The sequence below is a fragment of the Schistocerca nitens genome, chromosome 3, assembly GCF_023898315.1.
Source record: "Schistocerca nitens isolate TAMUIC-IGC-003100 chromosome 3, iqSchNite1.1, whole genome shotgun sequence".
Taxonomy (NCBI): domain Eukaryota; kingdom Metazoa; phylum Arthropoda; class Insecta; order Orthoptera; family Acrididae; genus Schistocerca; species Schistocerca nitens.
In genome coordinates this window covers 244,832,508-244,904,596 of record NC_064616.1, presented here as the reverse complement: position 1 = coordinate 244,904,596, position 72,089 = coordinate 244,832,508, and positions in this window count along the sequence as shown.

Genomic DNA, 72,089 nt, shown 5'->3' with positions numbered 1-72,089 from the left:
CACTGCGATTACTTGCTACACAAGGTGAGTCTATTCTTACAAATTATCTGCATATTTTTCATAACACTGAGCAATCTCTTTTACTATTAATTAGTTAGCTCTACAGCATACAATAGGTTTCACTGCCACTTCAGATCCTGCTTGTACACGAATTTGTACATTTTTTTTAAATATTATTGTGGGACCATTTCCAATAAAACAACACTTTGTACTTATAATATTACCAGGGTTCTATACATACTTGTTACTCAAATACATTTTATATCTTAATTACATCATACTTCTCTGTTGTTTATGTCACAGTTGGGTTTGTCACATTAGGTATTTTTTTTCACTAATCGGTGGATAGAATGGTTACAGAACTCATGGCTTGATAGCCATGACGGAAAATTTTTGTATTGCAGAGAAGGAGTCGAAACCTTGGTAGGTAGGAAAGATGAAGATTGAGTGAGATCTGAAATGTGAAAGAAGATCTCACACAGCTGGGACTGCACAGCTGCCACACTGTGTAGAGGTTACAGAACAACCTCCTCCCTACAGCATTCATTATTTAATGCTGGCTTGATAACCATAACGGAAAATTTAATGCGTTGGAAAGAATAGGTCGAAATTTTTGGGGACAGGAAAGATGAAGAGTGAGTGAGACCTGAAAAGGAAAGAAGATCTCACACAGCTGGGACTGCACAGCTGCCACACTGTGTAGAGGTTACAGAACAACCTCCTCCCTACAGAATTCATTAGTTTATTATTGGCTTGGTAACCATAACGGAATATTTAATGTGTTGGAAAGAAGAGGTCGAAATTTTAGGTGGATAGGAAAGATGAAGAATGAGTGAGACCTGAAAAGGAAAGAAGATCTCACACAGCTGGGACTGCACAGCTGCCACACTGTGTAGAGGTTACAGAACAACCTCCTCCCTACAGCATTCATTCATAACCTTTGACCACGCCACGTCGATCTGAAAATACCTTATGATGCCTTTTTAGAACCTGTCTCAGTTCTTCCTTCTGATTAGCTGAAATTTTATCGATTTCCTGCAAATTAGCTTCTATTTTGTCCAAAATAATTGCTTCTTCTTCTTCTGTGTTTAGCTTACTTGTACTAAGATTAACACTTTCGTCCCAATATCTCCTATTTTTCAGAACTCGTATAGGAAGCTCCCAATTGTCATCATTAGTTACTACATGTTTATCAATAAAAGGTACCGTAATTACTCCCGTTATCGGCAAGACCATTTTTAACTGGCTTCTTTCAAAGTCAACACCACTCTGATATTTTGACAAGAAATCGATGCCAATTAAAACTTCAATACTGAGATTGTTTACAATTAAGCATGGATGATCAATTAAATTACCATTAATGTTAAAGGGCAGCAAATCTTCTTGCTTTACCGTTTTTGACACCTTGCCAGTAGCACCAATTATTCTTAATCCTGATACCCTCATTACTGTAAGCTTGTCTTTACCAGGTAATGCATCAAAGAAGGACTGAGATATTGCACTCACCTCACTTCCACTGTCTAAGAGACAACGTACATTGATACCCAACATATTCACTATTATTATAGGGTGGCTTATTCTAGGTTGTACAGGTGGTTCCTCAAACTCATCCAATAGTTCCTTTTGGATTTGTCTCCAACTAAAGTGATCGACATCTGTCTTCATTACATTTAGGTCACAGTGTGTAGGGGTTTCCAGAATTACATTTTCAGCTGCCTTTTCCAGTCGGTCTATTAATTTTAAATCGAAACACCGCACGACTTCATTACATTTAGTTTGCTGAACATGACCCAAATTACTGTAGTCTGAGCGATTCTGCGCCTCCAGACCGGGCATAATACTAGTTACAGCTAAACCACTTTCACCATTATCGTCGGGTTCTTTCTCAAGTGACAACTGGTCACAGCTACTGGGTTCATCGACCCCCAACAGGCTACCCTTTACATTCTCACTTATCTCCTGTCCTAAATCTATTAGTACATTATCAACATCCTGCACAGGCACTTTAGATAAGAGCACATCATCCACATCGTAAATATAAGCATGAATTTCTTCTGCTTCTTCACCTGACAATTCAGAATTTTGTAGCTTCTCCCTATCGTTACACTGCTGCGCCTTCTCTTTCTCTTCCCACTTAGAAAGCGTCTCTAACACGGTATCTATCAAATACTGTGAGTGATCTAATATTTCTGCTGCATTCTTAGGTGGTACCGACTCTTCATCCACATGTTCAGTCTGAGTATTCTGATCTGTCTGACCAATTCCCATAACTACTGGCTTAGGAAAAGTAACCGCCTGGTGAGCGCCAGTATCCTCATAGACGGGAACTAGTTTTCCTGCCTCGGCCTACTACTGTTTCCTTTATTTTTATTATAGTTAACTGGCACAGCATCGCTTTCCGTACTGTTGTTTACCTGCATAATTTTGTTTGGAACAAAATTACTATCATTTGGATGCCCTTGCTGGTTCTGATAATAATTTCTCCAATTCCTACCTCTCTTAGGATGGCGAACACCCACTGTTCTGATGTTTACATGGCCATTTTGCTCGTTCCTAAAATTACTACTAGTGTTATTTAGATTTCTGTTGTTACGTGCTTGCTCCTCATTGGCAGCTACACGTTCTACACGTTCCAAATATTCAATGAAACGATCCAGATTGTCTCTAGGGGCAGATATAATTCTAGTTTGCCAATACCATGGCAGTTTGGCTTCAAGACCTAGTATAATCATTTCCGGTTTCAGCTTTTCGCCCAAATGTGACAAACGTGAGATCCATGACCTAGCAAATTCTTTAATTGATTCCTTGCCTGCATTGAAGCGTTTTCCACTCCAAAATTCTCTCAACACTTCATTTTGCTTATTACTAGACCAATACTCATTAATGAAAGCTGTTTTACATTCCGCTAATGTTTTACACTTGAACATAACATCAGCTGACCAACGCATGGCGTCACCTGCTAAATGGCTTCTAATAAATGAGACTTTCTCTCGTTCAGACCAAGCTGGTGGAATCACATCTTCAAAATCGTTCCAGAAATCTAGCAGGTGGATATTTTTATCTGGATCGAACCGCAAGAACTGCCGACACCCGATAAAAGCGGCGTTTGCAGCTACAACTTGTTGTATACTACCATTACCAGAAGTTACTGAAGCTACTTTACTCTCAATGTTAGCAATGTTAGTACTGATATTTTCTACTTTCATTTCAACATTATCTACTCTTTGTACAATATGAGTAGTATCAGTTTTGATTGCATCTACGTCTGCTTGACATATGTTTATTTTTATATTAACATCTTTAAACCTATCTGAGCACAGTTCAGATTCCGCCTCTATCTTTTCTGTTAACTTGTGCTCCAGCATCGCATCTTCCATTTGGAAGTCCTTGCGAACCTCAGCAACTTCGGATTTTACTGTTTTATACATTTCAGAAAATTGTTGAGCAACCTTTTTCTTAATATCCTCATGGTTGTAATCAATTTTATAATTCAAACTGTCCAGATCCTCTTTCAACTTATTGCAACTAGCCTTGAAAGAATTTTCTAATTCAGCTTTATTGGATTCTAATTTATTGTCCATTGCCTCAAACCGTTTATTAAAATTGGTTTGGCTGGCCACAATCTCATACTTTAATTCAGCATTGCTGGTAGTTATTGCTTGTAATATAACATTTAAATCAATAGCCCCTGCATCTTTGGGTTGCTCACTAGCTGGCTTTTTATCACACTCATGCGACGAAAAACTAGCTCCAACATCAGAATCATCAAAACTAAATGAAACTTCTGATTGATCAGTCATATCTAACTTATCCTTTTTAAACTCTACCATCTCTGATGACTGTTTCGTTTTTAATTCATCAGATAAACTATCATCCAATAAATTAACACTTTCTGATTTCTGCTTTACTACAGGGGTCTCTATTATTGAATCATTGCCCCTTTTTACACTACTGTCAGGAGACAATACTTCATATTTCACTTTAATATTACTGTTTTCATGCATATTCACACTTGAATCGTTGTCTGAATTTACAGTTCCCTCAACAGACATAGGTTCTGATTTAAGTTTAACCTCAGTTTCTTTTGGCGGTTCTATCGCCGACAATCTTTTAGTGCAGGTTAATAAAATTTTTAACAACTTTTCACTTAACTTAGTTCCTTCTGCACGACGTATGGCGTTGCCGGAGTGGCGTACCAGGATTACTGATGCGACGCAGAATTGCAGACGGCACTCTGACGGCTGCTGTGAGGCCCGCAATGGCAGGCGCGACTCCGGTTGCTCCGGCAGACGACTGCGGTGCGGCGAAACTGGCTTCTCTCGATGCCGGCAGCGCCGCTAGACTCGGTGCCAGCTCCGTCAATCCAGATGCGTTGTTAATCCAATTGCGTCGTCCACATGCACACGTAGCACTTTCACTGTTCTATTACTCAGTTGCGTGTCGCATTTCACTCCCGAATCCGAATATTTAAAAATCACTTCCACTTTACTCAGTTGACTTCCCGGCCGATTACCATATGTGGGGCGGCAGGTGGAATTTTTGTTGTTAACTGTTGCATAAATGTTTGTTTGAATGTTGAAACATTTCCCGGCCGATGCACCATTTGTGGGACAGCGGGTTAATTATTTTGTTATATATAAATATGTTTGAATGTAGAAACACTGCAATTCCCGGCCGATGCACCATATGTGGGGCGGCAGGTTGGAAAATATGTTGTTGTACATATATGATTTGTTTGCATGTAGAAGAAACACTTCATTTCCCGGCCGTTGCCATATGTGCGGTGGCGGGTGGAATTATTGTTGTTAAAAATGTTCCTATTATTTATGCTGTCTTTTGCCGTTCTCAACACTGGCTCTCTAACTACAAGATTGGCAACCAGAAAGTGATTAGCAAAACGTGAAGCCTGTAATTAGAATTCCTAGTGCCCACTTCATCTGAGAAACACACTTATAGCTGCAGCTTATAGCTCTGAGGAATTAAGAGATTGTCTGGAATTTATAATCAAAAACGGTCGTGAAAAAAAAAACGTTCTGTATTCTGAAAGTCACAGATGAAAACAAAAGAATCCACACAATCTAACTAACAGAGCAGTTCAGAGTCTAATGCGCTGATACCACTATAACTGTCCAAATTAAATATTAAAATGAATGCTCGCCATAATTTGATGATAACGTTCATCAAACGCCACGCTAAATAATGGTAGAATGTTTGTCCCGCGGCGGCACGTGAAAATACGACAATACGCAAACTGAAGCTAGATAATGAAAATCATCCCAGAATTAACAAATGGTTCAAATGGCTCTGAGCACTATGGAACTCAACTGCTGTGGTCATAAGTCCCCTAGAACTTAGAACTACTTAAACCTAACTAACCTAAGGACAGCACGCAACACCCAGCCATCACGAGGCAGAGAAAATCCCTGACCCCGCCGGGAATCGAACCCGGGAACCCGGGCGTGGGAAGCGAGAACGCTACCGCACGACCACGAGATGCGGGCTAGAATTAACACTTCACTCGAAAATGATTTCATGGTTACGCGTATCTCGAGTAACTTAATACGGCATCCGAGGCTGTTTGTAGCAATGATACCGACGCGACGCGACTCCCGACACAGATGGCGTGTTATTCAGCGTCTGGAGAGAACTGGGGCCTTGCTTCCTCGCGCAGCGTTCTTATATATAAAGCCGCGGTGCGGACGGCTAAGGGAACGCCTGATCAGATCGGCTCTCCCGACTAGCCGCTGGGCTAGTAATGCACCACTTTAAGTCATTGAATAAATCATAGCTTCTCTTGCTGATGGCCGATGAAGTTCTTAATTTAAATGTGCATTCAGCACGCAGGTAAGTATTGATAATAAAATTTTGACGTGGCTAAGTTAAATATTTTGGGCGAGAGAATTAATTTAATTACAATGCACGCAGTAGACGAGCTCTGAACTGGCCATTTGGAGATACGCTATCGCTATAGTTTTATAGGTATTCAAATGAAACTTCTCACATCTTCATAGTTATAGCGGATCTCCAACCTACTTAAATATAAACATCCTAGCCTTATTTATTAGCCTACTTAATCTATCTTGCTTCCTTAAGTTTTAAGACAAAAACCAGAAAATATTGAATTTCATCTAAAATCTTAAATTGTGAGATCCAGAAGACTGTTTCTATTAAATATTTATGAAAAATGAATCTAATTATCAATTTTTAATTCTCTAGCTCTTTTCTGTTGCGCCAATGATTTTTACAGAAAAACGTCAAAATTTCGAAAATGGCTAAAGTTATCGAACTGGCACACAATGCAAAGACTGATGTGAATTTACTACGGCGTGAGTAGGCCACTGTCTTCTTCAGACAACTGTTCGGATAATCAATCTTTCCCATTACGGAAGTCGGTGTAATTGACTGGAAGTTGCGCTCGTATTGTCTGCTCTTCGAATCTAATATAAATGATTGTCACCTTGCGCAACACCAATTCGCCCCTTCCAAGGTCAAGAATTACTCGGTGTTCATTAAAAAAAATTCATTCCCGTTATTATGTTTGCTGCCATATTTGGCACGATCAGGAAGTTGGTTTTTAATTTGTTCCCTCGACACACAAACTCTAACTGAGTCTTCACGTGTTCACGTGTTCTTCCAGAGTCCCTTTTACTTTCGTCCTTTTCACGGCCAGCGTTGACCAGCTCCTTTTCTCGGAACAACGCTGGTATGCTGCACTGGAAATAGAGGTTGTCGGCTGCCACTGTGCAGAATACCGTGAAATCGTACCTTTCCTATTGTGAAGTGATCATGGTGTTCCTCCAGCAAAATCTACGGCACGTTCTTGTAATTTAACAAGTGTTTTCGACTCTGTCCGATAACAGTTGTGGGATTGCGTTGAGTCCTACCAGCACGACCTTGACTCAATTTCTTATCGGGCTACGACTCTGGTGTTGGTTTGTAGGGTTTGGTTCTAGAGCTTCGACCTCCTCGCCTTAGTCATAACCTCGGTTCGTTTTCAGCCAGTTTCGCTCATAGTGACTCTCGTTATTTCCTCTTCGGAATTGTTACCAATTTCCTCTTCACCCAGAATTTTGTCTATGTTATTCTTGCCTTCTTGACTGACCATCTCTGTCATTTCTTCTGTCATTATTTCTGTTGGGTGCATGTAAATTCCCATTCTGTCCTCTCTTTCGTTCTCGCGCAGATTGTTTCTCAAATATAATCTCCAGCTCACAAAGCAGGCTCTTAAACGACTCGATGCCCGTCTCTCATTTTTCCACCACTTTTTACTTGGTGTTTTTGAGAAGTAAAATCTAATTATCTCGCTTCTCACACTGTTTTGTGTGCTGCTGGACCAGTATTGATTCATGAATGCTTATACCAGCCCATTATATGGTTCTCATGAATTAATGACTCCTTCTTTCTACGAAATTAAGTCTCCTTCAAATCTGCTAGTCGACTACCTTATGTTTTTTGTTGTGGCCAGCGTTCAGGGATGTCAAACGAACTAAAGTGGTGTAGTTTACCTTTAATAGGGACATGATGGAATTTACACCTGTGTAAATAATTTTCTGAACTATTAACACGAACATAACGTTTCTTCCTTTCTTGTTCGTACCATGTTCTTAATCTTCGTTTAATTTCACCTTCTGTGGTATCCACATGGTTACTTACATTGTTTATTTCAGGAAGTTTCTCAACTTTCTCTTCAATTTCTTTCAATTTATCTTGAATCGCGGCGCATCAGAGATAGTGCTTGTTCTTTCGGACATGTCCAAAATAACAGACACAACATATACAACCAAGTTGAGGCTGGCCAATGACCCCTTCCATGCAGATGCTCACGATGCTCTAACTCTTACGAGAATCGGCGAATAATGGACAGGGGTACTACAGCAGTAGTCTGTGGATAATGAGAATTTAGGTCTGATGGGAGGCGTGCAGTTGCGATGACCACTGTGTCCGAATGGTTTAGTGGTGAGAGCATCTGCGTAGTGAACAGGAGACCGAAGCTTGAATCCCAGTTTAGCTCAAATTTTCAACTTTCCCCATTGATGTCAATCAGCGACCACTAGCAGCTCAATGTCATTAATTCCTTTGTGTCTTAATACATAATGGCTGCAGGAGGTCCGAAAGAACAAAAACCATTTCTTTTGTTTCTTGATTTACCCATATGATACGCACCTTTCGTTCTGAGGCCCAAAAATTACTGTTAATTTGGATTATTCCTACATATAACTTCCTTATATCGTTTTTCTTTCTTTGTGTTTACTTTCTAATCTTTTTGCAGCCTCTATCTTTTCTCTTAGAAGTATTTTAAGCACTGTCCCTATATCGATATCTTTAGAGATTTGCTGATACTATGTAAGGTTGTCTCAGCTGATGTAGTACCATTACTTAACCTACTAAATTCTTCTGTCGGTTTATTGGTAATGTGGACATCAAAATCATTTTCTCTGGCATCGTCATTCCAGCCGACCACTTCATTATGATCACGCAAGACATACTCCGATTTTATATTATCACTTAGCACTAAATCCAGATTTTTACTGTCATGTTTATTAGTTAAATCTACATTCTGAGTGACATCATTCATAACTGCTTCAGAATCCTGTGTGAGATCGTTGGAAATTGAATTTACTGTTTCAGATCAACATCGTTAAGGTTTGAATCCGCGTTTTCACTCGAGTCATTAGTGATTAAATTTACTAGCTTTACTGCTAGTTTTTTGTATCTGATCTACCGGATCTTCACTAATGCTGTGAGATTGTACTCCTTCTCTACCTTTGAGAACGTGTCTCACTTCACCTTTCGCAGACACTTTATCGAAACGAATATAAACTAAACTAAATTTACTACAAAAATTTCTTACTGTATTTACCCCTGCAGTAAACAGTTTAATTGATTTTAATTTACACGGTGACTTCACAGTCGTAACTACTGGCCTTGAATTTCGATACACAAGCTAGCTCTTACGCTAATTTTCTTCCCTCGGCACGCTGCCATTGACGCTCACAGCTGTAGGCGGCACTGCTGGCTGAACTATTAACGTGCGGTACTGAAGTCAGGAGTTAGTTGCGCTCTGTGCCATCCGCTGCTTCCTGCCATCGCACCTGTTGTACGCAGATGCCTCGCGCTGCTTTCCGTGTTGTGCCGTCTCTCAGTACAAAGACTCTTGAAGTGATGCCTTTAGGTAATGCCATCGACCGCGCACATGACTTGCGTATTTTATTACCGTTTGTTACACGTTAACACTCCCTATAGTGAATACCAAAAATGAATGTCTGTAGCACAGTCAGTAGTGGAATGAAGCGGGCATCACCCCACTCTGCATTGTTGCCATATTTATTCAAGATGGCGGATCCACGATGGCCGCCATAGATATGACACCGAGGCACTGACGTCATGGCAGGTAGTTCAAATTCATTGTCGGGAATATCAAATTTTGTGTGTTCAAGTTGAGGTCTATAGACTAACTGACCTAAATTACAACACCACTACCAGGGGACCCTGTTGCCCCCCCCCCCTCCAGTCCCCTCCACCATCTGGAAAATGGCAGGGAAAGCATTTAGTCTGTGGTGAGCTACTGGACTGGGAGGACCTCATGACAGTAAGCTAACAAAGCGTACACAAGGCATTGTTTCAACAATTTGTTTAAGAATATTGTTTATTTATTTCTGAAATCGCAATGCAACTCGAAATTGATGCTGGTGTTTAAACAATTAAGAAAATGTTAAACAATTGCTGTACTTTCTCTCATTCTAATAGCAAAAGATACAATGTAATTACACTCTCACAGATTGCACTAAACGTATATGAAAAAATTACTTGTGTACACTCCATGCACCAAAGTCGTGGCCACTGGAAGGAGCCATGTGCTGAACCGCTCCACACTGGGCACTGGAGACCGCAGGACCACCTTAAGTACTTCCTGCTCCACTGGAAATGTCACGACCTTCTTCTTTCCTCGTGGCACACGCATACCCCATGTCATTGAACACGAACTGCTTAAGGAAGTATTAAGTCTTTATTAAGTCTTCTGTTTAAGAAATGTGCAGAATATTGTCACGTACACATCTTGAAGACGTCACAGGAACTAAATTTACTACTGCACAAAGAGAGAGAGAGAGAGAGAGAGAGAGAGATAGAGAGCTTTGAAGATGGTGCAAGAATATCTAAGGCTTTGCGATGTAACTACCCCTTTTATTCCGAGGAATACCGTCACACTTGAACACAGACTCTAAAAATAACGGCCGGCCGAAGTGGCCGTGTGGTTAAAGGCGCTGCAGTCTGGAACCGCAAGACCGCTACGGTCGCAGGTTCGAATCCTGCCTCGGGCATGGATGTTTGTGATGTCCTTAGGTTAGTTAGGTTTAACTAGTTCTAAGTTCTAGGGGACTAATGACCTCAGCAGTTGAGTCTCATAGTGCTCAGAGCCATTTGAACCATTTTTTTTTCTAAAAATAACGTGGGAGGTTCTGGCGCATTTGTGGAACCTCCCAGTCTCTGAGACACTTCGTGCACTCTTGTGAGAAACACTGCAGCCTTCCCTTGTCTTTGAGCATGGGCTGCCTTAGGAGCTATTAAATCCAACTGAATATGTCTCTAAATAAACTTTCAAAAAGATCGCTGCACAGTAGTTCGCTTCAATTTTGCAATGTAATTACATTTTTTGTTCCAAGGAGTACTGCCATACTTGACAAAGACTCTAGAAAGATCGCGGCGTGTTTTAGCACACTTGTGAAACACCCCAGCGTTTCTCCCAGAGGCACGTAGCGCGCAAACTATTTTGCACAGGTCGAAAAACATACAGCAGGCATATTGCACTTACAGTTAAAACCTTCAAAAGTTGTCTATAGGTCATTAAATACGGCAACTACCGCCAATTACACTGCTTTGCTACTGTCAATGAAAGCTTGAATTTTTCTGGGTTACCCGATCTCCAACCAGGCTGTATTGCCACAAACGGTTGTACACCATACCATATCGATGTGGTAAACACAATTCGTATCCTACGCCATACAAAATCATCACTTCTGCATCGTGCATGTAGCTATCGACTATCAGACACTCATCATATACCGCGAAGGCAGATAGAACCCAAAAACATAAGAACATGCCCCATATATAGTCGCAGCACTAAATATTTCCCACGAGGTCGGTCTATCATCCACCGCAGCCAGTGGTCAGTAGGTGACTGCCCAGAGACACACTGGCCTGATGCGCAATTAGAGCGCCCTCCACTGACAGTGGCCACTATCTCAAATGGTGTACAAAGGCTGGACTGGTTTCCCGCACAAAGCCGTCCGCTGACAGTACTGTTTCCGGTCTGGCCTGTTTGCTGCCGTGGTTTCTGCAACGAGTTGCAATCATCTCCAGACTCTGGGATTAAAAGAACTTATGTATTTTGGTGTGGTTTGCATAATTTCATACATATTACGTAATAGTTCTCAATGTCAACCACGTATCAATATTCTACCGATGGCTACATAGTATAATCTGACTACAATTCTGACGGTATTTCCCACGACAGAGGTACTATATGCTACTGTTACCTCATACCACTAATTACGTCATGTGCATCGTGCTGTAGCTTCCACTGCTCCGAGGAAGAAATCTTGGAGCTACATGTGACGGCTGCTAAATTACAAATATCAAAACACGCAGTGAGATGAACAGAAATTACACTTTCATTCAGAAACGATAACTATACTGAAGTCATCGCTATTTGTGATGGTCCCCTGGGCACTCAAAAGAGGGGACGTGGTTCTTAATTCGGTGTGTTCTGCAACGTGCTCTCATGCAGGTCACAAGGTTGGTAAGGAGTTCTCGAGGTAGTGCATTTCATTTCTCCACCAGCGCGGTTAACTGCAGGTTGATTGTCGTTGGTATATGTTGACTTCCTGCAATACGTTTCCCCCTCGCATCCCACACACGATCAATGGAATTTAAGTTGGAAAACGGGCAATCCATTCCAATCCTCGAATATCTTCTCTGAAGTAGCCACAACCAACTGTGGGAACGCCTCGGGCTGCGGATCGGAGCCGCCAGGCGGGGAAGCCGCCACCGGTGGAGCACGCACCACCGGGTACACACAGGACGAGTCAGACGACAGACCAACGACAACCGACAACAACCGGCCACGACCGACTATGACCGACACATCAAGGAAGAGATAGACAATGGAGTCTTGTAGAAACCCCAACACCAAACACCAACAGTAAATCCACTCGGAACCAGAGCCAGGCAAAAGTCAACAACGAGCAACGACAAGAACGCAGTACCGCCGAGATAGAACCTCAATCCAGAGCGAGTACCAGACTCACTGGACCAGGTTTTTTTTTTTTTTTACTTTATTGTTATTTTAAAGCCCGGACAACAGGCAGGCTGTCAGCAGCACACTGCGCTGCTCTTCAGCCATAGAATATACAAGCAGTAAACAGGAGAAGACACATAAGTTACAGAATGGTGGGCAATAAAACAGGAGACACAGAGAGACAAACACGGAGCCGTTCACACTCGTCGATAAACCACACTGCTAACTGATGAGACGACGCACAAACACTGAAGATGACGATGGCACTGGTGAACGAGGGAGTGTGACGGGGAACACTGAACACTAAACACGACGGCACACACGAAACACTGATGGCGGTGATCTCCGGCGCGCGAATGTCCACTTAGCGTGTGCGAGTCCGGGGACCTGCCAAGAGGGGAACAGGGGTGATGTGGGGGAGAGGGGGGAAAAAGGATGCCAATGGCGGAGGAGACGGGGGCAGGAGGAGAGGGACAGGGGAGGGGTGGCCCGGGGGAGGAGGGGGGAGAGAAGGAGGAGGGAGGGAGAGGAGGGTGCCCAGAGGAGCAAGCACAGGAGGAGGGCGGGAGGATCAAAGTTGGTAGGAGGGGTAGATGGAGGGGAGGAGGGCATCATCAGGGAGGGGGAGCTGGCGGAAGCCACCTTGGGAGAGGGTAAGGAGGGTGGACAGATGGAGACCGGGCGGGACGTGGGAATACAGGCGCGGCAGCGGGCGGGGGTGTGAGAGGATCGGGGAGACGAGCGGGTGAGGAGGGTCGAGTTTACGGGAGGTGTACAGGATACGTATCCTTTCAAGGAAAAGGAGGAGGTGGGGGAAGGGGATGAGATCATACAGGATCCGCGTGGGGGAGGGGAGACGGATGCGATAGGCGAGGCGGAGAGCATGGCGTTCAAGGATTTGGAGGGATTTATAAAAGGGAGGGGGGGCGGAGATCCAAGCCGGATGGGCATAACAAAGGATAGGGCGGATGAGGGATTTATAGGTGTGGAGGATGGTGGAGGGGTCCAGACCCCACGTACGGCCGGAGAGGAGCTTGAGGAGACTGAGTCGGGAGCGTGCCTTGGCTTGGATTGTCCGGAGGTGAGGAGTCCAGGAGAGGCGACGGTCGAGGGTGACGCCAAGGTACTTAAGGGTGGGAGTGAGGGCGATAGGACGGCCATAGATGGTGATGTAGAAATCAAACTGGACCAGGGCAGAGCGGGTCCCTATATACGAAACCGGAGGGAGCGGCTATTGGCCGCTGTCTGCACGTGGCGTAGCGGTGGCGCCCTCGCTGCGCCAGAGCCGCTGCGCGCAATAGACGCCGCGGAGGCGGAGCCCTCTATGGGCTGACCACGTCCATTTGTTCTGCCGCGTGTTCGACTTCCGCGGCGTGAGGTACTAGATTCTCATTCTAGAATCCCTCCCACCTGCGCTGTTCGATGCGGTCATGCATTTCCATCTATAAAAATGAAGTCACGCTACGTGGCCAGGAAAAAAATTCTTCTTTCAGTTCGAGAGAGCATAATTTCTTATTTTGGCCAAATCTATAGCTGATTCTGTGAGCGCAACAGTAAGTCTTATTTTTTCATCCTAACATTCAAGACACTGAGCGAAACAGCTCTGTGTATGCATCTGCTGTCTTGGATTGCAATCTACTAAACAGTTCAGGACAGTCGTTGCTACAGTCGTCTGTTTTGAGAAGCAAATTTCAGCATATTTTCGTATCTCTCATTCTAGCTTAAGCAGAAGCTGCAAAATTGCAGGACATTCGAAGGAATAGGGCGAAATATATCAGACTTTCTCCTCAGCACAAATGTACCTTGTATATAGTGTCAGAGTGAATTAGCGAAATTTCGCAGATGTAGCGCATACGGCTTGTTATGTTTTATCCGACCAGTAAATGGCAACACAGTTTGTTAGATGAGGAGTGTGGTCTCTGTTGTCACCTCAGAGAGCCGCTGACCTCCAAAACGTTTTGCGTCTTTAGCGTTTGAGGATGGTCCTGTAGGGAAGCAATGCACGGTTGATAACAGCTAAATTAATAACACTGAGATTTCGTTTCGTGGTTTCAGGCAATTCGTCACACCCCACACAGCCATGGTGGAAGGTAGAATATCACTGGATACCGTATAATTCCTCTGTCACACACCTAACAGTACCAGTTGGCATATAAAGTGGTAATTGAGGATATGTTGGGATTTATTGTTGCCATGCTGTGCGAAGATCCAAAGGAGGTCAGTTGTCATTGTTTATATCTGACCTGTCAATGTGGCAGATGCGTAGCTGTATACGTAGGTGGTTGCAAAACGTGCTTGTGGAATATAATGTTGTCTGTTCGATATTATGTATAGGTACGGTGTGTAGAGAAGAGTGATGATAAAATCCTGTGTGTGCAGTAGACTACACATTTGTAAAAGGAACAAGGGAATAGCCTTGATAAATTCTCCCTCACGCCACAGAATACTACAGTCAGTTGCCGACTTGAAGCATCACTGGCGTAAAGAAACAACTGAAGGAGTTGAAAACAAATAAGTCACCATGTGCTGATGGAATCCCGATTTGGTTTTTCAAAGCGTACTCTACGGCATTAGCTCCTTGCTTAGCTTGCATTTACCGCGGATCTCACGCCCAGCGCAAAGTCCTAAGCGACTGGAAAATAGCGCGTGTAACTCCTGTGTATAAGAAGACGGCGGACCCACAAAATAACAAAAAAAAAAAAAAGGTTCAAATGGCTCTGAGCACTATGGGACTCAACTGCTGTGGTCATAAGTCCCCTAGAACTTAGAACTACTTAAACCTAACTAACCTAAGGACAGCACACAACACCCAGCCATCACGAGGCAGAGAAAATCCCTGACCCCGCCGGGAATCGAACCCGGGAACCCGGGCGTGGGAAGTGAGAACGCTACCGCACGACCACGAGATGCGGGCACAAAATTAGAGAACAATATCCTAACATCGGTTTGCTGCAGAATCCTTGAACATCTTCTCGGTTCGAATATAATAAATTTTCTTAAGACCGAGAAACTTATGTCCACCAATCAGCATGGTTTTAGAAATCATCGCTAGTGCGAAACTCAACTTTCCCTTTTCTCACATGATATACTGCGAACTGTGGATGAAGGGCAAAAGGCAGATTTTAAAGAAGGTTCGAGCATATGGAATTGGTTCACAGATATGTGAATGGCTCGAAGACTTCTTAAATTCTAGAACCCAGCATGTTGTCCTCGACAGTGAGCTCAAATCAGAGACAAGAGGATCATCAGGAGCGCCCCAGGGAAATGTGATAGGACCGCTACTATTTGATTCATTGGTTGATTTGGGGGGAGGGGGCCAAACAGAGAGGTCATCGGTCCCATCGGATTGGGGGAGGATGGAGGAGGAAGTCGGCCGTGCCCTTTCAAAGCAACCATCCCGGCATTTGCCTGAAGCGATATAGAGGAATCACGAAAACCCTAAATCAGGATGGCCGAACGCTGGTTTGAACCGTTAGCGAGTCCAATGTGCTAACCACTGCACCACCTCGCTCGGTTCCCTATTATCCTCGTTATACACAACTGATTTGGCGGACAGAGTGCGCAGCAATCTGCGCCTGTTTGCTGATGATGTTGTGGTGTACGGTAAGGTATCGAAGGTGAGTGACTGTGAGAGGAAACAAGAAGACCTAGACAACATTTCTAGTTGGTGTGACGCATAGTAGCTGGCACTAAATGTAGAAAACTGTAAGTTAATGCGGATGAGTGGGAAAATCAAACCCATACTGTTTGGATACAGCATTAGTTGTGACCTGCTTGACACAGTCACGTGGTTTAAATATCTGGGAGTAACGTTGCAAAGCGATTTGAAGTAGAACGAGCATTTGAGGAGTAGGAAAGGCGAATGGTCGACTTCGACTAGGACAGTGTGGTTCATCTGCAGAGGAGACCGTTTACAGGACGCCAGTGCGACGTATTCTTGAATACTGCTTGAGTGTTTGGGATCCATACCATGTCGAATTAAAGGAAAACATTGAAGCAATACAGAGACAGGCTGCTGAATTTTTTACTGGTAGGTACGAACAACACGCAGCTGTCACGCAGATGCTTCGGGAACTCAAATGGGAATCCCTGGAGGCAGGGCGACATTCTTTTAGAGGAACACTATTGAGAAAATTTAGAGAACCGGTATTTCTGCGCATAAGGACCACGAAGATAAGCTACGAGAAATTAGGACTCATACGGAGGCATACAGCCAATCGTTTTTTTCTCATTGTTTGTGAGTGGAATAGGAAAGGAAATGACTAGTAGTGGTACGGGGTATCCTCCGCCATGCGCCGTAACGTGAACGATTTGGATATAGATGCAGATGTACTGCGAAAGCTTTGGCGCGCAACCTGGTGATCAGGGAGCATTATTTGGCGTAGGTAAGTTGTACATCACGGAGAGATTTACTAGTGAAATTTCGATAGAGCACTTTCAGAGGAGAGTCGGTCAACACAGCACTTCCGCCAACATACGTTTCTCGGAATGTCCACGAGGAGAAATTTCGAGAAATCAGAGCCAATACAAAGGCTTACCGACAATCATTCTTCCCCCGTGCTATTAGAGAGTGGAACAGGGTTGGAGGGCTATGTTATTGCTACAAAAATTATCCTCAGCCAAACACCATTAGTTGGCTTGCGAAGTATGACGTCGATGTAGATATTCTGAAGACGAAAATCTCTGTTAGCCAAGCAAGTGGCTTTATTATGTAGCTTCAGGCGTTTTTTAATGTGTTAATAACTTAGTTACCGTATGTCACTCGATGATTGAGTAGGTGTCGGACTGTAAATCCAATGGTCTCGGTGCTTAATCGGTTCGTCCTACGACTTCTTTCCGACATATAGTGCTTCTTTCTCCTTTGGCAATGATTTGTTAAAGTGAAAAATGCGAAGCCCATGTCAAACTGTGGTCGCCCCCTACAACTGGTTAGGTACCTCATTGCGGAGATATTACGAATTCAAGGACAGACCTCATACAGTTGAACCCATTCCTATTAAAGCATAGAGGTGTTTAAACAGAACTTCGGGTTGAGAAGTAATTTGTGCAGGCGTAAGTTTATTGAAAATACAACACTTTCTTATGACGCGTCCCCATACCACACTACCTCAGAACAAGTGGATTTTTTACAGATGTGATCTGAGGTGTAGATTGATCTGTTCTCTTTGTGTAGCTAATGACTATTTTTAATGGTATCTATGCATGCACAAATCGTGTCTGATTTTTAATTTATGTTTATGAGGATTGTAATTTGAGATTATGTGATTCTGTTCGTTGCATATAACTCATTACGAAAATACTTTGGAGAGCGGCATTTTTTTTCGGTTTAGCTCAGTACCCCAATCTCAGCTTCATTATGCATCTCGGGGATGAACTAGATTGGCTGTTGCTTAGTCGATCGATCTACCCAATCATAAGCGACATCAGTTCACTACACTTCAGTATAAAATTCCGCTATCTGTGTTTCAGAATTTCGCGGGAAACCTTCCTATATTACTAAACATTGCGGTAGTGGTTATGGGAGGTACTGCATGGTGGTAGATTGCTGGCGTCTTAAGCGATCAACAATACGTAGCACGCTTCTCGTATTACATCCAATCCTGTCTTTTCTAGTACGGTTATATCTTCTACGCATTGTTGTTCCTCTGATGCAATATTTGTGAATCGCCAATAATTCCAAATATTCAGGAAATCTATCAGACACATGAGAAGATACTCTGGCGCAAGCGAAGTTCGGTCAGTGGACGCGTTCATAGATAATCACATGATATAAACATAAAATGGTACGCTAATCAGAGTGTGTGTGTGTGTGTGTGTGTGTGTGTGTGTGTGTGTGTGTGTGCCTTTGAGGCGAAACAGAGTTCCGCAGGACTGTGCAGGCAACGGCCGCCTGTCAGCAGAATCGATAGGTAGCCGCAACTGTTGACTGGAACAGTGCTCAGACGATTCGCTGCTACAATTTCAACTAGATACCTGTTACGAATGTACACATACCCAACAACGAACACTTTGTAATAATTTACAGCAGTGAGTAGAAACTCTAGGAACAAGCTTCGGAAGGAACAAAATAGTTCGAACTGACTTACGGAAGTTGAGTCCACAATAAAATACTTGTTACGAAACATTGCATTGCACGCCACTGCAGCATTTCCAAGCGATGAAGTGTAAGAAAACACACACCATATCATCAAGTGCCTCACTCATATTAGCATTCCAACCTTTTCAAGAATAACGTTGCTGGCTCCACGCATGCGTTAATCAAATTTCTACTTATGGAGCACTGACACAGAATGCACAAGGCTTCTAGATTATCTCAAATGTAAAAGTTTAGGGTTTAGGCATTTAAGTCTGCAGATAGAGCGAACCAAGAACAGCATTTTATAGTTAACATACGACAAAACCACACAACTTCAACAAAATACAATAAAAGATCATTCGTGTTTATGACATTACTAAAAAGAACTGAACTCTACCCGAAAAGGCCATGAAGGCCCAACATTACCGACCTGCCGCCGTGTCATCGTCAAGCTCATCAGCGCACAAGAGTCACTGCATGCGGATTCGGAGGGGCATGTGGTCAGCACACTGCTCTCCCGACCGTATATCAGTTTCCGAGACCGGAGATGCTACTTCTCAATCAAGTAGTCCCTCAGTTTGCCTCACAAGAGCTGAGTGCAACCCGCTTGCCAACAGCGCTCGGCTGAGCTGGTGGAACATTACTAAACGAACCTCAAACTATGACGTGGCTGGTGTTGCAGTGCAAATGACTGTGATGATTCTGGCAAGAAGCCAATGGGTGAGAGGTGTAGTGCCTGATAGTCAGCTTCCAATGTATGTAACAAGCATGTTACGGGAGGTTAGAGAAATGAGGAACAAGACAGATAGGCCACTGTGTCTCTGAGGTGGATGTTGTAGAAAGTTCGAAAGGATAAAGATGGCTTTTCGAACACTAATGGCTGAGGGTTTGGAAGTTGTATGTATTATTGGGTGACTTGATCCAGGGAGACTGTTGGAGGCTAAGACGGTGTCTAATAGAACGGGAACATATAAATGCTGATTCGACTGGGGAAAGGGAGGCTCTTAAATTCATTTTTGTTTAAGGTGTGGAATGTATGAAGGTGGATGGAGGATTGATATGTTGCTACAGGTGCGGCAGTGGGCCAAGAGGGGAAAGAACTGAAGACACGTGACGGTTTGGTCATCCAGTTAACGGCAGGTGGATAGAAGACAACCATTCCCATTCGTTTCACTCTGTATAAACACAACCTCAGCCAGATCTTTGTATGAATAGTGGAACAATATGTAGCTGTAATAACTTAATCCCAAAGCTAATGTACAAACACACAAATGTGGAAGAACAGTAATATTGCCATTCTTCATAGAAACTGTGTGTTTCAGGAGACAAGTTGATCTGTAAATCTTTTAATCATCCCTCTCTCAAGATAGGTCTTTTGTATTTGCGGCATATAGTCTCCACTCCCCGCACATCTAAACAACCCTCGAATTTTAACGAAGATTTACAATCCATAGGAACAAAAATGCTGAACTGTAGTAATTCCTGAGCGAAACTCTGTAGTCCCGCTATGTAACTTACATACGTTTTCACGAAGAAACTGTAAAGCATCAGCTCCCAAAGCTTGTAACATCATCACGGAAAGATCTTTTATAGTAACAGATAAAAGGAGGTTTTAACACAGGCTATGGGTGACGACTGGATACGGCCACAAGAGGTCTGCAGAAAACCGCACCCAGGACATTACTGTATGCTGATGATGTGCTATTGGCCTCTGACATAAGCCTGACCGCCAGTGATAAGTCCAAGCCTGGAAATGGAAATGAGCGTACGGCACCGTTGGCCGGGAGGCCCCTATTCTGGGAAGTTCGGCCGTCAGGTGCAAGTCTCATTTCATTCGACACCACATTGGGCGACTTGCACGCCGGTGATGATAATGAAATGATGATGAGGACAACACAGCACTCCTAGCGGAGAAAATTGCCGACCCGGCCGGGAATCGAACCCGGACCCGATTGCATGGGAGGCCAGCACGTTGCCACCCAGCTAAACAGGCGGACTCTAAGACTGGAACGACACCCTTGCATAAGTGGATCTAGGACTCAACATAAAGAACACGCAGTATCTCACAACAGATCTAAATGACCCAGATACGAAAAAAATCGATGGTGTTGACGTTCCAACAAAAAAGACTTTAAGTATGTAGGCTCTACAATTGCTGCTGATGGGAATCTCAGTGCAGAAATCTCTAACTGTCTGAGCAGCACACAGCTCAAATGGCGTTCTGTGACTGTTGTACTCTGTGACTAGAGGATTCCAAACAGGTTCATGTCTAAAGCACACCGATGTGCAATCCGTTCAGTTGTGCTGTTCAGTGCCGAATGTTGGCCTTCAACAAAAGAAATGGAACAACGACTTGGTGCCACGGAAACCAAGATACTCAGGTATACTTCTGGATTAACACATCAGCCGATGAGGTTACAAATGAAGAAATTCGTAAATTTTGTGGAGTAGCATCAATAGTACACAAGATGACAGAAAGCCATCTAAGATGTTATGAGGATGTTCTTACAACAGATGCGACAACTGTACAAAGACTGGTGGTAGTTTGAGAGAACAACTGATAGTAATTGTAGCTTGATTTCCAGTTGACTGTGAGCGCATAGCGGCCTGATTGGCTAACATCATGCTAATTAACTCAAAACGGCACAACGTATCGAATTTTTTCTTAACAGTTATTTCTCAGGACAATCTACCCTACATCATCATTAAAAACTTTTGAGACTGCTTCTGACCACTCTGTAGATAAACAGTTTCTGGACATACCGGTTAGCATCAACAGTTTGGTGATGCGGGCACCAGACATTATGCACCAAACACAAATCTGGAAATTATGCAACGGCTTTACAAAGTACTGAGAGGATTTGCTGATACATAATGGTGCAACTCTTGTGAGTTCACCTAACCTGACAATCTGAACCAGGCCTCATCTAAAGAACTGAAAAACTGGGGATTCCGAAGCCTGATACCATTTCACTCAGAAACCTCCAGCTCTACTCAACACACGAAAATTCGCCTTGACGCTTTACCTCACGCACAACAAAAAATTTGTAAGCATATAAGTGCAGGTTGTAACCTCCCCACACGAAATAATAAAATTAATTTTAATATGAATAATGAATGTGATTCTAATTTAGTGTATCCTCAGAACAAAATTGGTTCCCATTTATAATCTCCGTACAGAAATGCATTCACATTTAATGTACCCACAAAATTCTTTTCTCATTTAATGTAAGCACGAAACAGAAAAATTCTTAAACCTCATAATAAAAAAATAAATTCAGTAACCTGGTGAATTTTAGAACGACAGCAGTGCTGCGTCATGGCCCTCTAAGATCATTCTGAATAAAAAAGCAAAAATTCTTACCTCAATAAAAACGGCGAATATATCTGCTCTTACTTAACATTTTTCCGGCACAGCTCCGTGCAATGCTGGCCTGTACATTTGTGATTTGTGAAAGGAAGCAACTGATTTTTTTGAAATGAATGCTTTTTTAAAAAAATTACTTTATATTACAAACATTATTATTAGGACATTTTTTAAAAAAAAACATTTGGATGACACTTCAGATACATTACTAGATATGCGCGAGGCTGCTTTTTACCTTATACAATAATACTCAGGCTCCGGACTCCCGACCAGATATATGTAAGTGCAGAACATGAAATGAAATATAGTGCACATGCACTGAGTACAGAACATATCAAGCAATGACAAAATGTATACGCAATGAGTACAAAACATATTAACAAATGACAAAGTGCACACGCACTGTAGTACAGAACATATCAAGAAACGACAAAATGTATACGCAATGAGTACAAAACATATTAACAAATGACAAAGTGCACACGCACTGTAGTACAGAACATATCAAGCAATGACAAAATGTATACGCAATGAGTACAAAACATATTAACAAATGACAAAGTGCACACGCACTGTAATACGGAACATATCAAGCAATGACAAAATGTATACGCAATGAGTACAAATCATATTAACAAATGACATAAAGTGCACACGCACTGTAGTATTTTTTTTTACCATTTTACAAGAACTAGGATAGGAAAGGGAAGGATTGCATCATGGTTGTAGCACAGTAGGTTGCACGTAGCTGCATTGAAAGTCCATATCTTTCTACAGAAGCACAACACCAAGTGAGACAATCTGAAGTTCTCTTCCCTGAAGTATTAATCAGTGTAGCCAAGACACTGAAATGTCGTATTAATATTCAATGTTATCATTTTGGTAGTACATTAGGTACACCAAACAGTGGGACCATAATAACATCTCCATCGCTCAATGTGGTGGACAGCATGATGCGTCAACACCACACTCTTGCAGAATCCATACTCTTTCACCAACGTAGAATTAGTGCAAAAACCAAGTATGGTGCTCCATGATCATAAGGATGGACAGGACAAACGGATATTGCAGTAATTTCTGGAAATTAGGTCAGAAGGTGAAGGACATTAAGTCTTATGCTAGTCATCATTGAAAATTACACTAGTCTATCAACCGATTTGAGTAATTGGTGGCACTCATCGCCTAGTTACTGAACATTTCTGTACTATGTATGAAGTATTACAGAATAATGTTCATAAGTCATCTGATTATAGTGAACATTGGCACCCATTGGCCAGTTACAAACCATTTTATGCATTATTCAAAAGTGATCATTCAAAACTAGAGTTAATTAATGGCATATTATTTACATAATTCAGCTAGTTATAGTAATCATTGGCACTCATTGGCCAGTTACAAACCATCAGAAGTCATCCTTCAAAACAGGAGCTAATGAGTGTAGCATCAAGCTACTAGTATTCATATACATAATAGCATGTAAGTGACATAATACAAATTTAAAATATAAGAAACAGTGGCATTCATTGGCCAGTTACTAAACAAATAGGAAGTATTGAATATTAAAAAACATTTTTCATCATTCAAGTGACATACGACATATTTAAAATAATTATTAGCACTCATTGGCCAGTTACAAATCATCAGAAGTCATCATTCAAACTGAGAGTTAATTATTAGCGTAGCATTTATAGAGTATAACAAAAAATATTATTTACAGAAATTATTGGCATAGCATGTATGCATTATTACAAAATATCATTCATTATTACTCAGAACTCATCATTCAAGTGACATATGACATATTTAAAATGTAACACACTGTAACTATTACTCAAGGTTTGTGATTAGAAAACATCATTCAGTATTACTCAGAACTCTCTTAAACTGGTAGCATTATTTGGGACTGGTAATACATGCTAGCAATGCATTGCGTTGGGATCGATAATTAATTGCTGGGGGATAACAATATTTGTTTTGACTTATTGCTGCAAATGAGGATAGGTAACGTCATTCGTCATGAGTCAGCTGTAGCAAGGTTATGAAACAAGTAGAGTATATGTGATCACATTCATGAATGACACACACAAATGGGTAAAAAATGCAAGTACTAGAACAGGTTTAATGACCAACTGCTTATAGCACATTAATTTCATGAATAGCTTCTCCTGGAAAAAATACAAAATGGATTATTAAGCTGAAAGAAGAAACGCATATTATGCTGAAAAGTAGTGAACTTCGAATTAACAGGTAATGAAACGTGTACTCAACATGTATGTACTCTAGCTGTCTTTTCCAAAACATTCAGTCATTATACCATGCGACATAAGACATACTGTCAAAACGAACTGCAACAAATACTTAAATAACTACATAGCATTTCTTAACTAACAGTAAATATGTAAACTTCATCATTATTCTCATCTGCAAAGAAAAACTTAAAAGTGGTGCGTTAAGTGGCCATATAAAATTCATCACTATCATCACCTGCAAAGTAAAACTTCTAGTTTCTGCATTACACGCCAAGCTGATGAAAATACAAAAGCAAATTGTCGTATCCAGTCCTTTAAATTTCCTAACAGATAGAAAGTGTTTGTAATAAAAATTATCGTCTCTGTATGACTTAGCAGGTTCAGGATTGCATGAGAATCTGTTTGTCTGTGACTGTTCGGAATCTAACTCACGTACTCTTTGTAAATTACCTAAATTATACTGGCTGTGTGAGTCTGACAAAAGTTCGCAAAGTGGCGTATGCTGTGATGTGTTAAAGGCTGAAACATTTTTCATCACCTGCAAAGAAAAACTTCATTATTCATGGTACCATATTCTTCACCACTATTCATCATCATTCATTATCATCTGCAAAAAGACACTTCATTATTCATTATTCAAATTACCATTTACGTCATAAAACTATTCATAGTATATAATTTCTTATTTCTAGCATATTTAATCACTAAAACTAAGATGTGCAGTTCTGTCTGACAGCCTGCATCAATCGTCTCGTATTCTGAAAGAAAAATAATTAGTTAAGACTGCTATCATACGACGTGTATAGTATATTCTTGTTAATGCTTGTTAATTTTGATCGATTTACTCTTCGTGACGAGGTATTGCATCTCCTTTCGTTCATTACGAAGATGAAATTCCAATTTCATAGTAATCCACTGTGGTTTGTTTAATTTATTCCTTTTACACGTTATTGCTTTCTGAAAATGATGAGCAATGATTAATGTCTTGCATTTAAATCATATACCCATTAAATAAAAACTGGTTTCTAGTGATATAATTGAGCATACAGAATAGCATGACGGAAAACATATTATGTCAAAAACATAGACAGTGTTCAGGTGAAAAAATGTACACAGAATATCATAATGTAGTAGTAAAAAAATGTAAAATAGTCACGATGTTGAGATATCATAAGGCAAAATGTCAAAGTCAACTGGTGTTTGTTACATCTTAAACATTTCATAGTGCATGCAAACAAATCAGGAAAACAATCATACATACATGAAGAATAGAAAATGTGCACGGTCTGACGTATAACGACAAGAAAAGCGACCTGCTAACCTTACCTTGCCGGGCACTTGCCAAGAAAAAATACGATAATCATCAGTAAGTGCTCATATAAATATAATTGCATAAGTGGTCATAGAATTTGTAAGTTTATATGGAAAATGTGCACGGTCTGATGTGTAACGACAATAAAAGCGACCTGCTAACCTTACCTTGCCGGGCACTTGCCAAGAAAAAATATGATAATCATCAATAAGTAGTCACATAAATATAATTGCATCATTGGTCATATAAAAATTAGGAAATGGTATTACAGTGTGATAAATCATAAAGTATATTCATTCAATAAAAGGTTTAATATTGGAGATATGGTGATTGCCTATACTTTTTCTGGTTCTCAGCGTTTCGAGGTGTACTACATTGGGGTGAGGAATGCTGCGAATTCGATATGGACCTGCGTATAGAAGCTCAAATTTACTACATCTACTCTTTCCTCTGTTAGATAAATAATGTGTGCGTACTAATATCTTCTGTCCAATGTGAAACTCACGGCGTGTACAAACCTGTTTTTGGTGTCTTCTCCGGCGCTCTGCGGCACGTTTGATGTTGTTCAGCGCAATGTCAATTATTTCGTGGTGTCGTAGTCGACGAGATGTAGGAAAGGTTACTAATTCTTTAATTTTGTTACATGGTTCAACATTTTTCAGTATAACAGTCGGAGATAGCATAGTAGATTCATTTGGTATGGAATTAATTATATCTTGGAATGAGAGTATGTGTGTGTCCCAATCAATATGTCTTTTATGGCAGTATATTCTACACAGTTTACCAATTTCTTTCATTAGTCGTTCACAAGGGTTTGAAGAAGCATGGTACCTGGATATATAGATCGGAGAAATGTTTCTAGCTCGTAACATACGTGTCCATATAGCAGATCGAAACTGTGATCCATTGTCGGAAATTATTTTCAATACATGCCCTACATGGAATAGAAAATGTTTTACAAATGCTTTCGAAACAGATTTAGCAGTAGCTTTGCGTAACGGAGTGAAGGTAACAAATTTTGAAGTGAGTTCAACAGCGACAAAGATGTAGCAAAAACCTCTAATAGTTCTGGGAATCGGACCAAAAATGTCTACAGCAGCCATGTGTCTCAATTTAACAGGTACAATGGGTTGTAACGGAGGAATATGTGAAGTCGTATCTGACTTAGCTTTCTGGTAGATTTTGCATGACGCTAAAACTCGTCGAATACGTTTCTCCATGTTGGCAAAATAACAGTTCTGTCTCAGTACAAGAAAACATTTTCTGGCTCCGTAATGTGCGTAACTTAAATGAGTATACCAAATTAATTTGTTAACAAGCTCGTCAGGATTGCATAGTAACCAATTGTTGCTGTCAGGGTGAGAGCGGCGAAACAGAATATTATTGCGTACAGTGTAATGGTTTCTAATGGTAACATTATTCCTATCTTGCCAAAGGTGTTTAATTTCTTTCCATACGTTGTCTACTCTGCTCTTGCGCTATGTCTCGTAATGACGACGAAATGAAATTTTCAAATGCAACTTCTTGAACATACATGACGCTGAAATTTGCTTGGCAGAAGTTGGTTGCGATGTCTTGCTGATTGTTGCTGAGAGAACGGGATAGTGCGTCTGCTACAATATTTTGTGTGCCGGGAATGTGAACAATTGTAAAATTAAATTCCTTTAAATGAAGTTTCCATCTGCTTAATGTGTCGTGTGTAAATTTAGCGGAAAGTAAAAACTGTATAGCTCTATGATCTGTGTAAACGGTAGTGTGCCTTCCATAAAGAAAATGCCGAAATTTCGTAAATGCCCAAACAACACATAATGTTTCAAGTTCTGTAACAGAATAATTGCGTTCAGCAGGTGACAGAATGCGACTCGCAAAGGCGATGTTTTTAATTACAGTACAACCATCTTCTTCAATTTCCTGAAAAATGTGTACGCCTAAAGCGGTGTTAGAACTGTCGGTGGCAATGGAAAAATTTCTAGTAAGATCTGGATGTGATAAAAGTGGTGCATTCAACAAAGCTTGCCTATCCCAGAACCAAATAGTGTTTTTACCTGTCAATTGACATAATCTAGGAGTGTCTAAACCAGAGTAATGAATAAATTTACGAAAAAAGTTAATTAAACTCAAAAAGCTGCGTAGTTGTTTCTTCGTCGTAGGAACAGTAATGTCACGTAAAGCTTGACGTTCTTCCGGGTCAGGCGCAATGCCTTCTGCTGAAATTACATGTCCAAGAAATTTTATAGAAGTATTGCCAAAGTGCGATTTACTGAGATTAACTGTGAGTCCTTGTACACGAAAAGTTTGCAACAGTTGTTCAAGAATCAGATTGTGTTCAGACCAGTTAGCTTCTGCAATAAGAATGTCGTCTACATACGTTGTGATAATGTCTTTCATGCAAAAGTGTGTGTCGGATGCCGTCAAAAGTAATAACATTTTCGTGAACAAGATTCTGTGTATCTGAAGTATTGCTTACGTTGCTGGAAGATTCATTCTGCACTGTATCTAGTTAAATGCTATCTGACGTGCTATCATTTGCGGGAGGCTGCTGTGACATTTCCACTATTTGTACTGTTCTGTTATTTCTTCCTGACGTATTACGTTCGGGATGATATCTACTGTCTGGTCCATTCATGATAATATGTTGTTGCGGATGATTTTGCTGCTGATAAGACCGACTGTTATTAAACGTACGCTGAAAATTGTGACCATTATTTTTACGTCTGTCATGATAGTCATTGCTATATGGCGCGTTGCGATAGGAATTGAAATCATGTGTTTTCTGTACGTACTGGTTTCCTTGTTGCGGTGCGTTACTATTTGGTGGAGCCGACGCTATACGTGTAGGCGGCGAAACATTAAAGCTTGGTTGACCTTGTACATTACATTGTTGGTTAGGTATGCTAACCGGCTGGCTGTGATACTGTTGTGGTGAAAAACCTCTAACGTTACCAAAATGCGGTTGCTGATAATTTTGACGATTCCTGAAAATGTTGTACATACTGATGATTACAATTTTATCTGTTATTAAAATTACGGCGGAAGTTGTCATTTCGGGAGTGTCTAAAGAGAACTGTCACTTTCGGTAAAATTTATCATATCAGGTTTTCTTTACTCATTCCTAATTCTAGATAGATCGATAGTTGAAGAGCTGTTTTGATAGATATAAAGGATAGTAGAAGAGAAGGCAGCAGTGCAGAAAACTAAAGATGAAATAGCACTACCACGGCTCGGGGCCCTGTGCACGCTATGGCACATATTCATCGAAGCGTAATGAATCCCCTGAGGTCTATTACGCGCTGCAAATAAATTTTAGTTTCTGCGTTACAGGCAATGCAGGTGAAAATTCAAAAGCAAGTTGTTGTATCCAGGCCAATTCTAGTTTCTGCATTACACGCCAAGCTGATGAAAATACAAAAGCAAATTGTCGTATCCAGTCCAAAGCGTGACTCTGTGTTCTGTCATTATTAAGTACTTTAAATTTCCTAACAGATAGAAAGTGTTTGTAATAAAAATTATCGTCTCTGTATGACTTAGCAGGTTCAGGATTGCATGAGAATCTGTTTGTCTGTGACTGTTCGGAATCTAACTCACGTACTCTTTGTAAATTACCTAAATTATACTGGCTGTGTGAGTCTGACAAAAGTTCGCAAAGTGGCGTATGCTGTGATGTGTTAAAGGCTGAAACATTTTTCATCTCTGTTACTTCTTGTTGTAAAGTTGACAATTTTTTACGTAATGTATTATTGGACGAACCTATCTCACTGATTGTCTCCTGTAAATTTTGGAATTCGGGTGTTTGATTAAACGAAACTGGTGACGTATCGTCTGATTTGGTGTCATTATTACTTTTGATAACATCAATACGACTGGCCAATTCATCATATTTTTCAGTCAGTATTTTTACCTGATCATCGTTTTTAGTATCGCAAGCATTAATTTGTTCTTGTATTTTACGTGTGGTTTTGTTCAACTTTTTAACGTCTGTTTGATGGCATCGGGATCCTGAATTTGTTCTAATTGTTCAAGTCTGTCGGTCACTGTCTGAAAGTCTACTGTGTATGTGTCTGTTTTTGTTTTAAGATCAGATATTTCATCATGTAATTCGATGTTCAACTGTTTGATAGTATTAATTTCGTCTGATACTGTAGCAATATTGTTGTCTACGTATGTTTTTGCTTTCGTAAACAATTTACGCTTATCTTCCTGTCTCTGTGCCGAAATTGTTTCCATGACTTGTCGCTATACTTTATTCTGTTCCTGTATAAATTTACGGTAACGCGTTTCACTGTTTTGTAGGTGGTGATTAAAACATTCGTCAATTTGGCTGTTCTGTTGGTCAAATTTCGTATCTACTTTCGCGTCCAGTGTACGTGAAAGTTCTGCTGACATTAATTTAAACTCGTCGCGTAACTGTGTTGCGTTTTCAGAGCATTGTTTAGCGACTGCACTAATTTCATCTCTAAGTAATTTAGTTGTGGCTGCATGTGTATTATTTAATTCTTGTGCCACAGATCTAATTTCTTCACTACTGTTCCTAGCACAAGTCTTAATTTCCTCACGTAATTGTTCTTTAGTATCATGACATTGCACGGCAACGGCTGCAATCTGTTCATTAATCCGTTTAAAGTTCTCATTAATTTGTTCGATCGACCTGTCTTGTTTTTCATTCATTTCATTAATTTGTTGTTTGAGATTTTCACTAAGTTGTTTGTGATTGTTGTCTTGCTTATCATTCGACTGTTTAAGACTTTCATTAATTTGTTGTTTGACATTTTCATTAATTTGTAGCATTAATGCTATAACTCGATCCATGCCAAAATTAGTTGCTGTATTCTCTGTGCTGTGTGATGATGTATCTGTATGTGTCACGTTTTGTGTAACCATTTGGTCATTCTCTGATTCTTGAAAAGGTTTGCTAATCAGATGTGCACTATTGGTCACTAAATCGGAATCAAACAAAACTGACATATTTTGAGTACATTGTTGACCTTCGTTAGAAATAATTATCTGTTGACTGTGTAAATTTTGCAAATCAGGTGTGTTAAACTGGGCAGCGTTCATTGTAACAGAACGTGCCGCGTCATCAGTTGTTGTTAAATTAACAGAGGACACAATTGAATTTGTTTGCTCCTCATTAGCATTAGAATCATTACTAGTGGTCGGTACGCACTGATTATTTGTAAATGGAGGATTATCATTAAGACACTGAGTGTCGCTAGTATTATCGGTCAAATTATTCGAATCGGCTATTTCACTCATTGCACATCGCGATGTACTGTTAACAGTTTTTCGCGGCATTTTTCACAAATCAAAATTAAGCATAACTGAAACAAAGACAAAGCAAAAAATGGAACGAACACAATTACAACAAAGAGCAATAAATTGCCGATGATTTGTGGAAGAAAGAGTGACAAATTAGTAAATGCGTTGCGCCAGATGCAAACTACGTTTAAGTAAATAAGAGCAGATATATGACTACTTATCAGAGATTCACAAAGAAATACGATCCTGGCCGGTTATCGCCAAGTGTAACCTCCCCACACGAAATAATAAAATGAATTTTAATATGAATAATGAATGTGATTCTAATTTAGTGTATCCTCAGAACAAAATTGGTTCCCATTTATAATCTCCGTACAGAATGCATTCACATTTAATGTACCCACAAAATTCTTTTCTCATTTAATGTAAGCACGAAACAGAAAAATTCTTAAACCTCATAGTAAAAAAATAAATTCAGTAACCTGGTAAATTTTAGGACGACAGCAGTGCTGCGTCATGGCCCTGTAAGATCATTCTGAATAAAAAAGCAAAATACCTTACCTCAATAAAAACGGCGAATATATCTGCTCTTACTTAACATTTTTCCGGCACAGCTCCATGCAATGCTGGCCTATACATTTGTGATTTGTGAAAGGAAGCAACTGATTTTTTTGAAATGAATGCTTTTTTAAAAAAATTACTTTATATTACAAAAATTATTATTTGAACATTTTTTAAAAAAACATTTGGATGACAGTTCAGATACATTACTAGATATGCGCGAGGCGGCTTTTTACCTTATACAATAATACTCAGGCTCCGGACTCCCGACCAGAGCAGACTGCAGACAAGCGCAGACTACCTCAGACTAGCGACTAGCAACAACTAACTGCTACAGCTACACAGTTCCTACTCAGTCAACTCTGCTCTCTGGTTAGCGATTCTCTTATACCTTGCATATCGCAGCAGCGCATACCTCTTACAAGGTTCTTTTTGATAATGTTTTGGCACGACGATCTATTAATTCCCACTCGCACAGTAAACGGTGTTGAGATTCCGTCGGACTTTGTTCCAGGCTTCCCTTCAATCGAGCAATATTTCCTTTTTATCGAACTCTTTTCGAATAGTAATGTTTTTTATTCGTTACACACTCTATTGAGCGCTATTTTGCCATTAAGATTTGCACTGCAGACTTTACCGGAAGTTTTGACCTAACACTTCCACTCTTCAGCTCTTTCGGAAAGAGTTCTGTACACGCATAAAATTTCTAGGTATACTTGCCGCATCAGACTCTGATAACATTCCAAGCTTTCGATGATGTTCTCCTTTGATCTTTGCTATAACAAGGAATAACAATAAATATATCGCAGCTCTATATTTTAATAACACAACACTGATACAAATAATTCTGTCAGAAAACGCCAAGTGGTAGGCGAAGACATCATGAAAATAACATAAAGTGATTGTGGTTATTCCAATGTGCTGGAAGTGAAGGTGGAATGTGGAATTCCAGTGTAACTCCAAGTCCGTTGCATACTAAGTCAGTTGAAGTCGATGTTCCAGTATGGCAACCACATTCTAAGTCGTGTATGCAGGCACTCAACATCGAACGGCGGGTAACCAGCCAACGAGACGAAATAGTTCACCGCAGCGTAGCCATTCCGAGTTGTAAATTAGAGCACAATATTCTGGGAGGCCAATCGCTATGGCTTGAAGTGCGCGCGTGCGAAGGTGGCCTGCGATGCTAGCAGCGGGCCGCGCATGGAGAAGTATGGCCACGATGAGTTTCTCGACCGTGCGTAATGGAGCGCGCCGCTGCTCGATGCGAAGATTTAATAGTGGTGGATACCCCACACCTTCCCCCTCGTGGAAGTGGGGAAGCATCTGCTGCAAACGAGCGCGACGTCCACGTGGTCTTCTTCTGCGTCCTCAGCGTCGTTGGTGTCTCGCGACACATTAGGATACGGATGAAAATGCCCCGGCGATGGGCTAAGGTTGTATGATGTGGACCTCGGCAGCGGAGTAAGTGGAGCCAGTGGCATGTCTTCATCGTCATGTTGGTGAAAAAATGGTTCAAATGGCTCTGAGCACTATGGGACTTAACATCTAAGGTGTTAAGTCCACTAGAACTTAGAACTACTTAAACCTAACTAACCTAAGGACATCACTCACATCCACGCCCGAGGCAGGATTCGAACCTGCGACCGTAAAAGTCACGCGGTTCCGGACTGAAGCGCCTAGAGCCGGCTTTCTGGTTGGTGACATGGCGACATCTCATAGTTTGGGGAGGGCAGGCTCTGTAGCTGGCCGACGGTCTGGGGTAAGTCGCCCTTGCTAGGATGTGGTGTTGCTCATCTATCTGTGAGCAAAAGACAAGCATAAGTCTGGAGTTACACTGGCTGGGTGGCGTAGGGTAGGATGGGAACTAGGTGACTGGTAGTGATGTAGAGGAGAGGGGGAGGGAAAGAGTGTTGGGTAACTAGTTAGGGACGACGTTGATTGGCATGTTACAGAACCTCCCACTTCGGAGGCTGCACCCTGAAGATTTTCTGGCCCTGATGCTGGTCGATGGTTCCCAGAATCCAGGCTGGTTGCCAGCCAAACCCTTTCGCCCTCACCAGGATCTTGGAAGTGGGCAGCGGTGGAGCTGGCTGTGGCGTCCCCATAAGCAGGCTCAAGTGGGTGTGGGGCTGTCGTACATGCAGAAATTCCGCTGGACGTTCGTCTCCGATGGGTGTGGACCTGTAGGTACTTAAAAATAAATGGTTGGTTGGTTGGTTTGGGGGATTAAAGGGACCAGACTGTGACGGTCATCGGTCCCTTTTTCCAAAAAATTAAAACCACCCAAAGAGAAGAAAAACGAACAGCAGGAAAAACGTCAGACTACACAGGACAAGAAATACTCCTACAGAGATCAGACAAGACAAATTAAAATCACACAGAGTGTGACGGTGGTTGGCCGACCATAGAGATAAAAAGGAAAAGCCAACCACCGAGAACACATTAAAAACTCAGCGTAAAATCGTAGGCCAATGGCCAGAATCAACACAAAAGAACAGAACAAACACTCAGAGTAAATGATAAAAACTCCCTGCCCGAATAAAACGTAAAACTAAGCCAGCCATAACAGCGTCATCAGATAAAAGGGCAGGGAGCGTATCAGGCAGCGCAAATGTCTGCCTGACCACAGCTAAAAGGGGGCAGGCCAACAAAATATGGGCCACTGTCAAAGCCGCCCCGCAGCGACATACAGGAGGGTCCTCCCGGCGCAGTAAATAACTGTGTGTCAGCCGGGAGTAGCCAATGCGGAGCCGACAAAGGACGACTGAGTACCTGCGGTTGGCGCGCATGGATGACCGCCACACAGTCGTCGTCTTCTTAATGGCACGGAGTTTACTGGGCGTGATCCGATCGCGCCATTCAGCGTCCCAAGTCGCAAAAACTTTTCGGCGGAGGACTGCCCGCAAATCAGTCTCTGGGAGGCCAACATCCAGAGACGGTTGTCTCGTGGCCTCCTTCGCCAGGCGGTCAGCATGTTCATTGCCCGGGATACCGACATGACTGGGGGTCCACACAAAGACCACAGAGCGGCCGCAACGCGCAAGAGTATGCAGGGACTCATGGATAGCCATCACCAGACGAGAACGAGGAAAACACTGGTCGAGAGCTCGTAAACCGCTCAGGGAATCGCTACAGATAACGAAGGACTCACCTGAGCAGGAGCGGATATACTCTAGGGCTCGAAAGATGGCGACTAGCTCAGCAGTGTAAACACTGCAGCCAGCCGCCAAGGACCGTTGTTCGGAATGGTCCCCTAGAGTTAGCGCATACCCGACACGACCAGCAACCAGTGAACCGTCGGTGTAAACAATTCCAGAGCCCTGATACGTGGCCAGGATGGAATAAAAGCGGCGGCGGAAGGCCTCTGGAGGGACCGAGTCCTTCGAGCCCTGTGCCAAGTCGAGCCGAAGGCAAGGGCGAGGAACACACCACGGGGGTGTACGCAGAGGCGCCCGGAAAGGAGGTGGAACAGGGAAAAACCCAAGCCCGCAGAGAAGCTCCTTTACGCGTATGGCGATCGGACAACCCGACCTGGGCCGACGGCCTGGCAGATGGACGACTGACTGCGGGAACAGGACACGGTAATTTGGATGCCCGGGCAAGCTAAAAACATGGGCAGCATAAGCAGCCAGTAATTGTTGGCGTCGTAACCGCAGTGGAGGGACACCTGCCTCAACAAGGATGCTGTCCACAGGGCTGGTGCGGAAGGCACCAGTGGCAAGGCGTATCCCGCTGTGGAGGATTGGGTCCAACACCCGTAACGCAGATGGGGATGCTGATCCATAAGCCAGGCTCCCATAATCCAGACGGGACTGGATTAAAGCCTGGTAGAGCCGTAACAGGGTAGATCGGTCGGCGCCCCAGTTGGTGTGGCTCAAGCATCGCAGAGCATTTAGATGCCTCCAACACGCCTGTTTAAGCTGCCGGATATGAGGCAGCCAAGTCAACCGAGCATCAAAAACGACCCCCAAAAACCTGTGGGTCTCAACCACTGCGAGGAGTTCGTCGGCAAGATAAAGCTGCGGCTCAGGATGGACTGTTCGGCGCCGGCAGAAATGCATAACACGTCTTGGCAGCTGAAAACTGAAAGCCATGCGCTACAGCCCAAGACTGCGCCTTGCGGATAGCGCCCTGTAGCTGACGTTCAACAGCTGCAATGCCAGTAGAGCTGTAGTAAAGGCAGAAGTCGTCAGCATACAGGGAAGCGGAGACAGAACTTCCCACGGACGCAGCGAGCCCGTTAATGGCTATTAAAAACAGGCACACACTTAAGACAGAACCCTGCTGCACGCCGTTCTCCTGGACGTGGGAGGAACTATATGAGGCTGCGACTTGTACGCGGAAGGTACGAAGCGACAGGAAATTGCGGATAAAAATCGGCAGAGGGCCCCGAAGACCCCATCCATGAAGCGTAGAAAGGATGTGATGACGCCATGTCGTATCGTACGCCTTCCGCATGTCGAAAAAGACAGCGACCAGCTGCTGACGGCGGGCAAAGGCAGTACGGATGGCCGACTCCAGGCTCACCAGATTGTCGGTGGCGGAGCGGCCTTTACGGAACCCACCCTGAGACGGAGCCAGAAGGCCCCGAGACGGGACGCATCGGTGGAGTGATCCTGGAGGTATTTCTTCATCTGAGTTGTGGAAGTGCGGACCATCCTCTCGGCTTCACCACTACATTACGGGTATTACGGATGGAAGGGCAGGCGTTGGAACGTGGTGAATGCCCTGCTGAGCACAGAAAGCACGAAATTCCTCGCTACAGAATTGTGGACCGTTGCCAGTTACTAGTACTTCTGGCAGAACTTCAATCGCAAAACTTTCTCTAAGGTTATGATGGTGTTGGTGGTTGACGTGGCGTTGCATCGGACAGTGTATATAAATCTGGAGTTGTTTCGCCGGACGCACTTTGTATGTCCACATTGAGGATTTCTATATGCGAACATTTTTCACAGCATGTAACATAAACAATACGTGTCAGCAGAAGATTAACTGTACGAGACATAATTCTATCAAATATTTCTCTAGTCTTAAAGGCGACTGTTACCGTATGCGGAAGTAATAGTCTGTCTACATGTAACAGAATAAGGACTTTCTTGGACTACTGTATGCCTTTCTTCCTAATGCTATCCGCTTCTCTAGATACAAATGGTTCAAATGGCTCTGAGCACTATGGGACTTAACATCCGAGGTCATCAGTCCCCTAGACTTTAGAACTACTTAAACCTAACTAATCTAAGGACATCACACACATCCATGCCCAAGGCAGGATTCGAACCTGAGACCGTAGCAGCAGCGCGGTTCCGGAATGAGGCTCCCAGAACCGCTCGACCACAACCGCCGGCTCTCTAGATACGTTTCCATTTCTTTTATGAGGTTTCATATCTAACTTTCTCTTTAAAACAACTATAATGTTTTGTTATCTGTTTTCCGTTGGTAAGAAAAGAAGACCACGTTGCATCCATTCGATAACGCAGAAAATAGAGAGACTCGGGAGAATGCAGATGTTTAACAATAACTATACATATAATTGTAATAAATCCTGAAAAATGAAGCCTTAGTTAGCGTACGTTCAAGCGTCCACCAAATTAATCTGCTGGCTCAATGCTCGTGACATGGGACTTAGAAAGCACTAAATGAAGCTGCGTAATAGAGAGGACCTGAACACAGGATGACAGAGATTGTACACCCTATTTGTAAGTTTTCTAAGAATAAGTTAAAGTAGTTACTCAGATGGAACCTTTGGTAGACCAAGATTCTGACCTTTATTCATTTACACTGACAATATTTTCTGACACACGAGTGTTAATACTCAGTTCGTTTTGTCGCTGGGTCGCTACTCTGCTGATTGTCCTCAGTGGGTCGTTGTGTCGACGTTCACCATTTGCATCATCGAGACAAAGTTTATCAATTTCCTCTTCGTTTAAATACGAAGTCAGTGCTTGCGATCAGGACTCGTACGTCAGTGAAGAGACTAAGGGTGCAACTGAAATACCATTCAGGACATTTTGATCTAGGATTTCGTGATAACTCAGGCGTGGCTCCGGCAATAAGGCAGCCTGAGTCTTCGCACCATTCTTACACAATTGAACTTGTTACGGCGTAAAGTCAAGCGCCGGCACCCCAGTCGGAAACGACAAAGCAGAGAAGGCTGTGAGAATAGATTAGCCAATCGCACGCTGACCGACCACCCTTCCTGGACGACAACGTGATAGCTGCGGCCCCTGTGTGAACAGGACACAAGCGCCGCGCCCGGCTAGTGTAGCCCATTTCGATAGCAGCTTCAAGGTTAGCCACTTGAATAACAGCGTCAACGTTAGGCACTTCGATAGCAGTTCAGGAAAGACTTTCGCCAGTTAGAGATCAATCGTCACTGCAAAGATTGATTATTTCGTATGTCGCCCGTTGCTTGTGACACATCTGTGTAATTGCCGAAGTGAAGTATCGGTATTTTTCCTATCGTAATGAAACTCATTAATACGACTTGCTTGATTGTCTGTCTAGCAAACCGAGTAGGCAGGTTTCCTAGACACAAAAAGATTGGCGACGAGGATGGACGAAAGTTACACGGCGAGGCGAATCCAGAGCAACCACCTGCGACATATTTTGTTTTGTCGTTGGCTTTTCCGTTTCACATGCGCCTTACTCTACCTTGTCTTTTCTTTGCAGGGGTGTGTTTAAATGTTTTAACAGTGTCTCTTATAGCGTTTTTTTTTTCTATTCAGTGTTTTCAGGTGTTCGTTGCAGATATTTTCTTTGCTTGTGTGCTTATTTTTATTGCATCCATTCTGTGCTTATTGCATTTGCCTATTCCAAAATGAGCAACCCACCTCTCCCACTCCCAGCTCAGGCACCTCAGCTGCAAGCGATAGATGCAACACAGATGTTTGAGTTTCAGACGCAAAAAATTGTAATCCTTCTAAACACGGTACAGCATTCGCTGGAAAGCCAAGCACCGAACGCTACGCAACATGCCACCACTGCAGCTTCGAGCGCCATACCGCCTTTTCTCCAGTTTAATGACAAATAATAGGAGTGGCTCGAGTGGTTGCAACAGTAATAAGCGCACACCATTGCTCACAAAGTATCAGGTACTGTGAAACTAGATTACTCTTTGTCCGTGGTTGGAAGTGCAATCAGAAATTATCCCCTAACGCCACTCCGAGTGAACTTTCTAATGATAAGGTTGTACATCCTCTAATTATTATGACCAACGAGTGAATGTGGTGGCAGCTAGGTACCAATTTTTCCGTTGCAAGAAAAGGTCAGAACAAACTTATCGTGAGTGGGTAACAGATTTGCAGCGTATGACGAGAAAATGCAAATTCAGATGTGCTTCTGGTGCTTTATATTCCGATGCTATGTTGCATAATGCGATTGTGTACCATGTAACTGATGTCAACCTTAGAGAACAGAATTTGAAGCGGTCAGATTCATCATTTCAACACATAGTGCAAATTCTAGATGAGTATGATTCAGGTGCCGTAGCGGCCGTCAAATTTGAGCAGCTGCCAATTTGTCGGGTTGAGGCGTCCCTTGTTCACGACCGGCCCAGTAGGTAGTGACAGCACTCACGTGCCAAGCCGCGTAAACAGTTCTCTAAACAGGTAGTTACGTAAGTGAATGGAAGTAAGTCATGTCCGCGGTGCTACTCACGGCCCAATCGCCAAAGCTGCCCGTCCAGACAAGCATATTGTTACGCTTGTGGCAAGAAAGGTCACGTACAATCCATGTGTTTGCAACGGAACAAACATAAGCATTCCGCCCACTCACAAAAATCTAGTCACAATCTCCATGTAATCAATGCAGTGTGTTCAAAGCCTACTGCAGGCATTAGCATCACTAACCAGCAAACAGTTTCTTCAGCGCTACGCCAATCCAACAAGCTTTTTGTTCATTTGTGTATTAGTGGACAATGAGTGAAATTTCAGTTGGACACGGGTGCCTCTGTTACATTGCTGAATCGTAACACACATGAACTGTTAGGCTCCCCATGCCTGCCTAAACTGGCACGTACCTGCCGGCTTATAGTGGGCAAGACATTCCCGTTCTCGGAAAAAGCACTTTGCCTGCCTTGTATCGCTCGCATACGCGAATTGTGACTTTCGCTGTGCTACAACCTCGCAATTGTGAGAACATATTTGGCCTTGATTCGTTTGATTCGTTTGGCTTTCAAATTCAGGGCAATGTGTTGTCAGTGACTGCATTCAGTATCAAAGACAGTGCAACTAGCTCGCTGAAAGGATTCCCGGAACTCTTTTCTGAAGGTTTAGGCAAGGCTAACAATTTTTTTGCACATAATACTATGAAAGACACTGTTCAGCCGAAATTTTGCCGGGCCAAAACAGTTCCAATTGCATTACGGGACAAAGTGGCTACTGAACTTAAAGAATTGCAAGATAGCGGAGCTATTGCGCACATACCAGCTAATCAGTGGGGAAGTCCACTGGCTTTGCTCCCTAAACCTTCAGGCCGCATTCGCCTCTGTTGATTTTAAGTGGCCGGCCGAAGTGGCCGCGCGGTTCTGGCGCTGCAGTCTGGAACCGCGAGACCGCTACGGTCGCAGGTTCGAATCCTGCCTCGGGCATGGATGTGTGTGATGTCCTTAGGTTAGTTAGGTTTAACTAGTTCTAAGTTCTAGGGGACTAATGACCTCAGCAGTTGAGTCCCATAGTGCTCAGAGCCATTTGAACCATTTTTTTGATTTTAAGTTTACAGTCAACGCACAAACTGTGATTGATACTTATCCATTGCCACTCCCAGAGGATCTCATGGACAGATTAGGCGATGGTCGCTACTTTTTAAAAAACTGATTTGCGCGTCGCATATCTTCAAATACCAGTAGATGAAGAATCGCGAAACGGGGGTGTTGTGAACACTCATTTGGGCTAGTTTAAATATTCTCGTTTGCCTTTTGGCAGTGCTTCCGCAATCACCAATTTACAATGGTATTTGGAACAGCCGACTGCTCAAGTACTAAACTGTTCAAACTATTTGGACAATATTGTCGTAGCAGGTCGAACACCTGAAGAACGCATTGCAAATTTGCGTGCTTTGTTCCGTGTGTTCTGATGCAGGTCTAAAGTGTAGACTGGACATTGAGTTAAAGTATCATGATCATGTCATAAACCGTCAAGGTGTACATCCTCTTTGGTCACGTTTGTTAGCCATACGTGACCTGTCAGTTCCTCGCAATATCACAGAATTGCAGCCAGTCTTAGGGAAAATGAACTACTATACTCGGTTCATACCGAATGCTGCATAAATCGCTGCTCCATTTCGTAACAGGAACGTCCCATTTCTTTGGATTGATGAATGCCAAGAAGCTTTCCAAAACCTAAATAATGCATTGCGGAGTAATCGATGCTTGGTTCTCTTTGTTCCTGACAAACCAGTTCTGTTGCAAGTTGATGCTGCCTCTTACAGAACTGGTGCAGTGCTTTCGCACAGATTTGGTGTTAAAGACAGGCCTATTGCTTTCGCATCAAAAGTATTATCAAATGGCTCAAATGGCTCTGAGTACTATGGGACTTAACATCTGAGGTCATCACTCCCCTAGACTTAGAACTACTTAAACCTAACTAACCTAAGGGAATCACACACATCCATGCCCGAGGCAGGAGTCGAACCTGCGACCGTAGCAGCAGCGCGGTTCCGGATTGAAGTACCTAGAACCGCTCGGCAACAACGGCCGGCAAAAGTGTTATCCAATCCTCAGTGTAACTATTCACAAATAGAGAAAGAGGCATTGGCTATTGTGTATTGTGTCACCAAATCCCCCCCCCCCCCATTTGTATGGCACAAAATTCTGCTTATCCATCCGATGTAGCCGGTTCCTGTACGAACTGCCCAAAAATTGCAAAGAGGGGCATTGTTGTTGTCTCAAAACCAATATATATATCGTCCGACAGCTCAACATGGTAATGCAGACGCACTTTCACGTCATCCCATTGGCCCTGATACAGATTTTGAAGCTTCTGTTGCGTCTTGTCACGTCGATGCTCAGGATTCTGCATTGCTTCAATTCTTTCCTCTGAGCAATAGGACAGTCTGGAACCGAGCGACCGCTACGGCCGCAGGTTCGAATCCTGCCTCGGGCATGGATGTGTGTGATGTCCTTAGGTTAGTTCTAGGTTCTAGGCGACTGATGACCTAAGCAGTTGAGTCGCATAGTGCTCAGAGCCATTTTTTTTTTGAGCAATAGGAAAATTGCACAGGCCACGAAAGCTACTTGAGATCTGAACATCTTGCTAAAATACATTCACACATCTTGGCCTCGCTCATCGCATAACATGAAGAACTCTAGTGCGACGATACTTTGCACGTCGGGATAGCCTCGCTATATAGCAGGGTGAATTTCTTCTTCAAAGTGAGAGTGGGCAGTCACGTTTGATCCCCAAAGCTTTGCAAAAAGAAGTGTTGCAGTTACTTCACCAAGGACACTGAGGGATTGTTCGTACGAAACAGAGTCGGCACTGTACTTAGCGGTGTATGGACCCCAAATAGAACAGATGACGTCCCACTGTCACGTATGTGCGGAATATTAATCCGCTCCGCCGCAAAAATTCCCTGGTTGCTTGAAGTCGCAGTCGCCATGGCAGAGTCACAGATCCCGAGGACAGCGAGGCCACAGCAGCCGCCAGAGGACGTCATCACGACACCACAGGACCTTTTTGGAACACTCGTTGGTTGACTGTGGTAGACTCTTTATAGCAAGTATCCTTTCGCTGTCTCAATGAACTTGAGAACGTCACGTAGAACAGTTCAGGTGTTGTCCTCTATTTTATTCCTCTAATTTTTGCCTGAAGTCATAGTGCCGGACAACGGCCCTTAGTTCACGTCAATGGAATTTGAAATATTTTGTGAACGCAATGGCACACAACATCTAACTAGTGCACCGTTCCATCCACAGTCCAACGGCGAAGCGGAACGTTTTGTCACAACCTTCAAGCAGCAAATGGTCAAACATTGCACAGCACACACCAGGAATCAAGCACTGCAACTGTTTATTGCCTCCTATCCACGAGATGGATCATCGCCGGCGGAAATGCTTCACGGCCGCAGCCATCGGACACTGCTCCACACTTCTCGGCATCCGGCGCATGGTATTGTTTCTCAGGGTTTTTAGCGGCAGCAGGCGATGGGTACGTGGCGAGATCCTTCGTAGACTTGGATCATGCATGTATCTCATTTCAAGCCCAGACGGATTGCAGCGCCGACATCACAATCAAATTCGCCACTGTGATGTGCACTGTGATCCTTCTGTATCTCTCCCCCAGATTCACGGATCCCGAAGACAGCACGGCCACAGCAGCCGTAAGAGGGTGTCATCACGACTCCACCGAGACGGAGCCTTCGTCTCCTCCGCCTCCTCTCGTCCTACCGATGAAGCTGGACTCCTCCATGTCGCAGCAGCCGACACCTTCCACATCTAGGTATGAGCCTCAGGAGGTGGACGTGTACCTTTCTGGGCGTTTTCTGGGGGACATTTCCAGCAGAGCGAAGGCCGGATGGCGGAGTACGACCGGAAGTCTGCAGCCACAGCTGCCGGTCCATCTGAGCGTCTACGTTCCAGCCTCTCCCTCCCCCCTCCCCCCTCCGCCGCTCCCACCACTCCCCGTTGTCGTGCTCCATATACAACGGTCCGTCGCTTTGGGAGGGAGGAATGTTACGGCGTAAAGTCAAGCGCCGGCACGCCAGTGGTGCAGAGACGGCTGTGAGAAGGGGTCAACCAATCGCATGCTGAGCGACCTCCCTTGCACTACGACAACGCTACAGTAGCGGCCGCTATGTGAAGAGGACATAAGCGCTGCGGCCGACTGGTGGAGCCCAGTTCGATAGCAGCTTCACGATTAGCCACTTGAATAGCAGCGTCAACGTTAGGTACTTCGATAGCATTTCAGGAAGACTTCTGTCAGTTAGAGCAGCAGTCACTGCAAAGACTGATTATTTCGTATGTCGCCTGTTGCTTGCGACACCTCTGTGTAATTACCAAAGTTAAGTATCGGTAATATGCGTATTGGAATAAAATTCATTAATACGAGTTTTTTGATTGTTTGTGCAGCGAACCGAGTAGGCAGGATTCCTAGACACAACAGAACTAATACTCCTTCTGTAATGCTGTCACTGTCGATGGTGTAACTCTCGTCTTCTTCAAAGGACAGTCCCCATCGCACACCCATCAGATTTAGTGGCCAAAAACTGAGCACAGATCAAGCATGAAAACAGGAACGTGTACTGAATTGCGAAAAAAGAAGCAAAATAGAAATATTTAATGGTTCAAGCTCAAGAGGTGCAACATCGAGCGAATTGCAAGTATCATGGCGCTGTGGTTGTGTGATCACGGTGTTGGACATCAAAGCGGAGAATCCGAGTTCAAACCTTACTCGCTCCACCCCCTTCTTTTTACGAAATTGTTAAGTTTCCATCCTGTCATTGACGTATCTGTTCGCCTTCTGTACTCTTGGAATTGTCATACAATACATTGGTCATAGAATATGAGTCATGTGATAAGAATATACGAGGGCTATCCAGAAAATAAATTCCGATCGTCCGCGAAATGGGCATTACTGTAAAAATGAAATGTTTTATTTGCAACAGCTAGCCACAACTGCCAGCTAATTATCGAAATGATCGCCGCTCCGACATTTGTTGTGGCGTTGTACCAATTTTCAATACTCTTGTCATAGAAGACAGCCGCTAGTGCTTTCCGCTAATTCTCTTCGCAGGTCTACAGCTCGTTGTCTGTGCCAAAATGTTGTCTTCATAGTCAGCGGTTTGTGCGAGCAGAGATGAAACTCAGGGGGTCAATTGCTGTCTGTATTGTGGGTGCTCAAACACTTCCCACAGAATACGCTGTGGGAGGATCTTCATTGTCCCTGCAGAGTGCAGCTGAGAATTGTCATGAAGAAAGAATGGTGTGACAGTTATTATGTGGGCTGCATAGCTTTAGGCGAAATTTCTCACCTTGCCCTCGTACTTGGCGGGAGATACTATTTTCTAGGTACATTTACGAGCTCACTGTGCGCTCAGAACTGAAAAGAGTGATGTGACGCGATCGACGGGCATTCTACAGAGACTGCCCAACACATCTGTGAAAAGCTTCATCGGATTTTTACAGTGGTTTCCATTTCGCGACCGATCGTAACTTACTTTCTGGATAGCCCTCGTATTACAATCACAGGTAAATGTGATGAATAGTCAGAGCAAGTGAGATGCCACATAGACCTCTCACAGAAATGAAAACAACAAATAAACGGGTGTGAACTATGTTACAACAAAGGAATTCACGAGTCAAAACTTTCAAAACCGAACGCATGAGTTATAACATGTGGTACTTGGGTGTAACAAACAGTATGTATGTAGTGTGGAGGTCCTTTTCTTACACCTCGCCGTTGCAAACGGACGCTACACCACGCCACAGACACAAATCTGAACACAGCGAATAGACACGTCAATGAACGGACTGACAGTTCATAATTTTGTGAAAAAAAAATGTGGGACGCGAGAGATTTCAAAAATGGTTGAAATGGCTCTGAGCACTACGGGACTTAACATCTTAGGTCATCAGTCCCCTAGAACTTAGAAATACTTAAACCTAACTAACCTAAGGACATCACACACATCCATGCCTGAGGCAGGATTCGAACCTGCGACCGTAGCAGTTCCGCGGTTCCGGACTGCAGCGCCTAGAACCGCAAGACCACCGCGGCCGGCGAGAGATTTCAACATGAATCTCACCCTTCCCAGTCCAACACACTAACCACATAACGACGCCATGGCTGTTCAAACCTGCTCGATGTTGCACATCTTGAGTTCGGACCGTTCACTGTTTCTCTTTTGTTTACTTTTTCACGTTTCAGTACAACTTCTCCTTGTTTTCATGCATCATCTGTGGAGAGTTTCTGAGGGACTATCCACTAGGCCAACTTACCACTAAATGTGTGTGTGTGTGTGTGGGGGGGGGGGGGACTGGTAGTTTCACTTTTTTGTAGTTGTGCATCGTTCACACAGCAGCTTTGACGAAATACTTCATCGCTTCTCTAGAAAGCTGATAGGCAGCTTCTTTTTTAGCTGAGGTAAAAGGCATTTTTACCTATGAAATCAAAGAAAAGTTTGTGTAGAGTTGAAAACAAGGAAAGGAACATTAACGTCGTATTGGTAGCCTGTGTAGCGTATCAAGAAACCACATTGCATTCGCAAGAGCGAAGAGATGATGGCGTCATTTGTGGCCGAGACTATGAATCATGTATACATCTGCAGGTGAATGAGGGAGTGGACAACAAAACTTACACATGCGTTGGGGTTAGTTTACCAGTTGTGTACTATGGTCAAGGGTATGTATAAGACTATTAGTTACTAGATAACTGATGCCTGAGACCCAAATTTTGTGTTACTGCGTTTTTACTGATTCTTATGTTATTTGTAGATTCGGAAAGGATTACTCTAGTCAGTGTTCACGTTATGTGGCAAAAGTTAAACCGTTCATTGTTGTACTACCTTTAAGAGCTCTTGTTAGTCGAAGATATGCTTTGAGAATAGCTTTCATTCATAGGTACCGCTACATTAACTATATTGGTTCTGTAAGCGGCTACGCAGTAATGTCAGTGCTGTACATTCCACTGTTAAGACAAATGGCTATTGACAACTTAAACCAACTGATTTAATCAGTGTGTAGTGCAGTAACACCCACACGCCTCAGTGTCCAATACCCTAAGGTTTACATGGGTCACATTTACTTTTTGAATTTTACTACAAAGGACGAATAGAAAGTTTCCCTTCGAAGGCCAACGTGACCGCTTGCCGACAGGTCGGTGCTTATGCTCAGTTGACAAGTCAGGGAATACCACCTAATATCGTGTAGGACGTCCTTTCTCCCGGTGTAGTGCATCAACTCGACGTGACATGGACTCAACAACGTCTTTGGAAATCCCCTACAGAAATATTAAGCCATGCTGCCTCTATAGTCATTCATAATTGAGAAAGTGTTATCGGTGCAGGATTTTATGCATGAAATGACATCTCAAATATGTCCCACAAATGTACGAAAGGATTCATGTCCGGCGATCTGGGTGGCCAAATAATTCGCTCAAATTACCCAGAATATTCTTGAAAGCAATCGCGAAATATTGTGACTTGAAGCATTGTCATCCATACAAATTTCATCTTTTTTGGGGAACATGAAGTTTATAAATGGCTACAAATGGTCTCCAGGTAGCCGAATGTAACCATCTAGAGTCCACGATAGGTTCAATTGGACCAGAGAACTCGGTCTATTCCATGTAAACACAGCCCACATCATTATGGATCCATCACCAGCTTGCACTGTCTTCTTGACAACTTGCTCCATGGCTTGGTGGGATCTGCGCCACACTCGAACCCTACCATCAGCTCTTACCAACTCTAATCTTGACTCATCTGACCAGGCCACGGCTGTCTAGTCTTCTGGGGATCAACTGATATAGTCACGAGCCCAGGAGAGGCGCTGCAGTCGATGTCGTACAGTTAGCAACGGCACTCGCTTCGGTCTTCTGCTGCCATAGCCCATTAACGCCATATTTCGCCGCACAGTTGTAACGGATACGTTCATCGTACGGCCCAAGTTGATTTTCCGGTTATTCCACGCAGTGATGCTTCTCTGTTAGCACTGACAACTCTACGTAAACTCCGCTGCTTTCGATCGTTAAATGGAGACCGTAGGCCACTACGTTACCCGTGATTAGAGGTAATGCCGGAAATTTAGTATACACCGCATACTGTTGACACAGTGGATATCGGAATATTGAATTCCCTAAAGACTTCTGAAACAGCGTCCCACGTGTATACAGGGTGTCACAAAAAGGTACGGCCAAACTTTCAGGAAACATTCGTCACACACAAAGAAAGAAAATATGTTATGTGGACATGTGTCCGGAAACGCTTACTTTCCATGTTAGAGCTCATTCTATTACTTCTCTTCATATCACATTAATAATGGAATGGAAACACACAGCAACAGAACGTACCAGCGTGACTTCAAACACGTTGTTACAGGAAATGTTCAAAATGTCCTCCGTTAGCGAGGATACATGCATCCACCCTCCGTCGCATGGAATCCCTGATGCGCTGATGCAGCCCTGGAGAATGGCGTATTCTATCACAGCCGTCCACAATACGAGCACGAAGAGTCTCTGCATTTGGTACCGGGGTTGCGTAGACGAGAGCTTTCAAATGACCCCATAAATGAAAGTCAAGAGGGTTGAGGTCACGAGAGCGTGGGGGCCATGGAATTGGTCCGCCTCTACCAATCCATCGGTCACCGAATCTGTTGTTGAGAAGCGTACGAACACTTCGGCTGAAATGTGCAGGAGCTCCATCGTGCATGAACCACATGTTGTGTCGTGCTTCTAAAGGCACATGTTCTAGCAGCACAGGTTGAGTATCCCGTATGAAATCATGATAACGTGCTCCATTGAGCGTAGGTGGGAGAACATGGGGCCCAATCAAGACATCACCAACAATGAAACTTCCTGGCAGATTAAAACCGTGTGCCCGACCGAGACTCGAACTCGGGACCTTTGCCTTTCGCGGGCAAGTGCACTTGCCCGCGAAAGGCAAAGGTCCCGAGTTCGAGTCTCGGTCGGGCACACGGTTTTAATCTGCCAGGAAGTTTCATATCAGCGCACACTCCGCTGCAGAGTGAAAATCTCATTCTGGATCACCAACAATGCCTGCCCAAACGTTCACAGAAAATCTGTGTTGATGACGTGATTGCACAATTGCGTGCGGATTCTCGTCAACCCGCACATGTTCAAATGGTTCAAATGGCTCTGCGCACTATGGGACTCAACTGCTGAGGTCATTAGTCCCCTAGAACTTAGAACTAGTTAAACCTAACTAACCTAAGGACATCACAAACATCCATGCCCGAGGCAGGATTCGAACCTGCGACCGTAGCGGTCTTGCGGTTCCAGACTGCAGCGCCTTTAACCGCACGGCCACTTCGGCCGGCTCCGCACATGTTGATTGTGAAAATTTACAATTTGATCACGTTGGAATGAAGCCTCATCCGTAAAGAGAACATTTGCACTGAAATGAGGATTGACACATTGTTGGATGAACCATTCGCAAAAGTGTACCCGTGGAGGCCAATCAGCTGCTGATAGTGCCTGCACACGCTGTACATGGTACGGAAACAACTGGTTCTCCCGTAGCACTCTCCATACAGTGACGTGGTCAACGTTACCTTGTACAGCAGCAACTTTTCTGACGCTGACATTAGGGTTATCGTCAACTGCACGAAGAATTGCCTCGTCCATTGCAGGTGTCCTCGTCGTTATAGGTCTTCCCCAGTCGCGAGTCATAGGCTGGAATGTTCCGTGCTCCTTGAGACGCCGATCAATTGCTTCGAACGGCTTCCTGTCGGGACACCTTCGTTCTGGAAATCTGTCTCGATACAAACGTACCACGCCACAGCTATTGCCCCGTGCTAATCCATACATCAAATGGGCATCTGCCAACTCCGCATTTGTAAACATTGCACTGACTGCAAAACCACGTTCGTGATGAACACTAACCTGTTGATGCTACGTACTGATGTGCTTGATGCTAGTACTGTAGAGCAATGAGTCGCATGTCAACACAAGCACCGAAGTCAACATTACCTTCCTTCAATTGGGCCAACTGGCGGTGAATCGAGGAAGTACAGTACATAGTGACGAAACTAAAATGAGCTCTAACATGGAAATTAAGCGTTTCCGGACACATGTCCACACAACATCTTTTCTTTATTTGTGTGTGAGGAATGTTTCCTGAAAGTTTGGCCGTATCTTTTTGTAACACCCTATGTTCCAACTACCATACAGAGTTCAAAGTCTGTTAACTTCGGTCATGCGACCTTTATCACGTCGGAAACCTTTTCACATGAATCACCTGAGTACAAATGAGGCTCCGTCGATGCACTGGGCCGGCCAAAGTGGTTCTAGGCGCTACAGTCTGGAACCGCGCGGTCGAACCCTGCCTCGGGCATGGATGTGTGTGATGTCCTTAGATTAGTTAGGTTTAAGTAGTTCTAAGTTCTAGGGGACTGATGACCATAGAAGTTAAGTTCCATAGTGTTCAGAGCCATTTGAACCATTTTTTCGATGCACTGCCCTTTTGTACCTTGTGCACGCGATGCTACCTCCATCTGTAAATATGCATGTAGCTGTCCCATGACTTACGCCACCTCATTGTATATTTTCGCTTCGGATTCGATATACGCTGCATCATCGCCCTGAGATGTAAGCTTTTTGATCTCCTGTTATAACTGTTTCAGAACAACTTTTAATTATTTCAAGGTTGTATAGTATACCAAGAAGGGCAGAGACTGACGGGACGGGAGTAATTATACAGCACACGTGATAATTATACAGCAGACGTAGCATTAGCTCTATGAACAAGGGTGACGAAGCAGTCGGCCATGGCCTTATCGAAGGGAACACGCTTTTTGGTGGCTGTCTATGAACAGAATGAATGATTACAGGCGATCTTTTTTGCTAGCTTATGTGAACAGTTTTTTTATAGAGAGTGCATTTTTTCATTTAGTCAGCCCCTAAAATTAAGCTTTAATTGCATTCAAAGGAAGTCCAAGTTGACCCTGTGCACGTGTAACATTTCCAACGCAGTCCTTTGTGATGTAGTTCTTACTGTTAAATATCCAGCTTTGTCCCCAGTTCGGGCCAACAGCTAAATTCAGTGTGCAAACGTTGGCAACAAAGGAGAATGTCAGCCCTTTTTACGTCTACGACCCTTTACAAATTCGTAAGTGAAGTCCTTATTACACAATTCACAGCGTCACATGCTGAACTTTGTGCATAGAGCTTCGCACCCGTTGCTAGATTCCATTCGGGGCAGCAGCTCAAAGATCTAAGTAAACTGGATGTCACACGTCAGCGTAGAAGCATAATGAAATGTTTAGCTTGCGTCAGTCTGTTATATTAATTCCTGTTCCAAGAAGCTTTTTACGAGCGCTAATGTCAGTTTCTTTTTAGTCTACAAAAAAAGTTGTCACCTGTTACGCTGTAGCATGTCACATGTCAGCGCAGAAACATTATGAAATGTTTAGCTCTCGTCAGACTATTATATTAATTCCTGTTCAAAGAAGCTTTTTGACAGCGCTATTCTCTGTTTCATGTTAGTCTATCAAAAAAGTGAACAGTTAATGTTTCAAACAGTAGTCACATGTTACCCTGCATAGTCGTTTGTGCGAACATAACGTTTCAGTCAGGTTATTAGTAAGGGGCTTTGATGAGTAAAACGCTACAGTGACACCATCTTTTAGCACTTTTTACAAATGGAGGTAGCAGGGAGGCGATTCAGTATCCCAATGAAATTAAACTTTTCGCAGATACAATAACGGAAGAAGTGTTCACTCACTAAGTTTTACGAGTATTGAACAACAAAGTAGCGCCGGTTAGTATCTTCTGTGACCTATCTAAAGCATTGGACTGTGTGAATCACAGTACTCTCCAAATAAATTATTGAAGTTTTATGAGATTGTTGGTATAGCCAATCAATGTTATATCTAACAAAGAGATTTCAGAAAATCGTACTTAGCATTTCAACTAATATAATGCGGGGACGTTATTCTGAATGGCGGCTAATCACGTATGGGGTTCCCCAAGATACAATCTTACGTCCACTACCGTTCCTCACATGCGCAAACAACCTTCCGTCTAGTATACAACAAGCAGAATTAGTTCTTCTTGCAGATGACACTAATATTGTAATCAGTCCAAGCATAATACAAAAATAGAAGAAATGGCAAACGATGTTCTTAAAAATATCATTGACTGGTTTTCTGCGAATGGTCTCACTCTCAACTTTAAGAAGACAATATTTTCAGTTCTACACATATAGGGGTACTACACCAATGATAAGTGTAACACATGGCGAGGAAATTATAAATAGAGCGGGAATTTCAAAAATTTGAGGTGTCCATATTGATGAGAATTTAAACAGCAAAAATCGTATTTTGGAACTCCTAAAGTAAGTAGCTCAGCCACATTTGCGCTTACCATCGTTGAAAATCTTGGGGAGAGACAAATCAGTAAGCTGACATATTGTGCATATTTTCATTCAATAATGTCATACGGAAAAATGTTCTGCGGGAACTCAGCTTTAAGAAAGAAAGACTTCATAGCTCAAGAAAGTGCTGTAAGAATAGTAGGTGGTGCTCATCCATGATCATCTGGTGGACATCTGTTTAAAAGGAGTTGGGCCTTTTTACTACTGCTTCACAGTATATTTATTCTGTCATGAAGTTTGTTGTAAATAGCTCACTGCAGTTCGAAAGGAACAATGATGTACATAATTACAGCCCCAGAAGGAAAAAAAAATCAGTCATTACCCGACATTAAGGTTGAACTTAGCACAAAAAGGGGTGCACAACGCTGTAACTATAATTTTTGATGATTCACCGGGGGATATATAAAATGTCTGATAGCAAAGTAAAGTTTGAAAGCAGACTGAAAAAAAATTTCTCCTCGACGACTCCTTCTATTCCGCAGAACAATTTGTATTATTTTAATGTGTAAAAGGTGGAGGGTAGGAATTACTAACTCAAATTTGTGTGTTAAAAAAATAAAAAATTAAAAATCTTATTGTTCACTATCTACCCATATTTTCAAATTAATTTTCAATGTTAATGTAAGACAGCCGGGGTGGCCGAGCGGTTCTAGGCGCTTCAGTCTGGAACCGCGCGACCGCTACGGTAGCAGGTTCGAATCCTGCCTCGGGCATGGATGTGTGTGATGTCCTTAGGTTAGTTAGGTTCAAGTAGTTTTAAGTTCTAGGGGACTGATGACATCAGATGTTAAGTCCCATAGTGCTCAGAGCCATTTGAACCACTTGTTAATGTAAAATAACGCATTCCACATCATTAAAATTTAACCTGCAAAATGATCCATGGAACATTAAATTAACAAGTAACTGAGCGAAGAAAGGTCTTGTTTAACGTTCCAATAAGAACGAGCTCACTGGATATAGATAAGCTCGGAATGGGCAAAGATGAACAGTAAATCACCCGAGGTCCGGCCCAGCATCATACAACTACTGTTATTTATGTAAAGCAAGAAAATCTCGGCCTGAATGTTTGGACAGTGAGTTCAGCTCCATTCCTCTCTAAATACGAATCGTATAGCTAAAACGCTGCGTTGCATCGTTAGGTTGGTTAATGAAGTCTCATCTAACGATGTGCTACTGTCTGTGTATGAAATCTGAACCACTGCAGCAATACGCTTCATACTGTAAGCGATGTTTGTATGATGATATTACCAACTTACAACGGAAACAGAATAATGACTCATTTTGAAAAACCTGCCTAAACATTGAACTTAAATTGTTTTTACATTTGTTCACTAATACCAATATTGATAACTCTATGTTTCTGTAGAGAATCATGAAGTAAGATTTAAAATGAAACATCGTTTCCACTTCGTTTTCTTCGTCCTTTTTTATTTAGATTCGAATTTCTGGCCTAAAATGGATGTTGGCCTTTGGAAATGGAACAGAATTTATTGAGGATACCCACCTTAGTTCCACATGATTCTGAGATACCAAGAAAATCACATAAAGGCTCACTGCAACAGACATTTTAGAAATAGTAGCCGGTAATCTTAACTGTGCATCTAACGCATAGCAGTGAACTGGTGGGTTGCCTTACCTAATGATCAATTTTCCGGGCGCAGGTCAGCGTTCACAATACCTTCACCAATCTATGAATGCAAAATTCATACGAGAAAGCTCGTACACCACCTAATTTAAACAGAATTTCTGTTGTTGGACTCTGTCGAAATTTCAACGATAAGCATGCAAAGAGTGAAGGGTCTTTTATGAGAAACGTACATTCGCCTAATATTCAGAAATATACTACAGCATGTCCTCGGATAGTCATACCAATATCCGGTTCGGGCTGCCTGTTGACTGTATCACCCCCCCCCCCTCCCCCTTATATACACTTATCGGCCAGAACATTATCATCACCACCTACTATCAATATAAACCCGTCCAGGCTGTAGCAGCGTCTACCTGGCGACTAAAGACTGCTATTCAGACAGATGCACTGTGCATGCAGTATCAGTGAGCTGCTGACCGTGTGCATAATGGGAACGCCGCGCGATCTGAGTTTGACCGAGAGCAGATTATGATGGCCCGGAGGCTCGACACGAGAATTTCAGAAACTACATGACTTTTCGGGTGTTGGAGAAGTGCTGTAGTGAGTGTCTTCAACACGTGGCGAAGCCAAGGTGAAAACACGTCCAGCCGTCGTGGGGTTGGGTGGCCACCCCACATTACAGATGTCCAACGTCGTAGGCTGGGCAGACTGGTAAAACAGGACATGCGGCGAATTGTGGTGGAAATAAAATCAGACTTTAATGCTGCACAGAGTAAAAGCGCGTCTGAAAACACAGTGCACAGAACACTATAACGAAGGGTCCTCGCAGCCGACGACCTATGCATATGCCAATGTTAACCCAACGACATCGGCAATTGCGACTGAAATGGGCACGTGACCAGACCACTTACACTCCTTCATGATGACAGTGGCATTTTTCAACAAGATAATACGCCAGTCACAAGGCCAGGAGTATGATGGAGTGGTTCGAGGAACACAGTGACGAGTTACAATTGATGTTCTGGGCCCCCCAACTCGCCAGATCTGAAACCGATCGAACACACCTGAGATGTGACTGAATGTGGCGCCAGAGCTCATGGCCCACTCCCCGGAATTTACTGGAATTGGGTAACTTGTGTGTGTAGATGTGGTACCAACTCCCTACAGCGCCCTACCAAGGTCTTATTGCTTCCATGCCACGACACGTCACAGTAGTTATCCGTGCCAAAAGTGGACATCCTGCCTATTAGGAAGACGGTGATAATATTCTGGCTGATCACTGTAAATGTAATTAATATAGCTGTCCTACACTGCATGGAAAATTGCTATTACTTTCAGAAACAAATATCACAAAATTTCTTCATTTCACATTAAGCGTCATACTGAAACGTTTTTAGTTTACATGCTGGTTAATTAGCTAAAAGTGATCGATGTTCTTCATCCTGCACTCATGTTTTCTCCATTATCGCACGGAATCTTGTAACCGTAGCATGGTATGAATCTGCTCATATTTATTAATCAGACAGAAGTAGCAAACTAATTATAAATTTTTGTGAACGTTTATAAAAACGACACTTGTAGATGATAAGAAGTGAACTGCTCCCACGAATAGTGGAAAAAAAATATCTCCGAACTGTTACGCGTTGCATTGAGTATGAACTTCAAGCCCCAGTACGAAATTGGAAACGCCATCTGACCCATAACGATGAACAAAATAGTCACACACAGACACATACATAGTTTAAGTGCAACTGATGTTTTGGGTAGCTAGTATCAGAACACTGAGCAGAAAGTAACGATGCATCAAGAAACTGATCAAGAACAAAATAAGTGTTTGCATTCTGCTTATAGCTACCAGCAGTACTTATGAGGACGCCCCTCAAGCATGTAGTCATTGATTCTCAGCATGAAAGATAAATTAAATCATCAAAAATCAACACTTGATTTATGAATAGCACTTCTCTATAATATATCAACAAGGTGCCAGACCACTCTGCAGCTCATATAGTGAGCACCGATTGCCGTAACTGCAGCCGTCGTCTTACCTTTTTGCTTCTGAAACCTAACTTTGTTTTAAGATAGGATATTTATTACCAACATTTTATAGTTGCAAAAGTAATTCAGTTAGTGGTCCCTTTTGGATAGTAATATTCATGGACCGTGGTTAGAACCGATAAGTTAAAGAAATATTGGTGCGTAGCAGCATGGCCCTATACCACGGACAAATAGAAAGGAAATGACTTACATTAAATGTATTCCAAGATGCGAATATGGACAACCATCAGCTGTTTAATAGAATTATGACAACGAAAATTTGTGCCGGACCGGGACTCGAACGCGGATTTCCCACCTATCGCGATCGGTCGCCTTACCATTTTCTTTTTTTAACACAAGCGGTCGCCTTAACCGCTTTTTCTCTCTTAACTCTGTGACAATCGCTCCAAAGCACGATCAAGGGACCACATCGAACCTATTAGGTACAGGAAGACTGGAGATATGGAAACCTTTATTATTCACAAAACCATATGTCCTTATAAAATTATAACTGTCAACTGTCCTGGAGGAACCTGGCTGCCGTCCAACCATGTAGCAGGAAGCAACAACAACAAAATCAAAGGGGGCCACCTCCGGCACCCTTCAACATAAAATATATATGCACAGGGTCGTCCATCGATCGTGACCGGGCGAAATATCTCACGAAATACACATCAAACGAAAAAACTACAAAGAACGAAACTCGTCTAGCTTGAAGGGGGAAAACAAATGGCTCTATGGTTGCCCGCTGCCACAGGCCAAATGGATATCAACTTCGTTTTTTAAATAGGAACCACATTTTTTATTATATATTCGTGTAGTACGTACGGAAATATGAATGTTTTAGTTGGACCACTTTTTTCGCTTTGTGATAGATGGCGCTGTAATGGTCACAAACATATGGCTCACAATTTTTTACGAACAGTTGGTAACAGGTAGGTTTTTTAATTAAAATACAGAACGTAGGTACGTTTGAACATTTTATTTCGCTTGATCCAATGTGATACATGTACCTTTGTGAAGTTATCATTTCTGAGAACGCATGCTGTTACAATGTGATTACCTGTAAATACCACATTAATGCAATAAATGCTCAAAATGATGTCCGTCAACCTCAATGCATTTGGCAATACGTGTAACGACATTCCTCTCAACAGCGTGTAGTTCGCCTTCCATAATGTTCGCACATGCATTGACAATGCGCTGACGCATGTTGTCAGGCGTTGTCGGTGGATCACGATAGCAATATTCTACAACTTTCCCCACAGAAATAAATCCGGGGAAGTCAGATCTGGTGAACGTGCGGGCCATGGTATGGTGCATCGACGACCAATCCACATGTCATGAAATATGCTATTCAATACCGCTTCAACCGCACGCGAGCTATGTGCCGGACATCCATCATGTTGGAAGTACATCGCCATTCTGTCATGCAGTGAAACATCTTATAGTAACATCGGTAGAACATTACGTAAGAAATCAGCATACATTGCACCATTTAGATTGCCATCGATAAAATGGGACAATTATCCTTCCTCCCATAATGCCGCACCATACATTAACCTGCCAAGGTCGCTGATGTTCTACTTGTCGCAGCCATTGTGGATTTTCTGTTGCCCAATAGAGCATATTATGCCGGTTTACGTTACCGCTGTTGGTGAATGACGCTTCGTCGCTAAATAGAATGCGTGCAAAAAATCTGTCATCGTATCGTAATTTCTCTTGTGCCCAGTGGCAGAACTGTACACGACGTTCAAAGTCGTCGCCATGCAATTCCTGGTGCCTAGAAATATGGTACGGGAGCAATCGATGTTGATGTAGCATTCTCAACACCGACATTTTTGAGATTCCCGATTCTCGCGCAATTTGTCTGCTAGTGATGTTCTGATTAGCCGCGACAGCAGCTAAAACACGTACTTGGGCATTATCATTTGTAGCAGGTCGTGGTTGACGTTTCACATGTGGCTGAAAACTTCCTGTTTCCTTAAATAACTTAACTATCCGGCGAACGGTCCGGACACTTGGATGATGTCGTCCAGGACACCGAGCACCATACATAGCACACGCCCGTTGGGCATTTTGATCACAACAGCCATACATCAACACGATATCGACCGTTTCCGCAATTGGTAAACGATCCATTTTAACACAGGTAACGTATCACAAAGCAAATACCGTGCACACTGGCGGAATGTTAAGTGATATCACGTACTTATACGATTGTGACTATTACAGCGTCATCTATCATAAAGCGGAAAAAGTGGTCCAACTAAAACGTTCATATTTATTTACGTACTACACTAATATGTAATAAAAAGGGGGGTTCCTATTTAAAAAAACGCAGTTGATATCTGTTTGACCTATGGCAGCGCCATCTAGCGGGCCAACCATAGCGCTATCTGGTTTCCCCCTTCAAGCTAGACGAGTTTCGTTCTTTGTAGTTTCTTCGTTTGATGCTTATTTCGTGAGATATTTGGCCCGGTCACGATCAATGGACCACCCTGTATATATAATACGTACGCACGCCACACCACTGGCAGACTGGCAGAACGTTTCCGTTCCAACTTGTTCCGGACGATCTGCCGAAGAAGCAGACAGTAGACGTCCTCTGATGTTGGCTGTCGGGACGCCGGCAGATGCGCCCTGACGTAACTGTGTTCGACGACGAACGTACGCACGTACGTTAATGGGGCGATATATGTCCGACACTGATCGTGGAGACGGTGTATCAGGTGGCATATCATGGGAGCGAGATAAAGGTTGATCCATCGACCGTAAGGCGTTTAGTCGTACAGACGAGCTCAACTCTGAGCAACATCCCTCGATAGTTGGAAGAAACATTCCACCGCTAGCTTTGCATCTGTTAGTTCTTCCTGGGTCGGACACTCGCATAGTTTTCCTTAGCTGATCACTTTGTCTGGTCGGTTCCACAAACGATAGCACCGCCGTTCAGCTTTGCGCACCCGGCACACACCAACTATCTGACGGGTCCGCAACAACCGTTCCTAGGAAATTTGCATACCACTCCTTGTACTTTCGTAGCCATAACAGTTTTGTATGTCCGTCTTGCAAGTATTGCCAGTAATCCAGTACTTTCGTATGAGTATCTCGACATATGTAATGGATCGTGATTCCCGTAATCTACGTCACTGCGTTCGTCTTATGACGCGGAAAATACGTTTCTTCTGAAAAAAAAAATACAATGTCGACAGAGATTGCTGCATGTATAGTGCGCAGCATGAAGCCTATGATCTTCCTTGCCAGAGCCCAGACAGCCAACGCCTCGCCGGAGACCAGCCGGTGGTTGTCCACATCCAGCATGCCGCACTGTTGACACAGTGGCGAATCCATCAAATGTATGGCGAACTTTTTGTCATTAGTTGGGTATTTCCAGTTCACGAGAGTGTACCATGTTGACCTGACTGTTGTAGGTAGATGGGGGTGGAGTACCGTGCGCCACACCACTGGCCAATTAACGGCAGGATGTTTCCGTTCCACCTTGTTCCGGGCGATCTGCCGAAGAAGCAGATGGTAAATGTCCTCCGATGTTGGCTGTTGGGACGTCGGTATATGCGCCCTAACGTAATTGCGTCCATCGATGAACGTACGCACTTGCGTTAACGTGGACGATATATGTCCGACACTGCCCGGAAGAAGATGCGATGTTGGTACGAGTTCTTGGATGATCGTCCCCGTAAGGGAGACATTCTTGTTGGGCCACCGTTTGTGCATGGTATTAACATACGTGGCACGTGCCTTCTCGTGTACGTATTCAAACCTACGCCCTGTCCTGATGCTGGGGTGGTGGTGGGGGGGGGGGGGGGGCGGGAGTGTGTTCAAAATGGTTCAAATGGCTCTGAGCACTATGGGACTCAACTGCTGAGGTCATTAGTCCCCTAGAACTTAGAACTAGTTAAACCTAACTAACCTAAGGACATCACAAACATTCATGCCCGAGGCAGGATTCGAACCTGCGACCGTAGCGGTCTTGCGGTTCCAGACTGCAGCGCCTTTAACCGCACGGCCACTTCGGCCGGCAGGGAGTGTGTTGTACTGTATATTAAAGATCTATCCCAAGCTTACATAGAACCTAAAGGCCGCCAGAATCCCCATAGCCTTCCTTCGCGTCAAGGGGAGAAGGTGTTTCAGGTGGCACATCATGGGAGCGAGATAGAGCTTGACGAGTGACGCTCGTTGCAGCATATCCATCGACCGTTGGGCGTTTAGTCGCACAGACGTGCTAACAATCGTCGGTAGTTGTCTGCAGCCGTTCCTGCCGTTTCCTTATGAAAGGGGCTACCCAAACATCTGAACGTTTTGCACCACCGGTAACGGTCATTTTTTTCCTGGTTCTAGTCCACGACCCACACGCGCGAAGTGTGATTTTTGGAAGTTGGCCTCGCTGCCAGCTGCCATCCCAGACATCTGTAGGCAATCCAGTACAGAGCGAGTCTCCCCCTCATTCGGGACGAGGAACACAACGTCGTCTGCGTATGCTCTACATCTGAATAATAGATACCGCAAGGGGATCCCAGTAAGTCAGCGGCGAAGGCCTGCGAGGCACGGTTCTAAGGCGATCGCATATGGGAGGATCGACAAAGCGCAACCCTGTCTGAAAGATTCTAAGATCTTTAAATACTCTGTTCTCCCTCCGTTGATCACTATCGCTGATTTGCCGCCGTGCAACAGTCGAATCACCACAGAGGTCAGTAATAGCGAGACATCCATCCGGTTCATCATCGCCGCGAGGTACACATGATCCACCCGATCAAAGGAATGATCAAAATCTGTAGCAACCAGTGCCCCCCGGAGAAGGTATGCTGTCGCCACGGTGACGACGTTACGATAGTCTCCTGAGACTGTGTGGATATTACTGATGCCACCAAGACACGTTTGATCGGCATGTATTCGACCAGTCAACGACGTTTTGATACGACTGCCCAGTACGCGCATACAGATCTTGTATTCAATATTAAGGAGGGTCAAGGGGCGATAATCAAATGGACGTTTGCCGCCACGTGGCTTGAGTATCGGGGTCACGAGCCCTTACGCGAATTCAAAGGGAAGCGGGACTTCTTGCCGCAGAAGCTCATTAACCATGCATAACCACGTCGGTGCCGTAATAGTCACAAAAGCAAGGTAAAACTCCAACGGGAATCCATCAGGGCCTGGCGACCTGTTGGAGGCACCTCGAGTAATCGCTTCTTCCATCTCCCCACACGTAATTTCAGATAACACGTCCGCTTCCCCGTTCGCACACGTTGCGTCTTTGGTCTCGTCCAGGACAGTCCACAGCTTCCTCTGCCGCCCCCCCCCCCCCCCCCCCCCGTCGCTCCCATAGATTCTGCTAAAGTGATCCGTGAATGCCTGTCCAATGCCCCTTTGTGATGAAAAACAAAGGCCATCGGCGAAATCACACTCATGAATTAACGACCTTCGTCTTCTCCTTCCTTCCTGTATCATGTAAATGCATCGAGGGAAGTTCATTGGGCAGGCAGTCCTGTGACCTGGCGCGTATCATCGTGCTCGCCGTCCTTAGCGTCGCGAGTTGTACCAGCTTCGCCTTGTCTCGGTGTACGGCTCTCTGACGTTCTGGTGTAGATGGTTGAGCGAACAGTTCCCGAAAGGCCGTTAAGTAAAAGTCAGAGGTCGTGCTCTGCCATAGGAAAAACTCCTTCCCATAACGTACACTACTGGCCATTAAAATTACTACACCACGAATATGACGTGCTACAGACGCGAAATTTAACCGACAGGAAGAAGATACTGTGATATGCAAAGTATTAGCTTTTCAGAGCATTCACACAAGGTTGGTGCCGGTGGCGACACCTACAATGTGCTGACATGAGGAAAGTTTCCAACCGATTGCTCATAGACAAACAGCAGTTGACCGGCGTTGACTGGTGAAACGTTGTTGTGATGCCTCGTGTAAGGAGGAGAAATGCGTACCATCACGTTTCCGACTTTGATAAAGGTCGGATTGTAGCCTATCGCGATTGTGGTTTATCGTATTGCGACATTGGCGCTCGCGTTGATCGAGATCAATGACTGTTAGTAGGATATGGAATCGGTGGGTTCAGGAGGGTAATACGGAACGCCGTGCTGGATCCCAACGGCCTCGTATTATTAGCAGTCGAGATGACAGGCATCTTATCCGCATGACTATAACGGATCGTGCAGCCACGTCTCGATTCCTGAGTTACGTTTGCAAGACAACATTCATCTGCACGAACAGTTCGACGACTTTTGCAGCAGCACGGACTATCAGCTCGGCTGCGTTTACCCTTCACGTTGTATCACAGACAGGAGCGTCTGCGATGGTGTACTCAACGACGAACCTGGGTGCACGAATGGTAAAACGTCATTTTTTCTTATGAATCCAGGTTCTGTTTACAGCATCATGATGGTCGCATCCGTGTTTGGCGACATCGCGGTGAACCCACATTGGAAGCGTGTATTCGTCATCGCCATACTGGCGTATCACCCGGCGTGATGGTATGGGGTGCCATTGGTTACACGTCTCGGTCACCTCTTGTTTTTCATTGACGGCCCTTTGAACAGTGGACGTTACATTTCATATGTGTTACGACCCGTGGCTCCATTCGAGCCCTGCAAAACTCTACATTTCAGCAGGATAATACACGACCGCATGTTGCAGGTCCTGTACGGGCCTTTCTGGATACAGAAAATGTTCGACTGCTGCCGTGGCAAGCACATTCTCCAGATCTCTCACCAATTGAAAACGTCTGGTCAATGGTGGCCGAGCGACTGGCTCTTCATAATACGCCAGTCACTACTGTTGATGAACTGTGGTATCGTGTTGAAGCTGCATGGGCAGCTGTACCTGTACACGCCATCCAAGCTCTGTTTGACTCAATGCCCACGCATATCAAGGCCGTTATTACAGCTAGAGGTGGTTGTTCTTGGTACTGATTTCTCGGGATCTATGCACCGAAATTGCGTGAAAACGTAATCACATGTCAGTTCTAGTATAATATATTTGTCCAATGAATACCCGTTTATCATCTGCATTTCTTCTTGGTGTAGCAATTTTAATGGCCAGTAGTGTATTAACGTTCTCCGTAAAGCTGGCTTCGGGCAATCGGTCTACCACTGTAGGACAGAACCATAAATATTCCTTCGACGGAGGCAGCCATGCCAAGTGTCCCCCACCACGCGTCGGCATTCTGCATCACGCTGGTTGGAGATGTTCATTTTCCAATTACCCCTCCGTCTCCACAGCTGCTGTCTAGCAAGGGTAACCGTACAAATATACCCCTCATAGTCTGTAAACGCTGTCGGCCAGATTTCTGCGTCTACCGTCGACATCGCGAACTCCCTTGAAACATAGATCCGATCCAAACGGCTTGCGGAATGGCTCGTGAGAAATGTATATTCCCATTGGTTGCGACACTTCAGGTCCCATGTATCGACTAATTTCATTCCGTTGACCAGCTTCCGAAGTTCTTGGCTAGGCGTATGGTTGGGATGTTGGTCCTTGCTGTCGAGCGCACGATTAAAATCTCCACCGAGTATGCAAGCATCGTATCGTCCCCGGAACAAGTGTGTAACATCACGGGAGTAAAATATCTGCGCGTTTTGTTCTCTTACCAGAGCCTGACGGCATATATATAGTGATCAAACGTACGTCACGAATGGTAACGGCCGTACCACGGACCGAAGGCAAATACTTCACTTCATTTGCACGTATCCCTTCCTTCAGCAATATCGCAGTGGCAGCGCCTCTCTCGTCACACGAGGAACAGTAAATATCATAACCGTAAAAGTGCGAGGGAGGAAGCACCCGAACTTCCTGTAACAGCGCCATGTCTGTCTGCAGCCCTGTTGTGTACATAGTTCCGCGTAGTCAGCGCGTACACAACTTTCCCACTAGAGCGCGCCCCGCTAAGCACAACAGCGCAGGCGCAGCGCTCGTCCGTCTCCGCACTAAGAGATGGTGCTATCTTAGAGACGGACCAAATTCTGCTTCCGCCGATCCGCGTATTAATGTGTAACGCAGCCAATGAGATTGCTGCTAACGTAGAACCTTTTCTCCTCGGGGATCACACTCACGCACTGATACCTGAACGCGCGAGGTATTATAACGAAGTGTACAGACCTCCGATTAGTCAGTCTGCATTAGTCTGCATCAGTCTGCATTAGTCTGTAGTCAAGTTTCAGTTTGCGCCTAATAAGATTACCATATTTCTGTACATAGCCATGAAGATAAATGAATAGACACTTTGTCAAGTATCAGAGATATGTGAGAATAAGATTAACGTACCAAGACCAAAGGAACTTCAGATTGTCAGTTGTAAATAGCATCCAGAATCAAGTTAAGTAATTCTATATTTGTTATTATTTTAATAAATGTGTGTGAAAATTAATCAAGTTCTGTTTAAAGTTGGTCACCGTCAATCTGCTTCTCTAAGCGTGCAAGTGGCATTTCTATCGTCTGACCTAACGGCAGAAGATAAACACACCACGATAAGACCATAAGACATATTGCTGACACTCTCCTACTTCGTTAGAGCGACAAGTCAAATAATCTGATGGTGTGTGTACCGAAGGTCTTACAGTACGCACACCACAAGCCCTTAATAAGTCATTGAGTAACTTGATTTTTACAGGCGTGTCAGTGTTATTGATGTTAACAGACTCTATCCCATAAGTTTGTTGCATGTCAATGTAGACAGGACACCTTACGGTCGCTAATACTTCCGTACATAGGATGCTTTGTTTGTACCGTCCTCCGCCGTCACCCTATGCGGTCTGCCGTTACCCCGTGCAGTCTTCCGGTCTTATACTGCGAGAGTGTGGGTGGGTGTAGCTCCTGCAGCATCATCTCTTCCCGACTGGGGTGGGTCTTGTGACTAGTCTCCCAGCGTCCCATCGTTGTCGAGCATTGTAGGCGCCATAGCCTCTCCAGTATCTTGATGCCGTCGATCGGACTCCTCTGCTGTCTCTGGAGCACCGTCATGGGAAGGTCGTATCGCCGTCCCGCTGGCCACCCCTGCATCCACGCTAGGCAGTTTTTCTGTATTCATGTTCGTCTGCTCTGTACCCGGAAACGCCTCAGCATTGCCTGCTGCATAGGGTTAGTCGCTCCCCACCGTGAAGCGGCGCTTCTTCTGACGTTTTGGTGATCGCTGTTTCCGTTGCCGAGTCTCGGAATCAGAGTTCAGCATGGCCTCTTGATGTTCGTGGGGGACTTCGGAACCGTGCGCCGTATAATTACCAACGTCCGTAAGTGCCATATCCGAAGAGGCCGCGAGCGGCGACAGGATGGGCGTCTCGTGACTGCTGCAGGCGGTCCAGCGCAACGTCGCCACGATCTGCCTTGTCTGTACGTTCCGGTACGTTTCTGTCGCGCTTCCTACGTCATCCCGTAATGCCGCGACATAGCATCGCCGGGTGTGATGTGAATGATGGATTATCCAGCGGCAGTTGTAACAACCTTCGCTGGGTACGCTCAGAACGTACGTGTCCTTCTTTCCCACACCCAGGGCATGTTCGTGGTTGGCCGTCATAGATGACAATCGCCCTAAACCAGCGATGTACAGGCATGACGGAACATGTTTTCGTTGTTCGATCCGTATTTGTCTGACGCCATTGAGGACAGAATACGTTTTGAAACTCGTGCATTTTTCAGTAACATGGGATAGAATCGTTCCCTAAGCACGCAATGCGTCTGTCGCCAATTCTCGTGGCACTTCGAATGGGAGTTCAAAGACGCGGATCGTTGTCCCACGCCGGCATGTCCAACTCTAGCCACTCGAACATTCCCGTCCGAATGGCAAAAACGAATTCCTTGTCGGTGTCGGAGTAGTAGTTCGCCACACGCCGCTTCGTAATTGACCTTCACATACGAGGTGCGACAATAAAGTAATGAGATTTATTTTCTTTGTAAGATGTGACAACCCTGCAGGCTTGCGTAGGCACAATATCTTTAACCTTGGTCTATAAGCTGCTTCTAGTCCAAGCGGCACATCGATGCAACTGCTCAGTCGTGAGCTGTGCTGTAATAAGTTAACACGTGTGATTCTTGAGTTTCTCCCGGCGTATTTGATAATCAAAATATCCACAGGTGTACTGCCGGTCTACAGTGTCCAACTGGCACAATATTTCGGCGATCATACATGTCGCCATCATCAGGTGAACTGACGCACTGAGCTCCATACACCCCAACATCAAATTCACTATGGAGATTGAAACTGAGGGTAAATTACCTTTCCTTGACGTCTTGGTCAAGAGAAGGGCTGACGGCACCCTAGGTCATGGGATGTATCGGAAGACAACGCACACTGATCTGTATTTGCACGCAGAAAGCTGCCACCACCCTTCACAGAGGAATGGGGTACTTAAAACTCTAGTACATAGGGCGCGCACTATCTCTGACGCAGACAGTCTACACCAGGAATTGGGACATCTGAGAACTGTATTTCGGAAAAATGGGTACTCAGAGTGGCAGATTCAACGTGCTCTCCGCCCAACCACTACAGCACAACCTGTGGAGATGGATGAAATCACGGGGGAGGAGGTAGGAACTGCGTTTACTCTATATACAGGCGCACTCTCGGGGAAATTCGCCCGCATTTTGAAGAAACACCGGGTCGGAACTGTGTTTTGTCCTCAGAATAAAACTCGTGCACTGGTGGGGAGCGCCAAAGATGACCTCGGTTTGAGGAAGGCCGGCGTGTACCAGATTCCGTGTCAATGTGGCAAGTCGTGTATTGGCCAGACGATGCGTACCGTCGAGGATCGATGCCGCGAACACCAGAGGCACACTCGACTGATGTATCCGAGCAAGTCGGCGGTCGCTGAACATTGTTTGTCGGAAAATCACGCTATGGAGTATGAACGCACGAGGATTCTAGTACAGACGTCGAGATACTGGGACAGCGTTGTTAGAGAGGCCATCGAAATTCGCACCAATGACTACCTCATAAACCGTGACTGTGGCTATAATCTTAGCAAGGCTTGGGAACCAGCGATTGGGTTAGTCAAGAGTAAATCGAGCAAACGTATAGTTGTGACGACCACGGCGGACACAGCCATCACACCGACGTCATCTCAGACGCCGTCGCAATTTGTTCCATCGCGCGACCGTGGCGCGGGGCGCGGACAGCGCGCCGCGGGCTGAGGGTATTTAAATCGGCCGCCACCGCGACCGAACCCAGTTCCCTCTGAGCAGCCATAGCGTACGGATCTCCGTGCTGGCACGTTCACTGGCGCTCAGTCCGTCAGTTCACCTGATGATGGTGACATGTATGATCGCCGAAATATTGTGCACGTTGGACACTGTAGACCGGCAGTACACCCGTGGATATTTTGAAGTTAACACGTGTTTGTGTCTCTCGTTACGGAAATGGAACAGTATAATATTGCGCAACGGTATGCCATTTCTTTTTGCATTAAATTGGGTGAAAACGTGACGGCAACTCACAGTCAGTTTCAGAAGGCTTTTGGAGAGGAGGTTATGCCAAGAGCTCAAGTTTTTCGTTGGCATAAAATGTTTAGTGAAGGCAGAACGAATGTTGAAGATGAAGACCGCAGTGGACGACCATCAACCTCACGGACGGATGTCAACTTGGCCAGGGTACGTGAACTCGTACTGTCAGATCGAAGAGTATCCGTGAAAATGATTGTAGAAGAACTGAACAGCAATCGAGAAATGGTTCGTCTAATAATAACTAACGATCTGCATCACGATAATGCGCCCTCCCATACTGCTCTGTCGGTACAGCAATTTTTAACCTCAAAACAAATTTCAGTACTACCACAGTCACCTTATTCATCAGATATCGCTCCGTGCGACTTTTTTCCTATTTCCAAGAGTCAAAACGGTGGTCAAGGTACACCATTTTCAAACAACACAAGATATCCAAAAAGCTGTGATGAGGGTCTTGAAGTACAGAAGATGAGTTCCAGAAATGTTTCCATCAATGGCAGAAGCGCTAGAAAAAGTGTGTGCAATCAGAAGGAGACAACACTGAACTTGATTATAACGGTAAGCAGCTTTTTTTTCCCATGAGTCTCATTACTTTACTGTCGCACCTCGTAGACCACGCTGCTGACGATGGATAAGTGCATTCGCACTAGAACATCATGTTCGATTTTTATCTCGTCCCGTAAATAATGTTCTATCTCGTATGCCTTCGGTCGAGCACATTCGTTAAACCGAGCGAGGTGGCGCAGTGGTTAGCACACTGGACTCGCATTCGGGAGGACGACGGTTCAATCCCGTCTCCGGCCATCCTGATTTAGGTTTTCCGTGATTTCCCTAAATCGTTTCAGGCAAATGCTGGGATGGTTCCTGTGAAAGGGCACGGCCGATTTCCTTCCCAATCCTTCCCTAACCCGAGCTTGCGCTCCGTCTCTAATGACCTCGTTGTCGACGGGACGTTAAACACTAACCACCACCACCACATTCGTTAACAAAACTAAATTTCAGCCTCGATTTGCGGAACGAAACGGCCATGATCCATGTACTACCGCGGAACTTTTAGCGTAAACACCTCTCGCGCCCAACTGAGGCAGGGACTAAACATCGTCCGAACCGTTGCGCCGCTGAAGGCTGACTACCTTTAGGCTCTCCGAGCACGAATCGGGGCCGGACCCGAACTTCCATATGCCGTCAACTGTGTGTCTACAACCTGCATTCGTACATTCATAACTATATTCCCGAACAGGAGTCATTTTAATTGAAAGTCGCTTGCCCGGTGTCGGCGGATAAATACGATATTGCAGTGCCTCTGTTGTTCGGAAGTACAACGCACGCATGCATGCATATCCGAAGGAACTTTGCGTCGTACTTCTGAATAACACAGACACTACAGTATCGTTGGAAATGACGGGGCTTAAACGTAAATAGTGCAGAAATAAGTTCATTAATATATAATTATATTGTGATCGAAATAATGTGTTTGATTTACAAGCCCACATGGCTCCTCAAAGCAATACAAAGATGAGTGAATTACACAATAAGCCCCCAGAATAATAAGTTCTCATTACACAACGGTTAATGAGACAGTAAATCTTTTGTAATTTAGCAGAGAATGGTAACTCTGAGTTTACGGCACAGCGGATTGAAAATACATTATCAGCCTCCATTTCGCCAGAAATGAGCAACCTACGAGTTTCCATTTCTCCATGCGGACGAAAATCGCCTCATGCCTGATCGAGTAGTAATTGCGAGTAAACTCTGTTGAAGTTTAGCGTGCACTTTCTAAATAACCTAATCAATTCGCCTAAGCTTCGTCACGGCAAGTAACTGAAATAATTTCACCTAATTTACTCAGCATTGGAGAATCTCCAAACCAGCTCAGATCGACATCAGTCAAACGAATTATTATATGAAATGTATTCGCAGTTGCGAATACGAATAACCATCAGCTGTATAAGGGAATGACGACAATGAAAATTTGTAGCGGACCGGGACTCCAACTCGGATTTTCCGGTTCACGCCGTTGGTGGTCTTAACCACTTTACCCATCTGTGCACGACTCACAGCCAGACCCAAACTCCTATGTGTATTCTTGCGTCACGACTTGTACTTGTACACGCATTACGTAATTCCCCTACAGTGGGGTAGATTTTAATTGATAGTCGCTGTCTGCTATTGCCAGATAAATACGATATTGTAGTGCTTGTGATGTTAGTAAGAACAATGGAATACTCCTTTGGACATGCATGCATTCTTCTTAACAACAAAGGCACTGCAATATCAAACAAGTTATTGCTCCCTAGGTAGACCTCTCATCAGCAGCAGAACAGATTTAGTGGTAAGTTGGCCCAATGGACGGCCCGTCAAAAACTGAACGCAGATCAAACAGGAAGAAGGTGTACTGAGCTATGTAAAAAAGAAGCAAAATATAATCATCTAACGGTCAAAATGTAGTGTGCACAATATCGAGCTTCAATATCTTCCCTCGTATCGTGGTTGTCTTGTCATGGTGTTTGACTGCGAAGGGGAATATCTGGCTTCAAATCTCCCTCGTGCCAAACTTTTTTTTCACACATAAATTACGAATTATCCGTCCGGTCATTGACGTGTCGGTTCGTTGTATTCAAATCTGTGTATGTGCCGTGGTGTAACGTCCGTTTGTAACATCGACGTGTGACGAATGCCCCCCCCCCCCTCCCAGGCGTACGTACCTCCTATTTGTTCTACACAGGTACCATATGTTACGTCTCTCGCTTTCCATTTTGGACGAAATGTTCAAATGTGTGTGAAATCTTATGGGACTTAACTGCTAAGGTCATCAGTCCCTAAGCTTACACACCACCTAACCTAAATCATCCTAAGGACAAACACACACACCTATGCCCGAGGGAGGACTCGAATCTCCGCCGGGATCAGCAGCACAGTCCCTGACTGCAGCGCCTTAGACTGCTCGGCTAACCCCGTACGGCCATTTTGGACGTTTTGACTCTTGAATTCCTTCATTGTAACATAGTTCAAACCCGTTTATTTGTTGTTTTCATTTCTGTAAGACGTCTATGCGGCATCTCGTCTGCTTTCACTGTTCATCAGAGAATACGATGATGATGTTTGGTTTGTGGGGCGCTCAACTGCGCGGTTATCACCACCCGTACAATTTCCCAACCTTTTGTCAGTCCAATCTTGGCACTTTCATGAGTGATGATGAAATGATGAGGACGACACAAACATCCAGAGAATGTGAGTCATGTGGTAAGAATATACTACTGTCGCAAGTAAATGTGATGAATAGCGAGAGCAGGTGAGATGCGGCATAGACCTCTCACACAAATGGGTATCGCAAGTAAATGTGATGAATAGTGAGAGCAAGTGTGACGTTGCATAGACATCTCAAAGGAATGGAAACAACATATAAACGGGTGTGAACTACATTATGACGTAGGAATTCAAGAGTCAAAACATCCAAAACTGAAAGCAAGTTTCATAATATGCGTTACCTGTGTAGAACAAGTAGGAGGTACGTACGTCTGTAGGTCCCTTCTTTATACTTCGCTGTTGCAAACGGACATTACATCACGACACATACATATATCTGAATACAGCGAACAGACACGCCAAAGACCGGACGGACAGCTCATAATTTTGTGAAGAAAGAAATGGGCAAGAGGGAGATTTCAACCGGATCTTCTACTTCGCAGTGACCACAGAACCACCACAGTCATTAACGTCGCTAGTCATTGCGCAAATTATGGTCCTTTCACTGTTTATATCTTGCTTCTGTTTTGCACAGTTCAGTACACCTTCTTCCTATTTTCATGTTTGATCTGAGTTCAGTTTTTGAAGGCCTATTCAATGGGCCAACTAAATCTGAGAAGGGTGCGATGGGGAGTTACACTTGTTCCTCCACAAATCCCTCACGAAAGTTTTTCCGTGCATGTCTAATGTTATTAAGTTTAGCTATTAAATTTTTCCGTAGGCTTTATAAGTATTTGTTCCATGAAGTTTAGCACGTCAGAAGATGTCATCTGCATGCAACATGAGTACTGCTTATCACACTCGAGAAGCTAAACGTAGGCCTATTAGGAGAGTGCTTGGATGGCTGGTTCCACAGATGAACATAAACGCACTTATGATGGTGTAAGAGGTGTCGGTGTACTTCTAGAAGACTTGAAAGATCGGTCTTCAAAGATGTTAAATGATGATTTTGTTCTGTATGTAAGAAATACATTTTGCGTAAACCAGTCGTGAGATACCGAATGTATAATGCATACAATGGCAAAGAAAATTAGACTGATAGCGCTATAAACAAATTACACTATCTGACCAAAATTAACTGGATTCGGATTAGTTGAAATTAATAAGGGGTTCTCCACCGTCCGCCTTTATTATGGCTAGTCCTCCGCTGGGACCGAGCGAGGTGGCGCAGTGGTTAGACACTGGACTCGCATTCGGGAGGACGACGGTTCAATCCCGCGTCCGGCCATCCAGATTTAGGTTTTCCGTGATTTCCCTAAATCACTCCAGGTAAATGCCGGGATGGTTCCTCTGAAAGGGCACGGCCGACTTCTTTCCCAATCCTTCCCTAATCCGATGAGACCGATGTCTGGTCTCCTTCCCCAAAACCAACCAACCAACCATCCTCCGCTGGGGACACTATCAGTGAGGTATCATAATATCTGTGGACCAATGGCAGCCTAATCTTCCTCGGGAGCCGAAACCACACAAGATAGTGCTGCTGAACGCTGAGGTCTCGAGCGAAGCCGACGTTGTAACTCCTTCCAAATGTGTGATGTTAGTGTTAGGTCGGGACTCTGGGCACGCCAGGAATTATATCGTTTCCAAATTACTGCCTCACCGATGTTGCTTTATCACTGCTGCATTGTCTTGCTGACACAAAAATCATCGTTTCCGAACTGTTCCTCTACTGTGGGCAGTACAGAAAGTTGTAAACTTAGTTCATATCCTTGCGCATTTAGCATTTTCTTAAGTGCAATAAGCAGACAATATCCTAACCACGACAAACATCCCGATACTGTAACACTACCTCTTACATACATCAGCCTGCAGCCGACTTCTCTCCAAGCGACTAACGCACCCACACTCACCGGATGTACGATTTCCTGGGAGTCAGGTTTCTAGTTTCCGCCGCAAAAGTGACATTAAATTGTAGCCCTCGCACCCTCGTATTGACGATCGAAAACTCAAATTGCGTCGCGATTCGATACATAAGCCTTCAGCCGACTTCTCTCTAAGCGACTAACGCAGCCACGGTCACCGGATGGACGTTGTCCTGGGAGTCAAGTTTCTTGTTTCAGACGAAAAACTGACAGTTAATTGGAACTCTCGGACCCTCGTAATGACGATGGAAAACACAGAGTGCGGCACGATTCAATACAGTAGTCTCCAGCCGATTTCTCTCCAAGGGTCTAAGGTTTCCACGGTCACCGGATGGACGTTCTCCTGGGAGTCAAGTTTCTTGTTTCCGACTCAAAACCGATATTTAATTGTAACTCTCGCACCCTCGTAATGAGGTTGGAACACAAAAATTGCGTCGCGATTCAATACAGTAGCCTCCAGCCGACTTCTCTCCAATGGTCTAACGCTGCCACGGTCACCGGATGGACGTGCTCCTGGGAGTCAAGTTTCTTGTTTCCGATGCAAAACTGACACTTAATTGTAACACTCCCAGCCACGTATTGACGATGGAACACACAAATTGCGTCGCGATTCAAAGCACCATCCTCCAGCCGTCGTTTCTACAAGCGACTAACGCAGCCACGGTCACCGGATGGACGTTCTCCTGGGAGTCAAGTTTCTTGATTCTGCCGCCAAACTACCATTTAATTGTAAACCTCGCAACCT